This window comes from Mercenaria mercenaria, chromosome 15 (assembly GCF_021730395.1).
Source record: "Mercenaria mercenaria strain notata chromosome 15, MADL_Memer_1, whole genome shotgun sequence".
In the NCBI taxonomy this organism is placed as follows: Eukaryota; Metazoa; Mollusca; class Bivalvia; order Venerida; family Veneridae; genus Mercenaria; species Mercenaria mercenaria.
The window spans coordinates 62,985,937-63,049,707 of NC_069375.1; the positions used below are offsets into that span (position 1 = coordinate 62,985,937).

At 35.8% G+C, this 63,771-nt stretch overlaps 1 protein-coding gene across 4 annotated transcripts; it reads left to right on the top strand.

Annotated features, from left to right (window-relative positions):
* Positions 1 to 15,501: 15,501 nt before the first annotated feature.
* On the top strand, positions 15,502 to 60,747 carry LOC123526107 (variant-silencing SET domain-containing protein-like). 4 transcript variants are annotated; one of them, XM_053525437.1, is made up of 12 exons: positions 15,502 to 15,651; positions 26,214 to 26,315; positions 26,762 to 29,170; positions 31,201 to 31,314; positions 33,846 to 33,924; positions 35,336 to 35,462; positions 37,188 to 37,313; positions 38,216 to 38,303; positions 41,951 to 42,182; positions 43,887 to 43,910; positions 51,570 to 51,611; positions 55,441 to 60,747. In XM_053525437.1, exons 2-12 carry the CDS (start codon positions 26,295 to 26,297, stop codon positions 58,782 to 58,784), a joined length of 6,606 nt encoding a protein of 2,201 aa, XP_053381412.1. In that variant the 5' UTR covers positions 15,502 to 15,651; positions 26,214 to 26,294; the 3' UTR covers positions 58,785 to 60,747. The 4 variants fall into 4 exon arrangements, with proteins under 4 accessions (XP_053381412.1, XP_053381413.1, XP_053381414.1 ...); XM_053525438.1 differs by lacking the exon at positions 43,887 to 43,910; XM_053525439.1 differs by lacking the exon at positions 51,570 to 51,611 and having other exon boundaries at positions 55,441 to 60,746.
* The last annotated feature ends 3,024 nt before the right edge of the window (positions 60,748 to 63,771 follow it).

Sequence of the window (63,771 nt, forward strand, 5' to 3'; positions counted from 1 at the left end):
TTTGGGAACTGGGTCTTTGAAATTTCCCAAAACGGACCTATACTTTTAAAGTGTCGGAAAACGATACGAAAGAACAAAATAAATTAAAAGAATTATTTTTTGCGTATGGGTTTTGGGAAAAAAACGGCTTTTCTGAAAAAAACGCGAATTGGGGAACTGGGCCCCCGGGCTTTCTAGCTGTTTAATGCATTTTAAAAAAATAAATTTAAAATTAAAAAACAAACAAGGCTAACTGATTTTTTTTTCATTTTTGACCAAAAACTATGACCTCGTTTAAAAAGTTGAATAACCAACGCCTACCCGTAGGCAGTTGGGGGTTTTTGCACCGAATTGGCACTGGCTCCGATTGTTTCCAAACTGACCTAACGTTGAAAGTGTCGGGTAATGATACAAAAGAACAAAATATATGTAAAATTGAATTATTTTAATGCGTATGTTTGAAAAATCGGCTTTTTTGAACATATCGCGAAAGGCAAACTGGTTCTCCTGGTCATTTTTTGACTGTTGAATGCTTTAAAGGAATAAATATTAACATTAAAGAACGAAACAAGGGCTACTGATTTTTTTTATCATTTTCCCCAAAACTAGACTGTCTGTAAAAAGAGAATAACAACTGCCTACCAGTAGGGATTGGTTATTTGCACGCGAAAAGGGCAACTGGGTCTCCTGAGTTTACAAATGACCTATACTTTAAATGTCGGTAAGAAAAAAAAAAACAAAATATAGTAAATTGAAATTTTTTTATTTAATGTGTCTGAAAAAAAGGGCTTTTCTGAAACATATCGCGAAAGGCAATGGCCCCGGTGCTTTTGAGACTGTTAAAGCATTTAAAAGAAAAATACTAACACAAAAACACCAAGGTTAGAATGAATATTTTATCATGTTTACCAAAACAATGACTGCGTAAAAGGGAATAACAAACTGTCTAATAGGGAGTTGGTTTTCGCACGCGAATGGGAAATGCTTCCCCAATTTTTCCAAATGCCTATACGTTAAAGGTGGTTTCAAAAAACAAAAAATATAAATTTAATTATTTTATAATTTCTAAAAATGGTTTTTAAAAATATCCCAATTCAAATTTCTTCCAATTTTAACTTAACTTTAAAAATCAATAACTTAAAAAAACAAACAAAAAATTTTTTTTTACTTTTACCAAAAAATACTCTTAAAATTTTTCCAATCCTACCATACCCTTTAAAATTCCCACCTTAATTTTTATTTTTCAAAGAGGGGGCCGGGGGTCGTATTGATACGAAAGAACAAAATATATGTAAAATTTTAAATATTTTTTTCATATGTGTTGAAAAATGGGCTTTTTTAAATATATCGCGAATTGGCAAAAGGCTCTCCGATGCATTTTGAATGGAAAAGCTTTAAAAGAATAAAACAAAAAAAACAACAACAAACAAGGGGGTTAAGAAAATTTTTACAGTTTTACCAAACTATACTGTTTAAAATGTTGAATAACCACTCCACCGTGGCCGTTGGTTTTTCGCACAAAATGGGAACCGGGTCTCCGATCGTTTCCAGACGGACCTAAACGTTTAAAGTGGGATTGATACAAAAAAACAAAAAAAAGTAAAAATTGAATTATTTTATCATAGTGTCTGAAAAAAAAAGGGTTTTTCGAAAAATTTCGCGAATTGGCAACTGGCTCTCCTGGGATTTTGAGACGTTTTAAATGCATTTAAAAGAATAATCTAACACAAAACAACTAAAAAACAAGGGTTAGAAAAGAAAATTTATCAGTTTTTACCAAAACAATGACTGTCTAAAATGTCGAATAACCAAAATGTCACCGTAGGGAGTTGGGTTTTTCCACGCGAATTTGGGAACGGCTCCCTAAATTTTTTCCGACTGACCTATACGTTAAAGTGTCGGGTATTTATACGAAAGAACAAAAAATGTAAATTTGAATTATTTTTTTCATATGTGTCTGAAAAAATCGGCTTTTCTGAAAAAAATCGCGAATTGGCAACGGCCTCCCGGTACATTTGAGACTGTTTTAATCATTTTAAAAGGGAAAACTATTAACATTAAAAAAAGAAAAAAGGACTAGATTGATTGTTTTTTCATTTTCGACCCAAAAATATGACGTTGTAAAAAATTTTAATAACCAACTGCCACCATAGGCAGTTGGTTAATTTGCAGCGAAAAGGCAACTGGCTCTCCTGATTTTTTTCAAAGAGGATCTTAAAAGTTGAAAGTGTCGGATATGATACAAAAAAAAATAAAAGAAAAAATTTAAATAATTTTTTCAATTTGTCTGAAAAATCGGCTTTTCTGAAAATACGCGAATTGGGAACTGGGTTCCTGATGCATTTGAGACGTTGAATGCATTTAAAAGAATAAATACTAACATAAAACAACAAAAAAACAAGGGGAGAATGAAAATTTTTTACATGTTTTTACCCAAAAAAGCGCGTAAAATTTGAAAACCAACTGCCTACCACAGCAGTTGGTTTTTTCCACGAGAATTGGCAACCGGCCCCTATCGTTTCCCCAAGACGGGCCTATACGTGAAAGTGTCGGGATTGATAAAAAGAACAAAATAAAAGTAAAATTGAATTTTTTTTTTTCATATGTGTCGAAAAAAAAAGGCTTTTTTGAAACATTTTTGAATTGGGAACTGGCTCTCCCGGTGCAATTTTTAGACTGTTGAAAGCATTTTTAAAAAAAAAATACTAACACAAAACAACACAAAACAATTTAGAAGAATATTTTATCATGTTTTTTACCAAAACAATGACGTCGAAAATGTCGAATAACCAAATGTCTACCAGTAGGGAGTTGGTTTTCGCACGCGAATTGGCAACTGGCTTCCTAATGTTTCCAAGACTGCCTATACGTTTAAATGCCCGGTATTTTAAAGAAAGAACAAATATATTAAATTTGAATATTTTATTCCATATGTGTCTGAAAAATCGCTTTTCGAAAAATTCGCGAATTGGCAACTGCTCTCCCGGACAGTTTGAGAGTTGAATGCATTTAAAGGATACTATTTTAAAATTAAAAAACAAACAAGGGCTAATTGATTTTTTTTATCATTTTTGACCAAAAATGACTGTCTGTAAAAGTTGAAAAACCAACTGCCTACCAGTAGGCAGTTGGTTTTTTCGCACGCGAATTGGGGAACTGGCTCTCCGATTGTTTCAAAAAACGGATTATACTTAAAGGTCCCGGGAAATTTATACGAAAAAACAATTAATGTAAATTTGAAATTTTTATTCATATGTGTCTGAAAAATCGGCTTTTCTGAAAAATTCGCGAATTGGCAACTGGCCTCCTGATGCATTTGAGACTGGTTGAATGCATTTTAAAAGGGAAAAATACTAACAAAAAAAACAACAAAACAAGGGTTAAATGAATATTTTATTTGTTTTACCAAAAAATTGACTGTCTGTAAAATGTTGAATAACAAATGCCTACCAGTAGGCAGTTGGTTATTGCACGCGAATTTGGCAACCGGGTCTCCCGACGTTTCCCCAAACGGACCTATCGTTTAAATGTCTATTTTAACAAAAAAACAACATATATGTAAAACTGAATTATTTTATTCAAGTGCGAAAAAAAGGGTTTTCTGAAACATTTCCGAATTGGGAACTGGCTCTCCGGGCATTTGAGACGTTTAAACATTTAAAAGAATAAATACAACATAAAACAACAACAAAACAAGGGTTAGAATGAATTTTTTTTTCATGTTCTACCAAAACAATGCTGTCAGAAAATGTCGAATACCAATGCCCACCATAGGCAGTTGGGCATTCCACGCGAATGGCAACTGGCTCTCCCGAGTGTTTTCCAAGACTGACCTATACGCTGAAAGGCGGATATTGATAGAAAGAACAAAATATATGTAAAAATTTGAATTGTTTTATCAATTGTCTGAAAAATCGGGTTTTCTGAAACATATCGGAATTTTCAACTGCCTCCTGGGGCAAATTTTTAAATGTTAAATGCTTTGAAAGGGAAAAAATATTAAATTTAAAGAACGAAACAAGGGGCTAATTGACTTTTTATCATTTCGCCAAACATGACTGTCTGTAAAATGCCCAAAAACCAATGACCAGAAAGGGAAATTGGTTATTCACCCCGAATTGGCAAATGTCTCTCTTTAGTGTTTCCAGACGGGCCTATACTTGAAATGCGGGAAAACAATACGAAAAAAACAAAATATATGTAAAATTGGGAATTATTTGATGCATATGTTTCTGAAAAAAAAGACTTTTCTGAAAATATCCGAATTTTCAAGGCTCTCCTGATTGTTTCCAAGACGGATCTATACGTTGAAAATGTCGGATATTGATACGAAAGGGCAAAATAAATTTTAAAATTGAATTTTTTATTCAATTTGGGAGCGGGGTCCTGGGGCATTTTGGACTGTTGAATGCATTTTAAAAAAATAAATCTAAATAAAAAAAAAAACAAAACAAAGGGTTAGAATAATTTTTTTTCATGTTCAAAACCAAAACACTGATGTATGTAAAATGTCAATTAAAAAACTGCCTACCATAGGGAGTTGGTTTTTTGCCGCGAATTTTTAAATGGCTCTCCAAATGTTTCCCAAAATGGGCTTTATGTTGAAAATGTCAGATATTGAAAGAACCGATATAAAATGTCAAGGAATAATTTTTTTCCCTTTTGTGACTGAAAAAAAAGCTTTTCTGAAAAATATCGCGAATTGGGGAACTGGGTCTCAAGGTACTTTTTGAGTTTCGAATGCATTTTAAAAATGAGATTAAATTAAAGAACAAAAAAATGGGTTTAAAAAGATTTTTTTTATCATTATGTTTTTAAAAAGGGAATCAGACTTGCTTAACATTTTGAATAAACCCAAATGGCAATATAAGTATTGGTTATCGAAGTTCAACTACCAACACCAATCCCCCAACTTTCTGTCATTTATTATTATCAGTAATATACATAGTAAATAAAAACTTTAATTATCAGTAATTTGTTTTAAAAGGTCGAAGATAAGTTTAAATTCGTAAAAAGTGGATCTATTTAAAGAGTTTTAAATATGATATGTTTAAAAAAAAATTTTTAAGACAAATTGTCGGTTTTTTGTTACAGTTGTTTTTTGCAAGAAAAGTAAAAAGACTTTTAAAAAAGTGAAATTTAGCTGAAGATAAAGGCAAATGCTTTCGCATTTTTAATTTCAAAGCTGGTGAAAAAAAAAAAATGTGAGCATTTAGGCAACAAGGGACCATTATTTGCAAGAGAAGAAAAAACCAGATTTTCGCGATGAATGCCCAAAAAAACCTCGCTGTCAAAGAAAAATGATTATGAAAAATTTACTGGTTACAGTATCGCTTTCATACTTCACTTTACGGGGATTCAACCCTACAAAACCTCAAAGCAGTTTTTAAATAAAGAAGAAGGGTTTTGGGACTGTAAGTTATCCTGATTTACGTGTTTTTGGGAAATTTGGGGGGGATGTTAGTAAAGGGTGTAATGGGCATTGGGGGCATGCATTTTCTTTTCAGTGTTTATAGCACTAATCTATATGCAGTAATGAACAATGGGACCTGTTTTATAAACATAGGAAAAAGGAAAGCAACGGCCCCAAAAAAAAGAAAGCGTTTAAAAATTGTTTTGTTAATTGTTTGTTTAAAATTTTTAACAAAGACCCTTCGCAGCTGAAAAAGCAAAAATTTTACGAGAATTCTCATTGAGGTTTTAATCATATTCAAAAATTCAGGACAAATGTACATTTCCTTTTTTGCAGAAACAAAACCAAAATTGTAACACGATCCGAGCAATTGCTTTATAAACATAGATCATAGCAAAATCGCCTATACAGAATCTAGAAAAAATGGTTTGGGTGTTAATTTCCCCCCTAGATTGTAACATATGAGATTTTTAATTCAGTTCCATTACAAAACAAATTTTTCAGGGGCCCAAAGGTGAAAACAGCATTTCAAAAAAATAAATAAATAAAAAAATCAACCGAGTTATGGTAGGTCCGTTAAAACACGTTTGATCCTACGACGAATTTAACTACTTAATTTTGATTCACGGTGACGCTAAAGAATGACATAAATATGACGTCAAATGATGTAAGTCATATAAAAGTTAAGCCGTCCTCGAACCGGGGCAACCGCAATTTTTTTGGTTTTGTTCATAATTAGTTTGCGAGCTGTAGTTACTTTTGAATTTCTTTTCAAAATTTTGATAAAAAAGAAAAAAAATTTTATACTTCCATTGGGAAAGCAACCTTTCAAACCAAGGGAGTAAATTTTAACAGCTATGACCCCAATGCGATTTCGCTGAAATGTGTACTGTAAAATGCGAAATTTTTTGCTTGTTAGAATCGAAAAATAAATATTTCCAACAAAATTTTCAATTAATAAAACAGGGCAGTCGTTTGGATGCGAATAATTAAATCACTCGTGCTACGCACTCGTGATTTAATTATTACGCATCCAAACTCCTGCCCATATTTTATTAACTGATAAAATATAGGAACAGATTTATTATTTCTTAAGCAAAAAAAAAAAAAAGAAAAAAGAAAAAGAAAAAAAAATGTTTTGTAAACATTCATTTAACTGTGTCGTAGTTATATAAAATTTTAACAGACCCATTTCGTGGAAAAAGATTATACACTACAGTTAACTTATTTCCTAAAATATTAAGATAAACAGACACAAGTGCTGTAGTCTAACTAACAAGTGGTTAGTTGTGGCGGTTATTTCAGTGGAAGGCATATTGTCAGAAATAACAAGTAGACCTCTTTAGATCTTTTACTCATTTCATACAAAACAGTCAGAATAATGTAAATAGTCTGGTATCTGATATATTTTTAACAAAACAGATACCCTAAAATGTCGATACTCTACTGCATGGACAGGACTTAATGTTTCCGATAGTTAACTATAACAGATCTGTTTTAAGGTACCGGAGATGCAACACTGTGGGCTACCAAGTGTACATACCTCACTTACATTGGTGCCTGGTATGCTGAAATGACCAATCATCTAGAGCATGAACCATTAGCGTTTTCTTTGGAGTTTTCTTTATGATAATTGAAACAAGTAAGAAATGAAATATTTTTTTAACTGCACATGGTCATTGCTGGCTGACTTTTTATCGCTGGGTGTCCGTCGCCCGTCCACAATTTGCTTCAAACTAACTTCTTTCTTTCTTCTTTCTCTTCCGCTTGATTCAGTTCCACCATTTTTGCCAGAGGTACCCTGGAATTAATCTCTCTTACATTTATCCAGGTAATTCTGATTGACTGAAGACCTTTTTCACCAGAACTAAAACAGTAAAAAACTTAAACTCCAAAATGCCTAAAACCGTAAGACTCAAAGCTTAGATATTTGGTATGTATTATTGTCTAGTGGTCATCTACAAAATTAATTCAAATCATGCACAGGCACAGGAGTCAAAATTGTCCCCGCCTTGGGATCCACTTGTTTTACACCTACGAGAAAAAAGTCTAAGTTTTAAAATGTTATTGTTAAAAGCTCAACGCATCGAGTTTAGAAATTTGGCAGGTAGCGTTGTTTGTTCTAATCATGTCCCTCTTGAGGTCAAAGTTAGCACCGCCGTGGTGTTCATTTATTTTAGGAAACACTTTAGAAACCTTCTTGTCAAAAGTCGTGATGCCCTAAGCTTAGATATTTGGTATACGTTGCATTGTGTAGTGGTCCTCCACAACGTTTATCCATACGAGTAGCATTGTCTAGTAATTCTCGTCAAAATTTGCTCAATTGATGTCCTTTGGGACAAACGTTTGACACACAACTTTTGCACGTTTGTCTAAAGATGCTAGCAAATAGTATTTAAACACACACACAAATCCTACGGTATAATCTTACTGCAGTTTGGTTTACTAAGCAGGTCGCTCGCAAACAAAATCAGTGCATGGTATTTAAAATGTTACTGATAACTACCTCAAATACAGTTTATTAGCTTTATAAAGTGTTGCTTGTTACTCAGTTCTCCTGTTATTCAATTAACCAATGATCCTAAGTTTCATACTGATTCACCTTTGAATGCGCAAAGTTTAAATGTTCACGTTTCATATATCATATGTAAAAAAACACAAGTTGGACTATAAATGACATTTGAGACAAGTTAGCAATATAGGGCCATCATGGTCGCCATGTTTCAAGAAAATGGGGCCTCAACGAGTAACAATCGTGGATTCAAGCAAGGCAATGTAAAATAGAAAAGAAATACAACGACTGAGATTTGAGGATTTAATTCAAATGTCTACATAAATATATGGAAGTAAATAAATGTTCTGTTCTTTCGTTCAGCGATTGTGTTTCTTTTTATATCAAAGTCTACAAGAAGTCAGGTAATGATAAGAATAATGAATTTTGAATAGTAAATGTGGTGCCGCGTACTGTCTGTCCGACTGACTATCTAGACAGATCCGATATGACAAAGTTTGGAGAACTGAATATTACATAATTCATTTGTTTTAATGATAATGGTTATTTGATTTGTAAGACTATTTGATTATTTACTTAAAGACCCACCACAAACTAGTAACCTACTTTTCCCCTCACATGAACTTCATGAATATTATTCTGATAGTATTTGTATAACACAGCTATACTGTAAGAAGACAGTTTACGATTTAAAGGTGTTAATCAGAATTTGGTCAACCAATGAATTTGTTCAAAACTTTAACAACTGATCATTTACACTAATGTGTCTGTTTTCCCCTAAAAAAATGTCTAACACAATATCTGGAAAACTGAAAATTGTCATAAATTTGCTGAAATTAGATTTACCACCTTTAAATACAACATATGTGTTCATACGGTGATGTACATGTAACCTGCAGTGATGTGCGACAGTGCAATTTTATGTAAAACAGCATATGGTCCCCAGTTAAGTATGTACTACAATTAAATTAATTTGATTGTAGAATTCTGTGACATTGTGGTGTTTTCCGAAAAAAAGTCAATTTTTGGAACTACTCTAGATATTCCCTTGGAAATTGTAGTTTGTCAGAGAAAGAAAACTTTTTTTGAATATTGACGAACCATTCCTGTAGATATGATTTTCACTGCACATTTGTTTTCCTTTTTCAGATTCATACTGTTTGCGGTATATATCTTGGCTGTGCGTGTTTAGGCATTGTAACAATTGCCATTCTCCTAGATAAGATAGATCATGAGACAGACGGTTGTCAAATGAGCACCAAACTGCTTCTAGGGTCAATAGCTCGGCACTTTTACAATTCCAAGTATCAAAAGCTATTTTAAATACCACTAACCATGTACAGCTTTCATTGCAGGTGACTATACCAGGGTATGTTAAAAAACTAAAACATCCAATTGTTTTAAGGACATACTTATATAATCTGGCTGGTTTTACACAATTAGCCAAAACGAGAAATCTTTAGTTTAAAAGTTTACTCCCTAATGACCGGAAATGTCTACCGCTTCTCACTCTTTTGTAGAGAATATATATATGTATTTTGTTTTATTGTCGTAATATTTTCTAGATCAAGCTTATATGGAAAGAGTTTCAAGTCTTTCTCGTTAGACCCTCAATGGAACGCATGGAGTGTATGCTCATATGGTTGTTATGGTTTGCCTTTCATATATCTGTACACGAGTATTTTGTAACGGGTATGTAATGGGTATAATAATTTGTTCTCTAAAATGTAAGCAGATTATCACAAAAACTGCAAGTGGAGACATTCGTGGCCGAGTGGTTAAAATCGTTGACTTCTAACCACTGTCTCCTTTTATGTGAGGAAGCCATAAAGCTGGCTTTATCATGGAAGGTCGGTGGTTCTTCCAAAGTGCCCACTTTATAAAATAATGCCCGGGTGGGCACCTGGAGTCTTTTTCTACCATGAAAAAACTTTGAAAGTGGCCATATGAATATAGTTGTGTTGGTGTGGCGCAAATTCAACAAAAACTTAACAAAAGCAACTTAACTGGTTCTTAACAGGGTCTTGAATTTACCAATCACTGCAAACTTGTTGACAATATGATCCAGAAATAATACAACGTCCGTGCAGTTTACGTTTGACTATATGCATAGTAGGATGTTCTTAGTTACATCTTTGTGTACAATTTAACAACATTCGCTACCCAGATCTCCTCCCAGTTTAATTACTTCTACGTAAGACCGGTATACTTTTAAGGACACTGATGAAAGTATATTATGTTTGTTAAAATATTTTAATGAAATAATTAATTGTCCTAGACTTCATTAGAAGTTTTAGATTTGGCCGGATATGCCGCGAAACTGAATACATACCTCAGTTTTTTATTCAGCTTACTTTCTCGTGCATATGCGTCTTTATATATGTTATTTTCTTAGGTTTGTTTATGTTACGTTCAAATTTGCACGAGAAGGTATTACGTAACTTTCAAATATACATGACACGGTATTATGTTACTTTCTAATATACATGATAAAGTATTCTTGTGCTTACTTTTTCGTGGAATTACTAGCAGCATGCCATCTTAGACATATTCATGATGATACATATATTTTTGTGCTATTCTTTCAAAAAGGCAATTTTGTCTTGTCGTGGAAAGGTAGCATGACTAGGAGACGATGCCATCTTCTGATTGTGTTTATCTTATCAAATTTTAGTCATTCATCAATTGTTCTATGGGAGTATGGACCGTTGGGTATGCCATGATTGCATTTGGTGTGTCTGACGCAGCTTGCTCGTTGATCATAGGGGAGCTGGTAAAATATACTGGATTTCTTCTCTCGTTTATCTTAAGTATGCTAATTTTATTGTGTTCAGTTATTATTGAGCCAGTCTCTTAGAAATGCATGCAAAATGTTGCATTTCCGTAATATTGCATTTTTGAAAGACCATATTTTCCATTTGTCTACTTTTATTTTAAACTATTTGAATTTGTAATGTAAACTAGTTAGATTTAATAATTTATGATTACTCTAAATATTCACCTGTAAATGTTTAAAATATTTCAATAAAATCTAAAAAATAAGGATCATTTGGAAGCGTAGGAAGGAACAAAGCAAACAGGAGCAGAATCTGTCCGACTCGGTCCGACTGTCTCTGTTCATATGACCGGTAATTAAATGTGCAACCCCATCACGCTCCCTAGCACCAATTCAGATAGAGGTCGTTTATTCAGAAACATTAAATCAAGCTTCACTGAACTAGTCTTACAATTACCTCATTATATTCAAAGACGTACGTTTGTTTGTATTTTTTCAGTGCTTATACTACATGGAGAGACGCTGATAATTTTGTTGGTGTGGAAGCCGAATCCTGATTATCCCATTCTGTTCTATTTGTTTGCAATATTCTGATGTATAAGAGATGCCGTCATACAGAAGCTTGTAAATGGTAAAACAGAACATGTACATTAATCACTAAAAAAGAATTCTCCTTTCTGACACGTGGCATGATACCCCACCCAGTCACATTATACTGACACCGGGCTGACCAGTCCTAGCACTATCCCCTTAATGCTGAGCGCCAAGCGAGAAAGCTGCTAGTACCATTTTTTACGTCTTTGGTATGACGCGGCCGGGGATCGAACCCACGACCTCCCGCACTCGAAGCGGACGCTCTACCACTAGGCTACCGAGGCGGTTTCATTTTTTTGACTCACTGATTGTTTATACCTTGAACTAAACTCTAATGATATGTACGAGAGAACTCTTTTTGTGGTATATAATTTTTTAATATATTTAATGGTTTATTTTCTGTTGTCTACACGAAACTGCAAATTGTTCTCATTTTACTTTTCAGCCTTGTATGGCTGTTCATTTACACACAAATCCGAAGCCCGTCCGATTAGTTCAGTAGGTAGAGCGTTGGTCTACGGATCTCGGGGTCGTGAGTTCGATCCTCGGGCGGGGCGTATGTTCTCCGTGACTATTTGATAAACGACATTGTGTCTGAAATCATTAGTCCTCCACCTCTGATTCATGTGGGGAAGTTGGCAGTTACTTGCGGAGAACAGGTTTGTACTGGTACAGAATCCAGGAATCGGCTAGGTTAATTGCCCGCCGTTACGTGACTGAAATACTGCTGAAAAACGGCGTTAAACCTAAAACAAACAAACAAACAAACCCGAAACCGCTTTTTCCAGCTATAGACTATGTGAGTCAGCGGGATTTATCATAGCTTTTGGCTACAGCAGTTATATATGTACAGACATTAAGATCTACGTGTGTCTGATTGTTGGTACTGTTGGAACGTTGTTGTATTGTCTGTTAGAGGCGCTGCAAAGGAAACAAACAGAATACAAAGTAAATATCTTCAGTGATCAGTATTTATTTTGAAGACTTATATTTAGTTGATGACAAATTTAAAACAAAATGTTTAAGGAAATTACTATAAGTTATTTTCAGCCGTAAAAATTGCAGTATTCAGTTCCGCTCAAAGCATTTACAAAGTTCGTCATAGAATATTTTGACAATGACTATATATAAATTGTAATTATACATTCAGTACGCAAAAACGCTATTTTCAACTATCCATTTTTGGAGATGGCTAATCAGATTATGACCAAGTAATGGATTTGATTGAAAGTTTAACAAATGATCATTTATACTTATGTATGTTTACAGTGTTTACAGGTGAACTGTTGTGACCGGTCTTTGTCCGTCGTGCGTCATCCGTCAAAATTTGCGTTGTGAACACTCTAGAGGCCACATTTGTGACCCAATCTTTATGAAACTTGGGTCATTTGGAGTCAAAAACTAGGTCATTAGGCTAGATCAAAGGAAAAGCCTGTGAACACTCTAGAGGCCACAGTTGTGTCCCATTATTTATGAAGCTTGGTCAGAATGATTGTCTTGATGATTCCGAGGTCAGGTTTTATTCTGAGTCATGTGGGGTCAAAAACTAGGTCACCCGGTCAAATGAAGGAAAAGCTTTTGAACACTCTAGAGGTCACAATTTTGACTCAATCTTTTTGATACTTGGTCAGAATGTTTGTCTTGATGATCCTTAGGTCAAGTTCCAAACTGGGTCATGTTGGGTCAAAATCTAGGTCACTAGGCCAGATCAAAGGAAAAGCTTGTGAACACTCTAGAGGCCACAGTTGTGACCAAATATTTATGAAACTTGGTCAGAATGATTGTCTTGGTGATCTTTAGGTCAAGTTCGAATCTGGGTTATGTGGAAAACTAGGTCACCTGGTTAAAATAAAGGAAAAGCTTGTGAACACTTTAGAGGCCACAGTTTCGACTCAATCTATATGAAACTTAGTCAGATTGTTTGTCTTGATAATGTCTAGGTCAAGTTGGAAACTGGGTCATGTGGGGTCAAAAACTAGGTCACTAGGCTGGATCAAAATAAAAGCTTGTGAACACTCTAGAGGCCACAGTTGTGACCCAATATTTATTGAATTTGGTCAGAATGATTGCCTTGTTGATTTCTAGGTTAGTTTTGAATCTGGGTCTTGTGAGGTCAAAAATTAGGTCACCCAGCCAAATCAAAGGAAAAGCTTGTGAACACCAAAAATGCCATAAAACCTTAGAAACTGTTCATATCAAGCTAAAACCTTGTATGTTTTTCATGCATTTATAGGTTGCTTGTACACTTCAAATATAACTGGTACAGTGTCAGACAAAAATGTTTTTCTTATAGACATACAGACACCAAATAAAAAATGGCATGAAAAAAAGGTAGTCGCATAATTTTGGATACAAATAGTCCTCAGTTTTTTTTTACTCTGTAGAGCTATTTTCCTTATTTTCTTTGTAATTTTTTTTTGCTAAATTCACATGACAGATCTATGCTTGACATGTAGGTAGCATTTTCATAATGAAATAACAACATGACAAACTTTTTCATGGAAACTTAGATCATACACCACCAGTATAATTTGGGGTCTGGAAATATTTTTCTTGCATCAAACATGACCCCCACTTTTCTTTTGATTTATATTTAACACTGATGATATTCTTCAAGAAAATGTAAGTTATAGACAGTTAAAATGGGTCTTGATGTGTGCTGCGGCCATTGGAAATATGTCAATTTTATACAGAATAAAGGCTATATACATATAAATGAAATTATTCTTTGTTTCATATAAAATTCAGCTACTTCAGAACATTTTTTTTACAGTTTCTAGATTTTCACTCCGTCGTAGACCTATTTTCCACAAGAGTTCCATACATTTGCTTCAACAAAACGAAAAGAAAAAGGGGTGTTGAATAGTATGCAGTGAAATGCAAGTCAACTGAAATCAGGTACCCTCATATTGCCGCATTTCAGAAAGCGGTCCGCAGAATAAACACCCTACTTTCGTTTTCAAGTTAACAACTCGAATACATGCGAATATTAGCATGAGAAGTGTTTTATTGTATGTAAAATTCATTCCACGAGAGAAATAATGCCCATTTGGCATCCGATTTACGCGCAAATGCGCGAAAAATGAAAAAATAGGATCTATTTATTAGGGACTTCTTTCGACTATACGACGGAAGCACATTTTTGACCGAATTACTGCATTATAACCTAAAGAAGAACAGCTATTTAGTGTGTTGTAACCTTTACATAACACCTAGTAACGGAGGCATTTAGTACCTTATAAGGTCAGAGACCACCAATTCAAAAAAGTACAGGCATACAGACACTAAATAGAAAAATGGCACGAAAAAAAATGGTAGTCGCATAATGGCGGACACAAATAGTCCTCAGTTTTTTGCTCTGTAGAGCTAATTTCCTTATTTTCTTTGTAATTTTTTATTTTTGCTAAATTCACATGACAGATCTATGCTTGACATGTAGGTAGCATTTTCATAATGAAATAACAACATGACAAACTTTTTCATGGAAACTTAGATCATACACCACCAGTATAATTTGGGGTCTCATTTTTTAGCTGATTTTGCCATTTGTGTGTTTGACTGAAATTATTTTTCTTGCATCAAACATGACCCCCACTTTTCTTTTGATTTTTAGTTAGCACTGACAATATTCTTCAAGAAAATGTAAGTTACAGAAACTTAAAATGGGTCCTGATGTGTGCTGCGGTCATTGGAAATAGGTCAATTTTATATAGAATAAAGAACAACAACTATTTAGTGTGTTATAACCTACAGGGAACTTACTGGGAATGAGGTAAGTGTATACCTGGGAATAAGGTAACGTCTGTGCGTTCTGATTGGTCAGTCATGTAAACAAACCCAGGAAGTGATTATTTTTTCAAAATTTGCTACATTTTATGTGAATTGAAAAAAAGTTGTATCAAATGAATTTCTCCCGCCACGTCAATGATGTAAACAGGGGGTCATCTCATTCACACGAAAATTACTTAAATAAAGTATCACTATTCATATATTTTTCGTCCGATATTTTGGTAGAACTAAGATAGTTCTTGAAAAACTTGTAATTAGATATACTGCAGTACATGTTTCGATGTATGGAAGACCGTACACGCCATAATGTTACAATGTATGTCTATGGGAAAACAATTGGTGTTCTGTAACCATAACATGTAATGTGTCTAAAATTTCATGGTATGCAACCTCAAAGAATGAAATCTCATAAATATTTATTATAACAAAGGCACCAAATGTATTAGTTTCCGGTCTAAAAAAATGAAAATGTTCGAATTTTGCCATAAAACTGTACAAAAGAAAGCCCAAATTATGGAGTAGTCCAAGAACCATTTAATTCATTGTATTCTTTGAGCTGTAACTCCAAGATTTCTACATATAGTCAGCGTAAGTTTCAAGAGAGTGGAAAACTAACTTGCACCATCTCCGATCAAAAAATATATTTTCCAATATTTAACAGGCTGGTCACATTGCCCGATCTGGCCAAAGAGCTATGAAAATAAATAGATCGGCAACTTGAAAGGCATATAGAGCAAATCTCGGCAAAACAACGTGACAACTGAATGAGATCTCGTTTACCGGAAGTGACGCGTTCTCCACGCGCCATTTTATATGCGAAAGCAACTATTCATCGGTAAATTAATTATCACCATATGACCACGCTTCTTTTGATGGTAAGAAACGTGTACTTTGTGTCTTAAGACTATTTCACATTAAACTAATATTATTTTAGAAGCTAACATGTATTTTAAATGTAGTTTAAAAGGTACAAATTGTAACTCCATGCTCGCCAATGTTTGTTTTACTAAGATAACGCCGATTCACGCTCTGACACAAGATTACAGCCAGTTGCCATTCTGTGTATTTTATACTTCTTTGATCTGGCTTAAAAGCCAAATGGAGCTATTACTGCACGATGGGGCTTAATTTTATGAAAACAGACATCCCAACTTTTTCTGAATGCCAAGTGGGAGTTTTTGCTTTCCGAAGTGGGAGATTGAGGTGTTCAAGTGGGAGATTTTATACCGCGGTAATTATGTTCATGATAACGAAGCTTTTAACAAATCTAATGATAATATAAACTTATTTGCCCTTATAAAATCACTAGTCTTAAAAAAATTCACTTGTCTATATCTTATTATTCATGCATTTTTAATTTTTTGGAACAATAATACAGGGGTTCCACTAGACCTGAAAACCCAAGAGTCCCAGGACCCTTGGGCCCAAATTTTGAAGGGTCCTTTTCCGAAATACAGGAGTCCTGTCCCAACACGTCCATACAATTGACTATATTTTTTATTTAGTTAGATCTTTATACTAAGAAAACAATAAACCCAAGATCATGTTACAGCATAATAAAAATGTCAGTTTCAGGTCATATATTGTAAACTAATATTTATCAAAATTCATGTTATTTTGATTAGGTTCTGCTCCTCTATGTTTCATTTAATTTTTAATAACAGAACAGTGCTATAACACTCCATAAAAATGTATCCAAAATGTACTATCCGGATACTGGTACACTTTCGGAATGTCATCAGGAAGTAGTTTTTGCTCAGTGTACTTGGCCAACTAAGCTAAATCAGAGATAGATCCTCAAATAATGATGCTACTTATCATTAAAAACTGCATTGAAAGTCAGTTTTTTAAAGGAATTTTGGAAATATGCATATGACATCGGATGTAATTAGACTCGTGAACGGACATTCTAAACTTATTTTTGCTTTCAAAGTTCATCAAAATTTGTGAAGTTTCTTGTTGAAATTATTACAGTATGACTACCAAGCAATGGTCTAATTTAAAGTTTGCATGAAAAAATCTTGCAGGGTACTTTTCACATGCTCGGTAATCAGCTGCTTACGATAATTTAATAATTGGCGCCTTTTTTGACAGTACACAGGATCAATACGCTTTATCAATTAATTTCAACACTTCGTTGATTCTTGTTACCTATGTGCACTCGCGGTGACGTAACTTGCTGATAAAAAAATCAGCGAGGCATGTCTACAGGAGAAAGGGCGGGATTTAGCAGACGATCAAAGGCAGGAGGGCATGACCGCGAGTGTTTATTTTGGAATACACGTGTCTATCGTGGAAATAGTTTTACTGAAGGAATGAATGATAAGAGAAAGGATTATCAAAGGAAAATGCCTCCGGGTCCCGAAGGACGCACAGGCAAGTATCATGCCGGGTCCTTTGAGCGTCTTTTGAAAATCTTCCGGGTCTGGACCCGGGGTCCCGGGTCAAATGGAACCCCTGAATAATACATGAAGCCTTCTGTGCAAAATTAAATAGTTACGGCACTTTAAGCACTATGTCTAAATTCAAAACACCACTGAGAATTAAACCTGCACTTCTATTTCTTTTGTTGGAAAGAAGACTCCCCAGGTGAATTTTACATGACAAACAGTACAGCTGTTAGAACTGTAAAAACAAAATGTATATAGCTAAAAGAATAAAAGTTCAAGCAATAGAAAATTTACTGTTTGATTCTCATCCCTGTCAACCAGTATTTAAAACCCCTGGCTCAAATACTTTTATTGATCAAATTTCTGTTATCCAAAATTGAATGTCCGGGTATTGTTACACTTTCGTAGATTTGCCTAAATCTCCAGTTAAAAGGATGTGTTTGACAAATTGTTATGATGCAAAGACAGTTTAACAGCATTTGATAGTAAGTGATATTAAAATTTACCATGACATTTCCTCTTATCAAAATAATTTAGAGAAATGTTTTTTAAAACCTAGCAGGTTGACTCGGCGACCATCTACTTTCGATTTCAAAAAGTTACAGAAAAAGGTAAAGCCAGTATAATTTCTAATCTAAATTTGATTGAATTTAATTAGATATCTAATGTCTGGATTTTAATTTCAATTGTGACACATTAATCAACACCTGGCTTTGTTAAATCGTGTAATAAACAATAATCAGCACGGGTAGAATAAGGTGCGAAAATATCTGAAAGCTGTTGTTTACAGACTCGTCAGTAGTGATACAGTATCAGATAGGCGCAAAGAAATGGATTATTTCATAATTTTTGTGTTTTTGTTGTTGTTGTTTATGTTGTTTTGTTGTTGGTTTTTTTAATCGGGAGATTGAGACTTCTGATCGGGATGATCGGGTTTAACAACCAGAATCGGGAGAAACCCGATCGGATCGGGAGAGTTGGGATGTCTGTGAAAAGAAGTGTGAAGTTATGCCCATATAATACACAATGACTTGACGGCGATTCTTCAAAGTTCTAAACTTGGTATCCCCAATTCCTGTATCTTCGTGCCTTCCTAAATCTTCATGCCTCTGTCATTTACACGCGCTGCTAGTTCATGCGAAAGTTCTGACGTCACTAAATTGTGTTAACATAATAAGCACATGGTATTTCGTAAACAAAGAAGGCAAAATGCATAAAAAATCATGTAGTTTGCCTTTAATCCACATTAATAAAATGGAAGTGGCTATTCCTACGGTCCCGTAAGAATAGCCTCACAAGCTATTCCTACGGCTCTCCCGTAAGAATAGTGAAATAGCCTGCATTAAATATCTATCATAGAAAATGTGTAGCTGCTTACAAAGAAACCAAGTACAATGCAGTTATTTTTAAAATATCCAAATTTTCATTTCCAAAACTTCCGACAGTTTCATTCCAAGGTCATTGCCAATTCTCCTAACCTAATTTCATCGAAGGGGAAAATTTCCATGCTTGAATGACATAAGCGACCCAAAATAAACATATAACAACTAGCCAAAACACCGATATCTTTGCAAATCCTGTACCAATTCACTCAATTTTTTCAGGAGGCCGCCATCTTGTCTTCCAGGTTATGTTATAAAAATTGCGACTATTGTAATGTGCATATACATGTATCGTCAGCATCCTTTTGTTTTACTTATTAGTAGTATGTGCCAAAATTATTTACTGTAATTAACGTTTACTTTGAAGCTAATGAGTCTGACATGTTTGACCATTTAAGCGAGTTTGCCGGTTAAATTGAACGATAATTAAACATATGTAGACACCTTTTCTTTATGAAATTAACTATAGCATTTAGAACCCGTTTTGTTGTATATCTAAATTCCAGTACCTTTTTCTTATTGATTCAATTTGATTGTGTAAGTCCTGTGAACCTCGTGCATTTTCAACGTATACTTCTTGTTACGTTACTACTTATAGATGTCATTTCAAGGTTGTGTTTCAAAGAGAGACAGTGCATTTTTCAATATGGCGTCTAAAGTCAGTCCCCAACCCTACCATTTCTACATGTATTATTTGATTTAATCATAGGCTGTTACAATTTCTGAACCAACATGTAATTACCTTTATGTGTTTAGTGTTGAAGACCCAGGAGACTTATTAATTTAGAATGTCCGTCTGTTTGTCATATTCATCTATCATGTCTATTGAAATACCCAATTAAAAAAATATGCAGTCCAATATTTATGTAGACTGTAGAAATTATTGAAACAAAAGGATGCTGACGATATATGCATTTTACAATAGTCGCAAATTAGAAAACATTTCAGGAAGTCAAGATGGCGGCCTCCTGAAAAAATTGAGTGAATCGGTACAGGATTTGCAAAGATATCGTTGTTTAGGCTAGTTGTTCTATATTTATATGCATAAAAAGGTAATTTTCAAGCATAGCTGCGCATCAGACAAGATATTTTTTTCATAAATGTACTTATTTAGTCAAAATGTATAAAGTTTAGGACTTTGAAGAATCGCCGTCAAGCCATTGTATGTGATATGGGCATAATATCACACTTCTTTTCATAAAATTAAGCCCGATCGGGCAGTAATAGCTCGATTTGGCTTTTAAGCCCGATTGGGCAATGTGACCAGCCTGTTTAAACCAATAATTGCTATATATACGAAATAAGGTACTGTCATTTGATGAGAAAACCTAGCCCAATTCATTCTAGAGGTGTGGATCCATACCCCTAGACATGCCTGTTTAGAGGTATAGATCTTTTTCCAAATGTTGCGTGTTATTCAGATCTATGGCCAGTTACCATTGATTTGTGCCTTAACATCAAATTCGTGCCCCCAAAAATGGAAGGAATGGCGCCTCGCGCGACCACTGCGTGTGTCCGAGTACCTATCAACTTTCGAAACAAGTTTTTTATTCGTCACTTCAACAGTCAAAATGCGCAATAAACAGGTAAAAATAGTACTATTACAACAATACCCTAGGCTAATACTTCAAGCCTTTAATATGTTTAATTATGTCTAAAGTGGTCCATAAATCCTTAATTTAGCATAGTTTACAATCTTCTGCATTCTAACAACATGGAGACGCTTGACACACACAAGTCAAGTGATACTGATCATGGATGATGAAAAATTACCTGTATCGTATACTTACATCGAAAAGTTGAGCTACGCATTATCTTACAATATCTTCACAGAGCTCCAGATAAGCTGCGTATTTGCGTATCTACGCAATCAAAATTGCAGAAGACCCAATTGAATTCATACTGTGTGCATACTCATACTGCGCAATTAAAATTCCTAATACCCAGTTCATTAAAAATCGCTTGCGTATCGCATTTTCCTTATTACTAGTACGAGACTTTAATAACGCTAGACAACTGACTGGTTATACATTACCACACATCAGGTTGCTATTTATCGGGAAAATCACAGGACCATTCAGTCGGCTGATCGGTGTGATTTGGACGCTTTGTAAACAATTTTTACGCCGATAAAATGTACGAAATATAAAAGAGGATGCAGAAAAAACATTGTAATGTTGCAACACAAACAAACATATTAGTGGGATATTTTGCTGTTAAACAATGACAGTTATCTGTGTGTGACTATGTAGTGTCACCAATAGTGGACGACATCTTATGGGAGAACGCATATTGCGGTGAACTCATCGTTCAGGATATTGTGGATGAATTGATTTCCAACTGCATTAAAAGTGAAAAAATAAAACAACAATATCGAACAAAAGTCTCTCAGAAAACATTAAATGATTGGAGAAAAAAATATGAGCCACACCATGAGAAAACCAACATAGTGGGTTTGCGACCAGCATGGATCCAGACCAGCCTGCGCATCCAAGCAGTCTGGTCAGGTTCCATGCTGTTCGCTTTTAAAGCCTATTGGAGTTGGAGAAACTGCTAGGGATCAGCATGGATCCTGACCAGACTGCGCATATGCGCAGGCTGGTCTGGATCCATGCTGGTCGCAAACCCACTGTGTTGGTTTTCTCATGGCACAGCTCAATTATCTTTGGTACTATGAATTAAAATACACATGTTTACATTGCTTACATGCAGCTGCTTACATGCATGTAAAAACAATAAAAGTTTAAAAAGAGGGTAGATCTACTGTTTAAGTTAATCACATTTCATTACAATTTTAAATACATTTTTGTATTAAACATTGAAGGGTGCCATTAGAGTACTTTTATGTAGTTAGTCTATCCGGATAATGATATGCACCATGATACTGTAAGCGTACACAATTTGATTTAAGCCAAAAGGTAAAATACCCAATTGTTTGTGCAAGATTGGTGAAATACCCAATTGGTTTTAGCAAATACCCAATTACTTCTGAAAAGGCTGGGTAATGATATTATTTTTACCCAATTCAGACAAAAAGTGATGGGTAAATACCCAATTGCACCAAAAGCTTATCTGGAGCTCTGCCTTCAGTTTTTTGTTGTTCAAACAAAGATTGAAGTGCAGTTGTTGCAGAAAATAGAAAACTGTTAAAGTTTACGTCTATTTCATAAAGGAGTAACATGTAATTAATCATTAAGGGGAAGAATATATGGTAACACGGCATACATGTATCTTAAATTTTGTTGCAAATGAAAAATCAAATAAAAATCTAATATCCGAGCATTAACAAAAATGCCATCAGAAGTCACATTTTCCCAAAATATTGGCAGACTATACCATTTATAATAATGATTTATGTAGTATTTTATGTTTTCCGCACATGTGGTGGCCATTTAATACGAGTATTTCATATGTTTACATTTCCTTCAACTCATGTCTGTTATTTGCTTATATAAAAAACTGTTCCATGTCGATTACTTATTGTTAAATTACAACCTAAATGGGTTCATATGCCTTTTCATATACCGGTATGGTAATGTTTGTTTTAATTTATTTTTTCTGCTGAATTTCAAATATCATTCATTATTGTTTTTTGAGAGAGTTTGATATTCTGGTGAATCTTTTATCAACAGTTTATTTTACAATAAATTATCAGCATTGAACAATTGTCTTATTTGGAGTTCCTCAGATTTTTAGGTATCGGAAGAAAAAGTAAATGATCGGGAGAATGGTGGTATCTGTAAACCATTTTGATTAAAGTTGCAGTTTTATATTGATTAAGTCTTATTTGATTTAATTTTCTACCAAATTATTGATGTAAACCACTCAGTATCTGGCAAAAGGAGATTCGTACCCCTTGACAACACCTAGACAACCCCCAACAGGATTGACTAGAGGTACATATCCATGCTTCTAGAATCTGATTCTAGAGGTACAGATCTGTTCCCCTAGACACTTACAAAAATTTAGGAAGAGTAGGACAGTACCACTAGTCTAGATAAAACTGTCAGCGGTTGCCAAGGGGTACGGACCTTATTTTTCCAAATATTTAGGGATATTTACATCTCAAATTTTGCTGAAATTTTATTATGGAATATATCAAATACAACTCGATCAATATTGTAATGGTTGTAGGTATATAAGGCCACTTCCAATGTTCAGTCTTGCTGTTGGGTTAATCCTTTAGCGACGCGGTTAGTGTCTGCCTACAGATCACGAGGTCAAGGATTCGATCCTCGGTAGAGTCTGTGGTATTTTACTACAATGTTGATGAAGAAGTTGGTGCAGAGCTTGTAATAGTATTGGTTAAACTTTTATGGCACATTTTCAGTGGGGTTATTTTTGCCTTTTTTTGAGGCCGAAAGTCGGCCCCATTCCCCACTTCGCATATCCCCCCTGTTTTAATCCCCCGCCACGAGTGGTGGGGGCTTATAGGAATGGTGTCCTTCCGTCTGTTCGTAACACTTTTTAGTAGGAAGGTTTTAGCCATCCATTTCGTGTCCGCTCTATATCTCCTAAACCGCTTGAAGGAGTTTTATAAAACTTTAGTCAAATGGTCACCCCATCAAGACGATGTGCAGAACCCATGAGTCAGCCATGTCAGCTCAAGGTCAAGGTCACAACTTAGGGTCAAAGGTTTGAACCTTCCATTTTGTGTCCGCTCTGTATCTCCTAAACCCCTTGAAGAATTTTCATCAAATTTGGGTCAAATGATTACCTCATCAAGACGATGTGCAGAACTTAGGAGTCAGCCATGCCGGCTCAGGGTCAAGGTCACAACTTAGGGTCAAATGTTTGAGCCTTCCATTTTGTGTCCACTCTGTATCTCCTCAACCCCTTGAAGGATTTTCATCAAACTTGGGTCAAATGATCACCTCATCAAAAACTCATTAGTCAGCCATGTCAACTCAAGGTCAAGGTCACAACTCAAGGTCAAAGGTTTGAGCTCTGTATCTTCTAAACCCCTTTGAAGGATTTTCTTGAAACTTAGGTCAAATAATCACCTCATCAAGACAATGTGCAGAATTCATGAGTCAGCCATGTCAGTTCAAGGTCACAGCTCAAGGTCAAAGGTTTACCCTTTCACTATCCAAAACAGTGGCGGGGGATTAAGCTGTCTTTCAGACTGCCTTGTTTTAATTAAAATTCCCTTTTAACATTTCCAAACCAGAACTATTAGTACCAATGTAAACCATACAAATGTACGATTCAAAACATAAGACAACGAGAACATATTAATGACAAAACTTCTTTCGATGCAATGCGCCTTTTCCCCCAGTTTTAGTCTCTCTCCCGTGATGGGCTTTGCCGCTATTACCCAACTACTGAAATAACCACTGGCTTATGAATTTCACTATATATTCTTAAACTTACATATTGTCTTTTATTGTTACTTGGTATAATATATATATTATATTATATTTCTTCCCTAACTTAGCTGCAGTCAGCCTCTCTCTCCATGCCCCATTCTAAAAAATATAATGTAACCCCGCCATTCTATTAACTGAAATAATGTTGAAAATTGGAGCTAAACCCAAAACAAACAAGCTAGTAGGTAACATTTTTGAGTAATCAAGTTAAGTTTTTATTTATCCCCCAGCCAAAGGCAAAGGGGATATTAGAAATGCTCTCCGTGCGTGCGTGCTTGCGTCCGTCCGTCCGCAACAATCTTTGTCCGGAGCATAACTCCAAAAGTACTGGAGGGATTTTCTTCAAACTTCATACACTGATAGAACACATTGGGAGGAAGTGCAGTGTGCAAGAACAATAACTCTACCTTGCCTATTTTTTGAGTTATTCCCCTTTATCATATTTTCTTAAAAAATTTTGTCCGGATCATAACTCCAAAAGTAAAGGAGGGATTTTCTTCAAACTTCATACACTGATAGAACTTGTTGGGAGGAAGTGCAGTGTGCAAGAACAATAACTCTACCTTGCCTATTTTTTGAGTTATTCCCCTTTATCATATTTTCTTAAAACATTTTGTCCGGAGCATAACCCCAAAAGTACTGGAGGGATTTTCTTCAAACTTCATACACTGATAGAACACATTGGGAGGAAGTGCATTGTGCAAGAACAATAACTCTGCCTTGCCTATTTTTTGAGTTATTTCCCTTTATGATATTTTCTTTAAAAAAAATTGTCCGGAGCATATCTTCTTCGTGCATGGAGGGATTTTGATATATCTTGGCACAAATGTTTACCACCACGAGGCGGAGTGTCGTGCACAAGAACCAGGTCCCTAGGTCGAAGGTCAAGGTCACACTTAGAGGTCAAAGGATACAAGAATAAAAACTTTGTCCGGAGCATTTCTTCTTCATGCATAGAGGGATTTTGATATAACTTGGCACAAATGTTCACCACCACGAGACGGAGTGTCATGCGCAAGATCCAGGTCACTAGACCTAAGGTCAAGGTCACACTTAGAGGCTAAAGGTCAGATACAAGAATGACTTTGTCCGAAGCATTTCTTCTTCATGCATGGAAGGATTTTGATGTAACTTGGCACAATTATACACCATCATGAGACGAAGTGTCATGCGCAGTTCCCTTCTTTAGAATTACTTCCCTTTATTGGTACTTTAAATAGCTTTTATTGTAACTTTTTCATTACTAGTTGTAGGGAAAAATCGAGACCACTTTTCTGTAGTACAACAAGCGTGCTAAATCCAGTTTTGAGGTGTATTTTGGCCAATCTCTACCTGATAAAGATTTTTGTGTGGACTTGCAATTTTTTTTTTTTTTTTTTTTTTTTTTTAAGATTAACTTCCCTTAGTTGTTACTATAAATAACTTATATTGTAACATTTTTATAATTGACCCTAGGGAAAAAACAAGACCACTTTTCTGTGGTACAACATAGATGTTACTCACCAATTTTAGGTGTATGTTATTATATATAAGGTATCTTTATCTGGTAAGGAGTTTTTTTGTGGACTTTAAAAAACAAAAGACTTACAATGATTACTAAACAACCACAAAATTAACATTCCATTTGCAAATATAGCTGCTAGAGTAAAGAAATTTGCTTTGACGAGCATATATTGTGACATTCTGGCACTCTTGTTCCCTGTTTGCTTTCCATTCTTCTTTTTACAGTAGCCATATAGAAAAACATCATAGCTATACTGTTCGTGAAAATTAATAAAATTTAGCAGTAAACCACCTCACTACTGACTTATTCTTTCTTCCACATCTTAAAACCCCTGATGCGGACCACAACTAAACGGTTCTTCAAAGCTTTCCCCAAAATTAATACTTTCAGACACTAACTTGCCAGGCACTTTAGCCTTCAGTTATAATATGCCCGGCAGGGGGATTAGCCATGTGTAACATGGCTCTTGTATTTCACTACTAACTAAACCTTTATTATTTTTCAGGGTAAATGAAAAAGTAAACAACAAATAACATGGATTTGAAAATTCGCTCATGAGACAAATGCCTGAAACAGATGCTGGAACATGGATCTACAATTTGAAAGGGTACTATTTTCATATTTATATTCCCTAAGCTTACACTTTACACAAGGCATTTTTCCTAGCAAAAAATGAACAAATATTAGGCAATTTTTGCCATTTCAATTTTCAAATTGTGTTGTATTTTGAACTGTTTTCTCCATTCTATGTTGGGAAAGGAATTCACAATTCTGTGGAATTTCCACTAATTTCAGGATGTAATTCATGCTAAATTTCAGTTACAGTTAATGGTTGATACGATTGAAAATATTTTCAAAGAGTGAATACAATTTGCAATACTTTCATTAAAATTTAATGGGTCATTTTAAAAATTGTTGCATATTAAGGCATGCTAATGGTTTATAGTGTTTTGGACTGAAGTATTCTTTGACTGTAAAATGTCTTCTTTATTTCTGATGTTATCAAGAACAAAATTTAATGTTGTGTGTTTTTTTTCAACATTTTTATTCCAGTTTATGCAGTTTTGTGAAGGATATCTTGATGATTCGACCAAAAAACTTTTAACACTTGTGAAAAAGCGATACCATGAGTGTGATGAAGAGTATAAACAGTCCCAAGAATTCTTGCGCTATATTCTCTGTGCAGAGGCAAAAATTGATAGTGATGAGTCCAATTTTTTTGTTCATCTTAGAGACTTTTTAAACATACTGAAAGACAACAAAGCCAGAGTTGACAATGGTTATGAAAATCAAGGTAGAGATCCTGGAAGATCTAAACGAGGTCATGAAAGTAGTGAGAGTGAATGTTCTGCAAAGAGAAGGAAAACTCATGAAAATGAGAAAACTTTAAGTGAACATGAGACTAAAACCGGCAAAAACATTGTCTGTGACCAGAGAATGGGAAGAGCAAAAAACAGCTCAGAAAATGCAATTCCTGTAAAGAGTTTAAGACTTGATGGGTCTGAGCATTCATTAGAAGATAATAATTCTGATCAAGAAATGAAAATAGCACCTGATACAGCTGTGCATGATGCCGATAAAGATCAGATGCAGGGAAATCATGATGCAACTGCAGAAGAATTGTTTGAATCTGGCGGTATGGCTGAAGGTGATAGTGATGTTGCTGAACATGAAGATGAAAAGAAGGAAAAATCTGAAAAAAGAAAGAAACAAAGAAATTCTAAGTACTTGTCAGACTTAGGTAAAATAGTTGTTCAAGAAAATGATGAAAAAGTAAGAGAGACGAGTGGAATATGTAAAGCCAGGTCATACAAAAACGCGATAAAAGAAATAAATGCAATGTTTTCTTCCTCTGAAGATGAAAACAACGAGGAAGATATTCGAACAGCCACAGACATTGAAAATATCATTCAAGAACAAGACGGTGAAAAGTTTCTTTGTTATTCACCAGAGGAGAATGAAAGATGTACCAATGAGGAAGTTGATGAAAAAAGTGAAAGTGGTGAGTTAAAGGCTGGTACAAATAATTATTTTAGAAGTCTGAAAAAAGCAGACAAAGGACCTGGTGAAAGTGACACAAGTGAACATGTAGCAGTATCAAATGAATGTCTAGATATTTTAGATATTTCTAGCGAAACTGAAGAAAATGTGAAACATGATTTAGTTGAACAGAAAAGCAAGCCAAACAAAGAGGAAAGCTCTAAAAATTGCTCTGAAATTGGAAGTTGCACTGATCAAGATTCCAGAAATGAGAAATGGGATAATGGTGAGGTTCTTTTTATTGAAAATGAGGAAAAACCATTATGTTTTACAATTAAACATGTGAAAGGAACAAAACCTAAAGAAAGTATCGCGGAAAATTTAGATTTGAAACATGATTTAGTTAATAAAGAGGAGATAAAGCGTAAAAGTGCTAAACTTAACAGCAGTGGAGAAGTTCATATTATTGATTATGAAGAATCGGAGAGTAATCATGATGACGATGTATTAATGGGTGACACCACAAAGGAATTTGGAGACCAGTTAGAATCAGAACTTGATGATAAAGGTACAGATGCAGAGGAGAGTGAAGAGGTAGATGAGGACAAGGTTTTACATAAAGCTTCAGAAGTCAATGGTAAAAATAAGGAACTTTCTTCAGATGATGAAGACTCTTTTGATGCTGTTAAAGCCAAAAAGTTCAGGGAAAAGTGTAAAAAGAAGTATGTTGTCAGTGTAGGAAAAAAGAAAAACAGAGAATTTTCTAGTCCTAGTAACGATCATTTGAAACCAACTTTTATAAACAAAACTGAAAAAGATAGAAGTCCACGTAAAAAGAGGACTCCAAATAGCAGTCCGAAATGTAAAAAAAAAAGTAGTCCCAACAAGTCTCCAATTATAATTTTTACTGATAGCGAATCAGACAGTGATGTAGATGATATGGAAGGTTTCAAGAAGAAATTTGATGAAAAGGCCAGGAAACGGTTTCAGATGCAGGATAATTCATCCATAGTCATAGAGAAAATCTCAACAAAAGTAGAACCAATGGAAGCTGATCATGTTATAGCCAATGGAACAGATGGTAAAAATCACAAACATGGTTTAATGAAAGATAACAGTCATAATGCCACAGACTCAGACAGGTCATATGATTCAGACAATAAAAAATCAAGTAAAGTTAAGGAAATCAAAGAGAAAAAAAGAGTTAGTCTAATAACAGAAGAACATTATAGTAACAAATACGACAGAGATGATGGTGTATCAAAACAACATAAAGAGAAGACATCTGACAGACACAAAGAAATAGATGTCAAAGACAAACTGAAGCACAAAAGTGAAGAAAGGTCTGGGAAAGAATCAGTAAACAAACATGAGCAAGACCATGATAATGAACAACCAGGACCAAGTTCAGCCTCTGATGGTGATAGTGCAAAGAAAAAAGGATCAACAAGACAAATTAGAAAATTAGAGGCTTTGTTAGAGGTATGATTTAATATTATCATGTTTTTTTGCTTTGTCACTGCTGTGGGTTCAGACTCACACTTTGGATGTACTGTAGATTTCTCTCTTGTGAGGAAAAATGAGATCCAGGTAATGTTTAAAGTCATCATTCTTCAGAATATAGTTTTGCATGTTTGATCAACTGGAAATAATGGTGTAACGTTTTTATGCCCCCGGCATCTACTGATGTTGGAGGCATATTTTGATCGTCCGTTCGTTCGTCTGTACAAAGTTAACCAAATGGGACCGTTTCGTTAAGCATTAATACCCCTTACTAGAATGACTTGATACTAATACAGATGTAACCTGTGACCATTCCTCATCTTCAAATATTACCTGACCTCAGTTTGACCTTGACCTTGACCTCATTTTGGACTTGGGTTGCTTTATTTGTGCCATCTCTTGGTTAACCATATGGGACCGTTTCGTCTAGCATCAGTACTGCTTACAAGAATGAATTGATACTAATACAGATGTAACCTGTGACCATTCCTCATCTTCAGAAATCATCTGACCTCAGTTTGACCTTGACCTCGTTTTGGACTTAGGTTGCTTTGTATCGACAAGGATGCCACCGGGGGCATCATGCCTTTATTGAACGCAGCTCCTTGTTTATTCATATAACGTAGCATGAAGCCTGTACTCTGCTTACAGAAAAGAAAATCATTTCATACATTAATGGAAACACATCAGTAAATTTATAAATCAAAACGGCAATGTAATTATCATGACTATTTTAAAAAAAAAATTGACATTGAGAAGTTTATATTATATGATAAATTTTTCATTTATTTTTTACCCAGTACATACTAAATAACTTCTGTATTAAGATTTTTTTTCCATCCTTGTCATTTCCATAAGCTATTTTTTGGTCAGTTACAGCAAAAAGTAAACATCATTTTTAAATAAGAAAACAAATTCCTGTAAAGTGTTAAACTTTCCCCCATTCTTTGATATTTGAACTTCAGGACTACTGTTATTTAATAAAATCTGGTACACCATCACAAAAACTTTGTAGACATTTGAATTGTGGCCTCAACGCGAAACTAGTCTATGTGTGTATAGAAATAGAAGCAGATAGACTAGTTTCGCATTGAGGTCACAAAATAAGCAAATAAAGGAATCATTTGCAATATACCCATGGCAATTAAATCAAGCCTGTTTTATGACTGAAAAAGTGTTGAAAAAGACTTTAAACTGGAACTCATCATAATTGAACTGCGCCATGAGAAAACCAACGCAGTGCGTTAGCAACCAGCATGGATCTAGACCAGCCTACGCATCCGTGCAATCTGGTCAGGATCCATGCTGTTCGCTTTCAAAGCCTATTGCAATTAGAAAAACTGATAGTGAACAGCATGGATCCTGACCAGACTGTGCGGATGCGCAGACTGGTCTGGATCCATGCTGGTCGCAAACGCACTACGTTGGTTTTCTCTTGGCGCAGCTCATAAATATTTTTTCAAATGATTCTATTTTTGTTTGGTATGAAATCACACAGACTTTGAGTTAAGAGAAACATATGTAAATAAGGCGTAATATTATCAGTTACTAGATGACAATAGTGCACCTGTTATTGGCATGCCAATTACCAAATTGGCAGGAAGGCATAGCCAGATGGATGGTGTAGGTCAATGTGTGCCAGTATGTACTCAAAGCACATCATTCTTTACTGTTTACCTATTACTGACATACCATGTGGCTTTCCAGTTGACATGATAATAAACAGGTATTGCACATACTTCAAGGTATTGAAACAGGTTATAATAATGCTTTGTTCTGTATAGTTCAGATACCATTTATAGTTAAGATATATGGGACTTCTGTGGCCAGTTGATTTAAGTATCTGATTTTAGGTATTTATACAAATTGTTTAGAATGACCTCGCATTAAGGAAATGATATTTTGACATTCACATAAAATTATCTTCCATTTTCACAATGATTTTATGATCTAAATGATTGAATTGATGTGATTCTAGATCCAACAAATTTACTAAATAACTTTTGCAGAGTATTCGAAACAAGATAGAGACAGTGAGGGAAAGAGAGCTAGACCTGGATGAAATGGACAGTGAGGTCTCCGACTACATACTGGAAGATAGACTACAGCGGAAATTTATGAAAGTAATTGTTAATTTTTATTCTATGTTTGTAGACCCCCCAGACAGTAGGTTCGCACTTCATATGTTTGTTTGTTTATCTGACTTTTCCATCTCCAGTGGTAGAAGGTTGATCCTGCTCTCACTTCAAACTTGTCCATCATTCAGTTTCGGCAGTACCACTTATTTTGTAAAGGGGTGTTCACTTAAAATTTACTGAATAGCGAACAGTGCAGATCATGATCAGCCAGCACAGATGTGCATGCTGATCTTTTCCTGCATTAGTCGCAAAGGCACAACCTATTGCTGCCAGTAGGCTAAAGTTTGAAAGTATAGGCTAGATGATTCATTCCTGAGACCTGGTTCATGGTGAGCAATGTGAGAATATATAGGTCCTTCGATTGCATTATTTTAAGCTTGCATTACTGGGAAATATTACAATGCAAGCATAATAAACTGTTTGCTACATCTAATAAAAGATGTGGGTGCTGTTGCAACAAAATGTTATTTCAATAGCCTAAGGGGACTTCAAGGCAAATTTGTCTGGACAGGCAGAATTACCCATCTATTTTCAGGCAATTTTTTCTTCCAATTTTGAAGATAGTACAGCTTGCAGATAAATAGAAAATGTGTTGTCATTTAAGAATTCAGGGGAAAATATTAGACATCAAAATGCATTGGTAGAAAGAGGAAACAACCTACTTCTGTTACATAAACTAGTGCATGGGTTGCTATATTAATACCCAAGGGCTTTCGGTTGATCTGCTGATAAAAGCAATTTTTTCCTAGGTCATGATGAATTACAAGGAAAAATAAATCATATAAAACTTGAATGATCAAGATAGACCTAAGAGGAACAGAAATAGATTCCCATGTATTTATTGATTTGCGTACAGTATACAATAATTATTGTATTTAACACTACAAATACGTCCTAGTATGTAAACAAATAGTATATCAATAATACAAAAGAGATGCATTTGTATTGTCCGCATCCCATATGCAGAAATATAATGTATCTGAGAATAATCCACTAGGTAAATTGTAGTGAAACATTAACAACCTAGTACAAGTCATTGATGTCACAGTGAGAAATGTTGGATCATACAACTTCTGAGGTATGTCACCCGCCCGCTTAGCTCAATAAGGAGAGCGCCGATCTTCGGATTGCAGGGTCATGAGTTTGATCCTTGGACGGGCTGTATGTTCTCCGTGACGATTTGATAAGAGACATTGTGTTTGAAATCATTCGTCCTCCACCTCTGATTCATCATTCGAATTTCACGTTGAGAACTTTGCAGTTACTTGCGGAGAACAGGTTTGTACTGGTACAGAATCCAGGAACACTGGTAGGATTATACATACTCGGTAACTGAAATACTGTTGAAAAATGGCGATAAACCCAACACAAATCAGAAGCATATCGTCTGCTGCTAAAAATATGCAGCAGAGGTTGCATGATGTTTAAGATAAAATATATTTGCTATTTTTAGCTCATCTGATTTTTTTGAAAAAAAAAAAGATGAATTATTGTCACCAGTTGATCGGTGTTGGCATCGGCATTGCCTGGTTAAGTTTTATGTTTAGGTCAGCTTTTTTCCTAAACTATCAAAGCTATTGGTTTAAAACTTGCAACACTTGTTCACCATCTTTACCTGACTCTGTACAGCAAGTAACATAACTCCATCCTGCTTTTTGCAAGAATTATGGCCCCTTTTGGACTTAGAAGATATCAAATTCCTTGGTTAAGTTTTATGTTTAGGTCAACTTTCCTCCTAAACTATTCAAGCTATTGCTTTGGAACTTTCAACACTTGTTCACCATTAAAAGCTGACTCTGTACAGCAAGAAACATAACTTCATCCTGCTTTTTGCGAGAATTATAGCAACTTTTGGACATAGAAAATCATGGGTTGGTCAGTATTTCTATTATACAGAGAGACAAAAAAATCAGATGAGCATCTGCACCCGCAAGGCTGTGCTCTTGTTATTTATTGAATCTAGTGAATTTTTGCCATGAATTTGAGGGTAAACATACTTTTTTTGCTTGACTCCATATATCAGTCTTTTTATGATGGAAAATGTTCTCGATTGTCAAGGTAATGGAAATTACTGATAATGATGACATATACATGTATGTACAAAAAGAAGTTGTAGCTCTAAGCATTTGTTATACAAAATTAATCTAATTAATCTAATTTCAGTACTTTTATCTATCTACAGCTTGTTAAGTTGACATCAGACTAGTGGAAATGCAAATGAGCCACGCCATGAGAAAACCAACATATTAGCTTTGCGACCAGTGTGGATCCAGATCAGCCCACACATCTGCGCAGTCTGGTCAGGATCCATGCTGCTTACTTTCAAAGCCTATTGCAATTTGAGAAACCTTTAGCGAACAGCATGGGTCCTGACCAGACTGCGCGGATGCGCAGGCTTTTCTGGATCTATGCTGGTCGCAAAGCCACTATGTTGGTTTTCTCATAGCGCTGCTCAAATGATTGATAGGTTGAGAAAAGTTTGGATAGAATTCTAGTGATTTCATTTTACATTACAGGTATGGGACAAGCTGTGTGAGTTGCATAAAGCTGTCAAAAGCACTGGAAGACCAACTGACAAATACTTTAGATACCAGGGTAAGTTTTTTTGTGTTTTTTTTTTTTTACATCTGAGGCAACACATTGACAGATTTTAGGGTACAGGATACTATATACAGTTTTCAGTAGCATTGTGACAAGTTAAGTTGCTTACTATTGACCACTGCAGAGTGCAGATTTATTTCCTTTGTAGAAGCCACACATCCGAGTTTAAGATAGTCATTGGATCTACATAACATGAGTATTTACTTTGCCATCATGGAGATATGGTCAAGTTCATTGATTTATTAGAATCATTTACCCCTGCCTAGTGTGGAGTGCAGATTTCTTTCATTAAATTTTATAGAAATCATGCATCTGGCTTTTGGATGGTTGCTAGGTTACCCGTGTGCTCACTGTGCCATATTGGCAACATTGTTAAATTCACTAATTTATCAGAATCACTTACCCATGACCACTGTGGAGTGCAGTTTTCTTTCATTTGTAAAAGCCTGGCGTCAAGCTTTAGGATGTTCGGTGGTTCTGCTCATATGCTCAATACGATCCAAAGAGAGACACATTGAGTCCTCATCTATTACTTTAGCATGCCAGTCACCATAATTAATGTTCTTAATAGTTTGTGTCACTGTAAAGTTGTTTAGATCACACCAAACAGCGTTGTTTTTTTTATGCCCCCGAAGGGAGGCATATAGTTTTTGAACCGTCTGTCTGTCTGTCTGTCTGTCAGTCTGTCAGTCTGTCCGCAATTTTCGTGTCCGGTTCATATCTTTGTCATCGATGGATGGATTTTCAAATAACTTGGCATGAATGTGTACCACAGTAAGACGACGTGCAGTGCGCAAGACCCAGGCCCGTAGCTCAAAGGTCAAGGTCACACTTAGATGTTAAAGGATAGTGCATTGATGGGCGTGTCCGGTCCATATCTTTGTCATCGATGGATGGATTTTCAAATAACTTGGCATGAATGTGTACCACAGTAAGATGACATGCAGTGCGCAAGACCAAGGTCCGTAGCTCAAAGGTCAAGGTCACACTAAGACGTTAAAGGATAGTGCATTGATGGGCGTGTCCGGTCCATATCTTTGTCATCGATGGATGGATTTTCAAATAACTTGGCATGAATGTGTACCACAGTAAGACGATGTGCAGTGCGCAAGACCCAGGTCCGTAGCGCAAAGGTCAAGGTCACACTTAGACGTTAAAGGATAGTGCATTGATGGGCGTGTCCGGTCCATATCTTTGTCATCGTTGGATGGATTTTCAAATAACTTGGCATGAATGTGTACCACAATAAGATGACGTGTCACACGCAAGACCCAGGTCCGTCGCGCGCAAGACCCAGCTCCTTAGGTCAAAGGTCCTAAACTCTAACATCGGTCATAACTATTCATTCAAAGTGCCATCGGGGGCATGTGTCATCCTACGGAGACAGCTCTTGTTTAAATTTAAGGTACAAGATACCCAGATATAAACAGAAAGTTAGAGAAATTTATCAACAAGAAGAAGGTGTTCCCGGACTATCATGATGTAAGAAGTATAATTATGAAGGTCAACAAGGAAAAAAGACTTCATCTCAAGTAAGAGTCCCATTATGCAAGAAATAAACTTACCTAGACCAGCAGGCACAAAAGGCTGTCTTAAGTAAGATTTATATGTATGCAAGCAGTATAATCATGAAGTCTGACAGGGACAGAAGACTTCATCTCAATAGTCATGATGTAAGATGTATATATATTTATGAAAGTCAGCAAGCATAAAAGACATAGTCGTTCTTCAGGTTAGATTTTCAGATGACATACATGTATGTTGCTTTATTCTTCGCTATATTTATGGAAAATCGCCTTGACATCATTTCCTGTACATAATAAATGTAGCATCCTGATTCTGAATATTTCATGCATATTTAAATTCAACCATCCAAGTAAGATAAGATGTATCAATTTAAGATGAATTGTTAAGTTTTTCTTGTGCAAAAGTTACGAAAACTGTCAGCAGACCAGTCTCAAAATTCCAGCAGCTGATTGGTTGATTTCAAATTGACCAGTGACAAGATTGCATTTAACCTTTAGCCTGCTGAATTTCTAAAATGGACTGGTCCATCTTTCAATTAGGGCAGTACCATTTATTATTTGAAGTGGTTTTGACTGAAGATTTACTGACTGAATAGCGAACAGTGCAGATTATTCATGCAGGCTGATCTTGGTCTGAACTGGTCACAAAGGCAAATTCATGTGCCACCAGCTCAGACTGGTCTGCAGCATATACCGCCATTAAAAGGTTTTTCTATCCATTTTGAAGGCTTGATGATGTGTCATGGTTAGAATTTGTTTATTAAATTTGGAAGAAAATGTGTAAGCAAACTCTAGAGCTCAATTGATAGAGCAAAATGTTGGCCCGCCTGCTTGGCTCAATAGGGAGAGCGTAGATCTAAGGATTGCGGGGTCATGAGTTTGATACCCTGGCAAGGCATAATGTTCTCAGTGATGATTGTGCAAAAGACAGAGTATAAAATCATTCATCCTCCACCTCTAATTGTGGGGAAGCTGACAGGTACTTGTGGAGAACAGGTTTGTACCTTTCACAGAATGCAGAAACACTGTTTAGGTTATCTGCCCATATAACATAACTTAAATGCTATTGAAAAACAGTGTAAAACCTAAAACAAGCAAAGGAAATGCAAAGGATTTTTTAAGGTTCCAGATTCAAGTCTTAGACTTTCCCTGTGACATGTTGGTCCCAGTATAGGACTGTGATAAAATATTCACCTGTCTTACATTATTACTCGGTCACAGTAAAAATTTGAGAATGAATTTCATGAAAGGGGTACTTCTTAGTCACAGTAAAAACTTAAGAACAAATTTCATGAAAGGGGTACTTCTCAGTCACAGTAAAAACTTGAGAACGAATTTCATGAAAGGGGTACTTCTCAGTCACAGTAAAAATTTGAGAACGAATTTCATGAAATTGGAATTTTTCAGTCACAGTAAAAATTTGAGAACGAATTTCATGAAAGGGGTACTTCTTAGTCACTGTAGAAATTTGAGAATGAATTTCATGAAAGAGTAAGGTGGGTGTCAAAGCTAGAAAGTTAAATTAAAAACAGGAAGAAAATAAGTAAGCTCTGTGGATAGAGCATCATACAGGAAGTCTTATCTTGTGGCTAAATGTAGTTTTGATGGCCTGTTTTTTCCAACTTTATTAAAGAAATTGAGGACAATCTCAGTAAAGAATAAGTTAAATGTAGGTGTTATTGAGCAATTTTTCTCATATTTCTCAGTTTATTTTTGCCTATTTGTTTATAGGTCTCGAGAAATGGATGACCTAGCACGAGAGGCATTCACAGATGTAGGGAACCAGTTACAGAGGAGACGTCAAAAAGACTTCATCTCTACCTTCCATTCATCTGGTGTTGCTGTCAACCCTTTCAGGTACTTTGTGGATACAACTGTATTAAACCTGCATAAAAAATTTTATTTTTACGAACACATTTACTCTTCGCTCACGTCCATAGCAGTCTTCAAGAAAAAAATTAAATTGCTAGAAATTTTGCACAGGGCGTGTAAAGAAGAGCATATTGTGACTTATTTTAGCTCACTTGTTAAGAAAGCTGCCAGCTCATTTGTATTACTCTTGAGTCAACCACTGCTCTCTCCTGTCAGTAGAGTAGTTAGCATTATATTTTCAAGAGATAAAAACTGTTTTGAAATGTAAAATTTACAGTTTCACAAATGCTTTAAAATGCTCTATGTCCAGTATATGATTATATTTTCAATAAACATAATGATCCCCAAATACCAGGTCATTTGTAAACAATGATTTGTAAGCTTATGTTTGCAAAGTGCATTAATACCACATCAGCTTTAAACTACGATTTGTAAGCTTACATTTGCAGAGTGTCTCAATACCATGTCAGCTGTGAACTGCGATTTGCAAGCTTACATCTGTAAAGTCCCATAATACCAGTGATTTGCAAGCTTACACATTTGCAATGTTCCGCAGTATCAGTTCAGCTGTAAACTGTGATTTGCAAGCTTTTACATTTGCAATGTGCCTCAATACCAGGTCAGCTGTAAACTGTGATTTGCAAGCTTACATTTGCAATGTTCCTCAATACCAGGTCAGCTGTAAACTGTTATTTGCAAGCTTTTACGTTTGCAATGTTCCTCAATACCAGCTCAGCTGTAAACTGTGATTTGCAAGCTTTTACGTTTGCAATGTTCCTCAGTACCAGCTCAGCTGTAAAATAGGATCTTACATTAATTTTGCTACGTTATTTGTCATCATTGGCTTGTGTGTGTAGCTTGATTATTTTTGTAATTTTTTTTTGCAGTTTATATGATGACCCAGCTCTCTATGATCCAGAATTGAAGAAGAAGCTTGATGCAAATAAAAAGTCTGCAAAGTCTAACATGGAGAAGGTCAGTGTAATAATATAGGGCCATACACGGCACACCTCACTGTGTACATTACATAATCAAAAATTTTAACACAGGGAGCAAGTCTATATTATGTCAGAAATCGTGAATCAGTATTACTTCCAAGTACAGCTGAATTTGTTCTACAGAAAAGTTTTTATTGAGTACTGCAAGATCTGAAATGTTTGCAAAGGATTTATTTTGCTATATTCACTGTCTGTACCCAATATTTTCAGAAATAATTACTCATGAAACACAAGCTGAAGGTGGAGGGATCTAGATGACAAGCTAAAGGTGGAGGGATATAGATTTGGCAATGTCTGTCTGGCTGTTTTGTCTGTATGTTCGTCCGTCCAGTACTGAAAATGCTTATAATTCAAAATTATTTCAGCTAGAATCACCACACCTCTCATAATGACCTTTGGTCACATAGTGTAATCTCCCTTGACCCAGTAAAAGCAGAGACGACCCATATTGATTTTGGGGTCACTCCGTCAAAGGTCAAGGTCACAGGGGCCTGAACATTGAAAACCATTTCCGATCAATAACTAGAGAACCACTTGACCCAAAATGTTGAAACTTCATAGGATGATTGGCCATGAAGAGTAGATGACCCCTATTGATTTTGGGGTCACTCCATCAAAGGTCAAGATCACAGGGGCCTGAACATTGAAAACCATTTCCGATCAATAACTAGAGAACCACTTGACCCAGAATGTTGAAACTTCATAGGATGATTGGTCATGAAGAGTAGATGACCCCTATTGATTTTGGGGTCACTCCGTCAAAGGTCAAGGTCACAGGGGCCTGAACATTGAAAACCATTTCCGATCAATAACTAGAGAACCACTTGACCCAGAATATTGAAACTTCATAGGATGATTGATAATGAAAAGTAGATGACCCCTATTGATTTTGGGGTCACTCCATCAAAGGTCAAGGTCACAGGGGCCTGAACATGGAAAATCATTTCCGATCAATAACTAGAGAACCACTTAACCCAGAATGTTGAAACTTCATAGGATGATTGTACATGCAAAGTAGATGACCCCTATTGATTTTGGGGTCACTCCATTAAAGGTCAAGGTCACAGGGGCCTGAACATTGAAAACCATTTTCGGTCAGTAACTTGAGAACCACATGACCCAGAATGTTGAAACTTCATAGGATGATTGCTCATGCAGAGAAGATGACCCATAACAATTTTGAGGTCACTCTGTGAAAGGTCAAGGTCACAGGGGCCTGAACATTGAAAACCATTACCGGTCAGTAACTTGAGAACCACTTGACCCAGAATGTTGAAACTTCATAGGATGATTGGTCATGAAGAGTAGATGACCCCTATTGATTTTGGGGTCACTCCGTCAAAGGTCAAGGTCACAGGGGCCTGAACATTGAAAACCATTTCCGATCAATAACTAGAGAACCACTTGACCCAGAATGTTGAAACTTCATAGGATGATTGATAATGAAAAGTAGATGACCCCTATTGATTTTGGGGTCACTCCATCAAAGGTCAAGGTCACAGGGGCCTGAACATGGAAAATCATTTCCGATCAATAACTAGAGAACCACTTAACCCAGAATGTTGAAACTTCATAGGATGATTGTACATGCAAAGTAGATGACCCCTATTGATTTTGGGGTCACTCCATTAAAGGTCAAGGTCACAGGGGCCTGAACATTGAAAACCATTTCCGGTCAGTAACTTGAGAACCACTTGACCCAGAATGTTGAAACTTAAAAGGATGATTGCTCATGCAGAGAAGATGACCCCTAACAATTTTGGGGTCACTCTGTGAAAGGTCAAGGTCACAGGGGCCTGAACATTGAAAACCATTTCCGGTCAGTAACTTGAGAACCACTTGACCCAGAATGATGAAACTTCATAGGATGATTGGTCATGCAGAGTAAATGACCCCTAACGATTTTAGGGTGACTCTGTTAAAGGTCAAGGCCACAGGGGCCTGAACATGGAAAACCATTTCCAATCAATAACTTGAGAACCTCTTGACCCAGAATGTTGAAACTTCATAGGATGATTGTTCATGCAGAGTAAATGACCCCTAATGTTTTTGGGGTCACTCCGTTAAAGGTCAAGGTCACAGAGGCCTGAACATTGATAATTAGTTCATATCGATAACTTGAGAACCACTTGACCCAGAATGTTGAAACTTCATAGGATGATTGAACATGCAGAGTAGATGACCCCTATTGATTTTGGGGTCAGTCTAGTAAAGGTCAAGGTCACAGTGGCCTGTTCATGTAAAATCATTTTTTTGGAAATAACTTGAGAACCACTTGACCTACAATGTTGAAACTTAATAGGATGATTGGACATGCAGAGTAGATGACCCCTACTTATTTTGTGATCACTTGATCAAAGGTCAAGGTCACAGGAGCTTGAACAGTGACTTGAGAACCACTAGGCCAAGAGTGTTGAAATTTAGCGGGATGTCTGGACATGCCAAGTAGATGATCCCTATTGCAGCCAACCATCAGTGTCTCTTTGACTTTCGCTCCTGACCCCTATTAACTTCTTGCCTATAGGACTTTGCATTGGGGGAGACATGCGCTTTTTTACAAAAGCATTTTCTAGTTGATCGCTGTAGTTAGGTGGTCCTTAGTACTGTTATATTGTCGGGATCTCGTAAATCACTGCAGAGTTATAGTTCTTTAATTGTAGAATCTTTCAAAATATAGTCCCCTCATTCTTAAAACATCCTAGTGGCCTCCATGGCTGTGTAGTTAAGGGTGCGGACTTCAAATCACTTGCCCTTCACCGATGTTGGTTCAAGCTTCAGTTAGGGGCGTTGAATCCTTCATGTGAGGAGGCCATCCTGCTGGCTTATGGAAGGTCCATAATTCTACTCAGGTGCCTGCACATGATGAAGTAATGCATGGAGGGGCACCTGGGGTCTTCCTCCACCAATAAAGCTGGAAAGTCTCCATAAATTATTACCTATGATTGTGTTGTTGCGACATTAAACTCAACAAAACAATACAAAAAAAAACCCTAGTTTTGACATTCAGTATACCATAACTTTTTTTATAGCATATTTATTACTGGTGACATTCTGTTTTGATGTCTGTAGCTACAGGAAGCATGATTGTGTGTGCAAAGTTTCATTGTAATCTGTTCTAATGTAACAACAGGGCAAAATTATGAAATTTGTCTGTTTTAATGTCCAAGTCAAAATTTAAGACTTGAAATGGTGATGAATATGGGCCAAGGAGACATGCCCCTTCAATTACAGGAAAGTGCCTCTCACTGCAGCTTTAATGGCTCAAACACGAGAGCATGCTTTAGCAATTTATGAAGTTCCAAACTGTTTTTCTTACATTCTATATTTTGTTTAAGTGTTGCATATTTTCAACATGTTCAAAGCTTCAAGTTTCTGAAATAAGAACTAACAGCAGTTGTTTAACAGCTTTATAAAATTGTGTCACAATGAACATTTATTGTTGGCAATTATGTACAGTAAAAAAATCGTATTATATAACAGCGTGACCAATCAAGGGCTGTGTCTTCTGTTATAAAATAGACTATTAAGAGTAAGTAGACTTCGTGGGATTTGGAATGCGGTTGCTGTACATGTATATAGTTTATAAAAGGCATCAGGACTTCTATTATTTCTTGTTATATTTAGGTTGTAGAGAAATACGCGGCACTCCAGTATCAGGTTGATGATAAAACCGATGACGAGGGTGATGAGGAGGAGGAGGAGGAGGAAGAAGAAGACAACAACATAGAAGAACTGGACCAACTCACAGGGGTAGATAACTCAGACTCTGATAACAATACTGATGATGAACATATTGTCAGTGCTGGAGGCAAGAGTAGTAGTAAAACGTGGGATACTGGTCCATGTTTGGAAATAGGTGAATATTGCTCAAATATACACACACAACTACTGAAACATAACTGCACTGTGATCATTGAAGTTCTTTTTGTTTAAAATGGTATTGTCTTGAACTTTATGGAAGATGCTGTGCATTGTCAGTTACGATACTGTTTTATGCATAGACAGTTTATTTCCTAAAATACAAAAATTTGACAGGGCTTGGCAAGTTGGTTAAAGTCACTTACTTGTGTTTGAAGCCTGCATGTTGTCAGATGTCATGTGAGAAAGCAACCAAGTTTGCTTTGGGGTAGTTCTACCCATGTTCCCTGACTTGTCAGAAATAATGTCAGTGTTTACTAGAAATACAAACCAAAAGCATCTGTCAAAAAGTAAGATTTTGATGTGACTGCACAAGAGTCTAAAAATTTGTACTGTACTGGTACTGATGATAAACCCGAACAGAAAATGAGGTTTTTTTACTTGTAACCTTTTTATTTCTGCAAATTGTAATCAATGGTCTGTATCAAAATAAAGCTTAACATTTGCTGAAAACTTTACATAATTCAAATTTTATATTTAGTAAGCAAACTCACACAAAGTAAGACCCAGAAAGGGGTTTGTAAAATGGGGACTGTATGAACGTTGACTGATGATAAATTCGACCACTTTGTCATTTACAAAATTTTCTTCGTATTATTATATTGAAACTTTCCCCAAAATGCTGCTACAGTCATTCCTGATCAAGTAATGAAAAGTGACCCAATGTCAGGCCTTCATGTTTCAACAGTGAGCATGAGCAAAAAACACCCTCTTCCCCAGTAATTTTGGATAAATATTTTTTTATACAAATAAATATAAGTCATTTATTTATACAGAATATTTACCAATTTTGTTTTTGTTTACACCAGTTGGTGTTGTGAGTGGAAACTATTAGATGGTGTGTTCAATTTTATAAATAAATAACTGATTGCAATCGAATATTTCCAAGGTGGTTGACTTTATCGTCTGTCTGGGTTTATCATCAGTACCAGTAAATAATACTAAACAATGCCATTAATTTTGAAAAAAAGAAAATGACACAGCGTTAGTATTAAACAGAAAAAGTTTTGATTTAGGATTATTTGAATTACCATATCTTAATAATTGTGATCCAAAACAAAGTAAAAAGAAGAACTTAAACTGTATTTTTAATTGAGCCACGCCATGGGAAAACCAACATAGTGGCTTTGTGACCAGCATGGATTCAGACCAGCCTGCGCATCCGCACAGTCTGGTCAGGATCCATGCTGTTCACTAATTGTTTCTCTAATTGCAATAGGCTTTGAAAGCGAACAGCATGGATCCTGACAAGACTGCGCGGATGCGCAGGCTGGTCTGATTCCGTGCTGGTCGCAAACCCACTATGTTGGTTTTCTCATAACGTGGCTCAATTTATTTTGAGTTATTAGTCTAATCAAAGTACAGCTGCTCTGAATTTTACTTGTTTCTGAATTTTAGTGCAAAGAAATTATTCAGTGCCATAAAAACATTTTTAAGGATAATTATGAGATAAATTTGAAGACATTTATAGGATAAAATGTACAAATATTTGTAACACAGTTGCAGAAATTTTTAAAATTGGTTTTGCCAAAGTGGTTCTTATCACTTTTTGAAACGTGTATTACTGTAGTTGCTAGCATGATTAGAGCAATTATACACATATACGAATTGATGTAAAGGGTCTTTATTTTTTTTATTAAAGTGACTCGCCACAATATCGGCAAAAGTAAGCAAAATGCATGCACCTTTTTTCAATACTTTTGTAGTTGTAGAGAAACTTCTTCTGTTTTCTTTATTTCGTTCAAAGTGTGGGAGAACTACTTTCTTAAGCCTCATCACTTCCAGTCTCCTAGCAGTTGTCTCCCTTTGCAGTAAAGAGACCTCTGCAACCATAAACAGTTTTATCAGTATTTTGAAAAATGACTTTTTCATCATTAGCTCGACTATTCATAGAATAGTAGAGCTATTGGACTCACCCATGTGTCGGCGTCCGCGTCGGCGTCTGCGTCGGCGTCCGCGTCGGCGTCCGCGTCCCGATTTGGTTAAGTTTTTGTATGTAAGCTGGTATCTCAGCAACCACTTGTGGGAATGGATTGAAACTTCACACACTTATTCACTGTGATAAACTGACTTACATTGCACAGGTTCCATAACTCTGTTTTGCTTTTTTACAAAATTATGCCCCTTTTTTGACTTAGAAATTTTTGGTTAAGGTTTTGTATGTAAGCTGGTATCTCAGTAACCACTTGTGGGAATGGATTGAAACTTCACACACTTATTTACTGTGATAAACTGACTTACATTGCACAAGTTCCATAACTCTATTTTGCTTTTTTACAAAATTATGCCCCTTTTTTGACTTAGAATTTTTTGGTTAAGGTTTTGTATGTAAGCTGGTATCTCAGTACTCACTAATGGGAATGGATTGAAACTTCACACACTTGTTCACTGTCATGATCTGACATGCACAAAGCAGGTCCCATAACTTTATTTTGCTTTTTTACAAAATTATGCCCCTTTTTCAACATAGAAATTTTTGGTTAAGTTTTTGTATGTAAGCTGGTATCTCAGTACCCACTAATGGGAAAGGATTGAAACTTCACACACTAGTTCACTGTCATGATATGACATGCAGTGCAAAGGGTCAATAACTCAACTTTGCATTTTACAAAATTATGCCCCTTTTTCAACTTAGGAGTTTTTGGGTTAAATTCTTATATGTAAGCTGGTATCTCAGTACCCACTAATGGGAATGGATTGAAACTTCATACACTTGTCCACTGTCATGAGCTGATAAGCACTATGCAGGTTCCATAACCCTATTTTACTCTTTTACTAAATTATGCCCCTTTTTCGACTTTCTTATTCATTCAAGCAACAAGGCTGTTAAATAGTCGAGCGTTGCTGTCCTCCGACAGCTCTTGTTTTATTAATGAAATTATTTTGAGTATTTTTCACAGATTTACATCTAATGTGGGTGACAACATGAACAAGTAAAATTGAAAATAAGAAAATAATTATATGAATCAAGTGATTTTCATGGTCACATGGTACATGTATTTGTGACATCAGTGATTTTAGGTAGTGCTAGGGCAGGTAATTGGTGTTTGGAGTTTGCATCAGTCGAGAATGGGGCATAATTATGGCCTTCATTGTCATGAACTACCTTGTTTATTTGTTTTGGATTTAATACATTTTTCAACAATATTTCAGTTACTTAGCAACAGGCATTAACCTAATGAGCCTGGATTCTGTACCAGAACAAAACTGTTCTCGACTTTTAACATCTAACTTCCCTACAGTAGTAGATGAGAACACATAGGTTTTTGATACAATGCCATTATCAAATCATCACAGAGAATATAGACTTTGCCCAAGGATTGAACTGATGACTGTGCGATCCATAGATCTGCTCTCTCTCCATTAAAATAAGAGGGCGGGCCTTTGTTACCTGTTGTCCAGTTTAACTTGTGACAGGAACTATTGGGTCAAATTCAGATGCTATCCCTGTGTTTGTTTGTACAAGTTACAGGACAGTCATGCTATGTAACTGACACCTTATGCAGGACTTTTGTCATGTGCAGCTCTCTTTGCTTTCCCCATTAGCACATGCAGTACCTGTAAGCTGATCGAAACTCTTTGCTGCAATTGTCTCCTCTAGCACTGCATTAATTTCTGCCCTCTCAAAAACCAGAAGGTTGTTTTCTTATTTTCAATTTTATTTTTTACATTTTATAACCCTCATCTGCCATAAGTCTCTGAAAAATACTCAAAATAGTTTCAACAAGCAAAATCAGGTATCGAATGATGAAAAAGAAAACTATTTATCAAAATCTTTTGTGAGAACAGCTGTCTCTCTACTGTAAGGGGAGACCGCTGTGAAAGTGTTTGAGGTTATTTCTGATCATCCTTGCTTTCTTTTGCCTTGGGGATTTCTTTTTCCAGGACCCATCCATCTGCATTTCCATTCCCTCATAGTGACATAATTTATTATTTTGAGAAAATATTTGTAAGAATTACGTCTTATATTAAATTATGTCAGATATTTGCCTCATTGAATGATAACTTTATTAAACTTTCAAAAGTTTTCTTGAGCCCTGTGGTTAACTCAGTAGGTAGTGTTCAGTAAGTTAATTTAGAGGCATTCTGTTGGAATACTGGCTGAGACGTATCTTCTCCATATTGGTTGACTGAAAGACATTACATTTAAGGTCGTTTATTCCCAAGCAGCTGTATTGATTATTGTGGAAAGGTTTTCATTACTTAAGTTATCTAAGCATCGGTTAGGTTAAGTGACTACTTTACATGGCTGAAATACTGTAAACAGTTGAAAGATGGTATTTAAAACAACAGAACAAATATACTTGATTATTCATGTGAGTATGTGTGTCCAGAGTCCTATTCCAGAGTCCTATCCTTACCAGGAACTAGTTTGGTTGAGTGGTTGAAGTTATTTACTCATTAAAGATTGCTGGTTTGAGCTTTGACATTCAGGAGCCACTAGCCTGGAGATTTTGTTTCTCTTGTCTCTCAACCCTGTGTTTGAAACCTCACTTTGAGGGTTGAATTTTTGAAGTGTGGAAGCCATCAAGCTGGCTTACAAAGTTTCAGTGGTTCTACCCATGTGTGCCCACCCGTGATGAAATCATACCCAGGGTGGCAAATTGGATAGTTCTTGACCATTGTATGACTCTAAATCTTGCTGTTGTGACATTAACCTCCCCCCCACAAAAAAAAATTAAAAGTCTTGCAAATCGGTTCTCCCTCAATCATGATCAGTCAACTGGAACTTTTTCTTCTATTTAAATTTACTAGATATATACAGAGTGCACACATATTACAGTTTTAACAATTGTATATATGGGTATTTTATATATTATAAACATTGCACATAGTACTTTACTGCGTATTAATATCATATAACTAGTACTAATTTTGTTTTGTTTTTGTAATGTTACAATTTTAAAAGCTTTTATTTTAATAAACATTACAATGTGTTTAAATCAAAGAAAAGAAAATCTGAAAGATTGGCATATTTGTAAAAAAACAAATATGATGACAGTATGTTCTGGGCTTTTACATGTATACGTCAATATATAAATGTATCAGGACAACCAATAAAATGACCGTGCTTATTCCAGTATTTTTTTTTGTCATTTGAACTTTTTCAGTGCCATTTCTTTGAAATAATTCATGGGGTACAGATTTTGATGAATATAGATTATTTCCATTTGTTTATTTCAATCCCCGAGCGGGGCGTATGTTTTCCGTGACAGTTTGATAAAAGACATTGTGTCTGAAATCATTCATCCTCCACCTCTGATTATTCATGTGGGGACATTGGCAGTTACTTGCAGAGAACAGGTTTGTACCTGTACAGAATCCAGGAACACTGGTTAGGTTAACTGCCCGCCGTTACATGACTGAAATACTGTTGAAAAATGGCGTTAAACCCAAAAGAAAACAGACAAAACAGATTTTGATGGTTATGTGGTAGCATCCAGGAGAATGAATTGCAATGAACAAATGAATTTCCCAAAGTGGAAATCCACACATTTGTATCTCATGAAATAGACATTTTTACACAATCCGTGAAAGTTCATGCCCGCAAGATTTATTGATTTCAGTGTTGATATATAAGGGAAGGTCACATTCAAAGAAAGTAGTCATGTATACGACAGTCCAGACAGAAGTGTATACAGTGCACACAAATTGTAGACACTTGTGCACAAAATGTGAGATGAAATGAATACTTAGTATATTAATATATTTTAAAAACTCAGGTGTGATAATTTTTGAATCATGTATGCACGTGATCAATGGCTCTGACATGAAACCTTTAACAAAAACATGGATATTAAGCCGTTATCAAAAAATATGGGTGGATATTAAGCCATTATCAAAAAAATATGGGGTGGGGGTAGGGCTTGCAATTACTGAGTTTTTGGCCAAACTTTATTAGATCTACTTGATAACTTGAAATGTTTCTCAAATTTTTCAATCAAACAATGGCTAAAGTTCACATAGAATGATCATAATTATGAATCATCTTCCCAAATTATTGAGAGAAAAAAAGAGTAATTCCAACATAATCATGATTCCTCAAGGTTGTTGTAAGTCAGACAATGTTTCTAGAAATTAGCTGTATATCTGAGTGTATGAACTTCAGTGTCAAGTGCGTGGTTGTTGTGTGTATATTTACTGGCCAGAATATGCAGTTAGTTAGATGTATGTTGTCTAGATAGCTGTATTAAATGGAAGGATTGTTGCTTAACTTCATTTTCACCTTTCATCTTCATATCATTATTTTTTTTTTCCAATTTTGAATTTTTTATTTCCAGTTTTATCCTCTTGTTTTGCTTCCACATATTTATAGTTAAAAGTTGCAGCAGACTCTTGGGCAAAACTATTAAGCTTGTTTCTTTCTTTAAATATGGAAGTCAATATTTGACCGTTTTAATATTTACTGACTCGGTGTTACCATAATGACAAAAGTTTAAACATACTTTCAGAGTAATATATTATCTGTAGATGTGCAATGTAGATTGACTCTTACCATGCTGGATACAATTGATACTGCCTTTGCGGCCAGTGTAGATCATGATTAGCCTGTACATCTGTGCAGTCTGATCATGATCTGCACTGTTTGCCATTCAGTCAGTACTTTTTTGGTAAGCACCCATCTTAACAGTTAATGGTACTGTCCAAATTGAAAGATGGACAAGTTCATCATAGAAATTTAGCAGAGTAATAGTAAGTTACTAAACCAGAAGATATTTAATCAAACTGACGTTAGAGGCCAGTCTCAAATTACTGCCTTTTTCACCTAGGTAGCCTTGTGGTGGTGTGCCTGCTTCAAGTGCAGGAAGGGTTGTCAGTCATCTCCATGGCCGTATCATACCAGAGATGTGAGAAATGGTACTAGTAGATTCCTTGCTTGTCTTTCGGCAGCAAGAGGATAGTTCTAGGACTGGTGATCACAGTGTCAGCAGGGTTGCCACTTACCTTGAAAAGTCGGGGAAATTTTTTTATAATTATATGTGAAGAATCATAGATGTACATGTAGTATTGTGAGGGGTGTGTTTATAGCCAAGTCAAGTCAAATGAATTATTGTCACTGACATAATTTTTATGCCCCTGAAGGGAGGCATATAGTTTTTGAACCTTCTGTCCGTCTGTCGGTCCGTCGGTCTGTCAGTCTGTCAGTCTGTCGGTCTGTCAGTCTGTCCGCAATTTTCGTGTCCGATCCATATCTTTGTCATCGATGGATGGATTTTCAAATAACTTGGCATGAATGTGTACCACAGTAAGACGATGTGTCGCGCGCAAGACCCAGGTCCGTAGCTCAAAGGTCAAGGTCACACTTAGACATTAAAGGATAGTGCATTGATGGGCGTGTCCGGTCCATATCTTTGTCATCGATGGATGGATTTTCAAATAACTTTACATGAATGTGTACCACAGTAAGACGATGTGTCGTGCGCAAGACCCAGGTCCGTAGCTCAAAGGTCAAGGTCACACTTAGACATTAAAGGATAGTGCATTGATGGGCGTGTCCGGTCCATATCTTTGTCATCGATGGATGGATTTTCAAATAACTTGGCATGAATGTGTACCACAGTAAGATGACGTGTCGCGCGCAAGACCCAGGTCCGTAGCTCAAAGGTCAAGGTCACACTTAGACGTTAAAGGTCATTTTTCATGATAGTGCATTGATGGGCGTGTCCGGTCCATATCTTTGTCATTCATGCATGGATTTTAAAATAACTACGCATGAATGTGTGACACAGTAAGAGGATGTGTCGCGCGCAATACCCAGCTCCGTAGGTCAAAGGTCCTAAACTCTAACATCGGCCATAACTATTCATTCAAAGTGCCATCGGGGGCATGTGTCATTCTATGGAGACAGCTCTTGTTTTATACCATCATAATAAGGTTTACACTCATTTTGGTATCTGTTAACAAAATAGATACAAAAATGTGGATTGGCCAGCTGTAGGGGAGGAGGAGACCGTAAAATATGGTGGTATTGGTCAGCGAAAAGTATGGTTTAATCAGGGAAAAGTCAGGAAACTCCGTTTTCTCAACTAAGTGGCAACCCTGGTCAGTATAGTGTGAGTAGGTGGTGTACCATGTCACTTGTCTGAGGTGTGATATTCCAGTGAGGCAGCACTATGAAGTTTCGGCTTTTTTGCACACTGCTACATATAGACACCATTGTTTATATGACTGAAAAAACGATGAAAAAGACACTGAACTTGAACACACACATAGTACACAATAACACAGAAAGCAGCCTTCATTGCCATTGGTCATTTTCAAATTTGTGTGTTTAGAAACAGCCAATCAACTGCCGGAGCTTAGAGACTGGTCTCCAATTTTTATTCTTCTGTAAAATAACTTGTGTAAATGGGCTGCGCCATGAGAAAACCAACATAGTGGCTTTGCGACCAGCATGGATCCAGACCAGCCTGTACATCTGCACAGTCTGGTCAGGATCCATGCTGTTCGCTAACAGTTTAATTAATTCCAGTAGGATTTGAAAGCAAGCAGCATGGATCCTGACCAGACTGCATGGATGTGCAGGCTGGTCTGGTTCCATGCTGGTTGCAAAACCACGATGTTGGTTTTCTCATGACATGGCTCAAATGGATGATAATGTCGGTTGTATTGAAAATACTGCTCTTAAAAATATAACTAAGATATAGGCATAGGAAATAGAGATCAATATAATTGCACCTTTACTAATCCTACCAGGTGTTCTGTATTACAAAAGTGGATCTATTGTGACATTTTGATACAAGCAAAACTGTATTATCTGCACTATTATTTACCTACTGGTACTTCGTTTTATTATTGGCTTGTTAAAAGTTAATTTTTTACCATATGTAAGTTGACAGAATCATAGGAACCATGTCTTGAGGGGTAAATCAAACACAAATGAATAAATCCTTAATGATTTTGTTGTGCAAAAAAGTATGATATTGTGTCTTAAACAGTTTTCATTTTCCACTCAATTGTGTAATTGCAAGGGAAGTAAACTAATAGATCTCTACTTATAAGTACTAGCCCAAGGCAAGAGTTGTCATTCTTTGTGGATCACAACTTTAAATTAAAAATTAAAACTTCTGTTATTGATATTAACAAAACTATCATAAACTTCACATTTGTAAAATCATTTTTGGTTATTTCAAGGACTTGGAAATTAATTTCTAGACTTTATTTAATGTAATTCTATCATTGAAAATTTTAGGGCCTATCTCTATAAGATAAAGCGAGTTTGTCATAGATAAATCAAAACTTTTATTTTATGACATATTTCGTAGCATTACAAAATCAAAGTAAATGGCAATATTTACTGCCATTTTATTATTTTACTTTACAGATGTCAGAAGGAATAGATGTTTGAAACTTGTCTCCAAGCGAGGTTATATTATTTTCAAAATTGAGTGTGTTACAATAATTATAGTTATTAGCCGAGTGATAAATTGTTACAGTTTGCAAATATTCAACAATCCTTTCTGCAGGCCTATAGCATTATAATATTTTCACTGCCACTTTCACTTGTTTTCTAAAATAAAAATGTTTTCAGCTATTTTCTTAGTGTCCTTCAGATGTAATATTTGTGTTACAAATGTGGCATTCATGTTACAGATGTGACATTTGTGTTCAAATACAGATGTGGCTTTCATGCTACAGATGTGACATTTGTTTCATGTTACAGATGTGATGTTTGTGATTCAAATGTGGCTTTCATTTTATAATTTTGGCAATCAAATTAACAGATTTGGCATTCATATTTTGTGTTATTGTGGCATTTAAATTACAGATGTGCCATTTGAGTTAGTAGTGTAAAGATTGATGTGGCATTTGAAATGTACCTTCATGTTACAAATATGCCATTTGTGTTATAAAATGCTGCATTTTTGTTACATACATGTATATTGCGCTAGTTTTTCACAAACTCTGACTTGAACTACTCTACATGTCATTGCTTCTGTATGAATTTGAAAGTCATTTGTGTTAAAAAATTACTGATTAAAATACTTATGAAATGTTACTTTTTTAGCTCAACTATTCAAAGAATAGTAGAGCTATTGGACTCACCCATGCGTTGGCGTCCGCGTCGGCGTCCCGATCTGGTTAAGGTTTTGTATGTAAGCTGGTATCTCAGTAACCACTTGTGGGAATGGATTGAAACTTCACACACTTATTCACTGTGATAAACTGACCTACATTGCAAAGGTTCCATAACTCTATTTTGCTTTTTTTTTTACAAAATTATGCCCCTTTTTGGACTTAGAAATTCTTGGTTAAGGTCTTGTATGTAAGCTGGTATCTCAGTACCCACTAATGGGAATGAATTGAAACTTCACACACTTGTTCACTGTCATGATCTGACTTGCACTGTGTAGGTCCCATAACTCTACTTTGCATTTTTTTTCAAAATTATGCCCCTTTTTCCACTTAGCAGTTTTTGGTTAAGTTTTTATATCTAAGCTGGTATTTCAGTATCCGCCTACGGGAAAGGATTGAAACTTCACGCACTTGTTCACTTTATGAGCTGATAAGCACTGTGAAGGTTCCATAACCCTTTTTCCCATTTTTACAAAATTATGCCCCTTTTTCGACTTTCGTATTAATTCAATTGACAAGGCTGTTGTATAGTCGAGCATTGCTGTCCTCCGACAGCTCTTGTTTTCCTCAGTAATTATATTGCATTCAGTTTTATTTAAGAAGTTGAACAGGGTTAATTAGATAAATTATTCTGCAACTTTGTTTTCTATTGTACAGTAAAGGTTCACAATTTAAGTTATGTTAATATTTTTTTTGAACTGTTAGTTGATTTTTATATTTGATTTTTAGCTCACCTGTCACAAAGTGACAAGGTGAACTTTTGTGATCGCGCGGTGTCCGTCGTCCGTGCGTGCGTCCGTAAACTTTTGCTTGTGACCACTTTAGAGGTCACATTTTTCATGGGATCTTTATGAAAGTTGGTCAGAATGTTCATCTTGATGATATCTAGGTTAAGTTCGAAACTGGGTCACGTGCCATCAAAAACTAGGTCAGTAGGTCTAAAAATAGAAAAACCTTGTGACCTCTCTAGAGGCCATATATTTCAAAAGATGTTCATGAAAATTGGTCAGAATGTTCACCTTGATGATATCTAGGTCAAGTTCGAAACTGGGTCACGTGCCTTCAAAAACTAGGTCAGTAGGTCTAAAAATAGAAAAACCTTGTGACCTCTCTAGAGGCCATATATTTCATAAGATCTTCATGAAAATTGGTCAGAACTTTCACCTTGATGATATCTAGGTCAGGTTCGAAACTGGGTCACGTGCCATCAAAAACTAGGTCAGTAGGTCAAATAATAGAAAAACTTTGTGACCTCTCTAAAGGCCATATTTTTTATGGGATTTTTATGAAAATTGGTCTGAATGTTCATCTTGATGATATCTAGGTCAAGTTTGAAACTGGGTCGCGTGCAGTCAAAAACTAGGTCAGTAGGTCTAAAAATAGAAAAACCTTGTGACCTCTCTAGAGGCCATATATTTCATGAGATCTTCATGAAAATTGGTCAGAATGTTCATCTTGATGATATCTAGGTCAAGTTCGAAAGTGGGTCACATGCTGTCAAAAGCTAGGTCACTAGGTCAAATAATAGAAAAACCTTGTGACCTCTCTAAAGGCCATATTTTTCATGGGATCTGTATGAAAGTTGGTCTGAATGTCCATCTTGATGATATCTAGGTCAAGTTCGAAAGTGGGTCATGTGCCATCAAAAACTAGGTCAGTAGGTCAAATAATAGAAAAACCTTGTGACCTCTCTAAAGGCCATATTTTTTATGGGATTTGTATGAAAATTGGTCTGAATGTTCATCTTGATGATATCTAGGTCAAGTTCGAAACCGTGTCATGTGCGGTCAAAAACTAGGTCAGTAGGTCTAAAGATAGAAAAACCTTGTGACTTCTCTAGAGGCCATACTTGTGAATGAATCTCCATAAAAATTGGTCAGAATGTTCACCTTGATGATATCTAGGTCAAGTTTGAAACTGGGTCACGTGCCTTAAAAAACTAGGTCAGTAGGTCAAGTAATAAAAAAACCTTGTGACCTCTCTAGAGGCCACACTTTTCATGGGATCTGTATGAAAGTTGGTCTGAATGTTCATCTTGATGATATCTAGGTCAAGTTCGAAACAGTGTCATGTGCGGTCAAAAACTAGGTCAGTAGGTCTAAAATTATTAAAATCTTTTGACCTCTCTAGAGGCCATATTTTTCAATGGATCTTCATGAAAATTGATCTGAATGTTCACCTTGATGATATCTAGGTCAGTTTCGAAACTGGGTCACATGCGGTCAAAAACTAGGCCAGTAGGTATAAAAATAGAAAAACCTTGTGACCTCTCTAGAGGCCATATTTTTCATGAGATCTTCATGAAAATTAGTGAGAATGTTCACCTTGATGATATCTAGGTAAAGTTCAAACAGGGTCACGTACCTTCGAAAACTAGGTCAATAGGTCAAATAATAGAAAAACCTTGTGACCTCTCTAGAGACCATATTTTTCAATGGATCTTCATGAAAATTGGTCAGAATTTTTATCTTGATAATATCTAGGTGGGAAGACTTGAGCGATTCAGGACCATCATGGTCCTCTTGTTTGTTAATGTTTGACTTATACAGTATATATATATTTATACTCAAAACTTTGTTTGCTCAATTGTTATGGTTCATCTTCATAAACACTTAACCCTTACCCAGCTAAATTTCTAAAATGGATTGGTCTTTCATTCAATTTGGGCAGCATCACTTATTATTTAAAGGGGTGTTCTGTTTATTGACTGAACAGCGAACGATGCAGACCATGATCAGCAGGCACAGATTTGCAGGCTGATTTTGGTCAACACTGGTTGCAAAGGCAAAATTATTTGTCGCCAGCAGGCTAAGGGTTAAAGATAGACATGGTTCCTTATTACAGTGTAGTGTAATTTCAGAATGTGAAAGAAACAGAAAAGTCATATATTTAAAGAAATCTTGGTTCAAATTTTGTTATGTATGAAGTCATGAAATAGTGTGACAAATTGTGCCATCAAAAATTTATCAATTTTACTTAATTATGCGTGTCGTTTAAAGCAAAAGAAGTCTGATATTAATAAAAAAAAACAGATTAATTATTCAGCAGCTTTTTATCTAAATCTGCCTTGTTGTTGTGGTTTTTTTTGTTGCTAAATATGTGCATGTTTACACTTTCAGAAAACTTAGAAAGTGGCAAAAAGACCTCATTTTCAACAGAAAACCCAGATGATGTGGATAAATTGTGTTTCATGAAATCAAGAGTTAAAGAAGAAATATCCGGTAGAGATCCTCAAGAGAAACATTTTAGTGAACAACTTGGGCTATGCCGTTCTTCGAGTAAAGATGATAAAAAACAGATTGGTATGACTGTTACAATTTTAAGTGACAATGATGATGATAATGAAGTGAAATGTTTTGAAGATGGAGAAAAAGATGGCTTGAATGATACAAGTAACAAGCTATTAAGCATTGATTCTGATGACAGTCAAAACATGAATATAAGAATTACAGAAAGTAGCAAAGACCATGGTAGTAATAGTGAGAAAATAGATGATGAGATTGTTGAAACTAAAGTAAATGTTCAAAAGATGAGTGAGGTTTCGAATATTACAGTTATAACTGATGATGACAACAAAGACCTGGGTAGTAGTAGCGAGAACATAGATAATGAGGTTGTTGAAACTGAAGCAAATGCACAAAAGATGAATGAGGTTTCGAATATAACAATCATAACTGATGATGAAGAAGAGGAAGAAAACTTAAGTGACCAGTCTCTTGGGCTTAAAATAGTATCCACACAGCATGTAAGTTTAAGTGATATTAGTAAATTACATGGTGAGGAAGATTCAGATGTTGTTGAAGAGGTGAAAGAATTGGGCAGTAATGAGTCAGAAGATTTCAAAGAAAGTTTAAATAGTTCAGGAGAAAGTGGATCAGAATCTGTAAAATTTCAGCTAGAAGTGGAACAAGTTGAGAACAAGACTGAAATGCCAGTTACAAAGGAGAAAGTAATAGAAGTTAAGGAATTCAGTGATGTTAACAAAAAGATCAGTGACGAGATAAATGAAGTGTTGATTAGTGAACCAGAAGTTATGATAATTGAAGATACAGAAACTGAAGTATTGCCTAGTTTAAACAAAAGTTTTAATGTTAAGATGCAAAACAGAAACCCTACTCAGAAAAGCAAATGTGCTCCCAATTACGCACAAAGATCTCAGTCAGGTTCATATAATGCAAACGGAGTACCAGATGGGAAAGTTAAAGTTACTTCTCCCTCGAAATCACATTCCAATACCATGTATCCAGTTCCAGACAAAAGCTGGGATGTTCAGACAGAAAAAGTCAAAAATGCTGCAACTAAAACTACAAGTGCAAACAGATTTATAGGTGGAAGTTCAAAAGTTACTTCTCCTGTGAAGACGAATTCCAGCACCATGACTCCTGTTATAAATAAAGGCTGGAACATTCAGCCAAAAAAGTTAGCTGAAAATGTAAACATTAGTAACAGGGAGCAAAAATGTACTCAGAAATTTCCATCAAATTTAAGTAACACAAATAGTTTTACGAGTGCAAGTTACTCCAGTACTATGTATCCTATGTCAAACAATACCTGGAATGTTCAGCAACAGAAATTAGGAAAAAGGAACAATTCAAATAACATGTGTTCAAAACAGTTTAGTACATTAACCAATGAAAATTCAAAAGGTACAAGGCTCTTGAAATCTAGTCCCTATTCTGTATATCCTGCTGCAAATAAAGGCTGGAATGTCCAGTCTCAGGAACAAGGATATTATGTGAAGAAAAGTTATAAGACTTCTCAATGTACACAAAGATTTCCGTCAAGTTCAAGTAATCTGAATTTTGCAGGTAGCAGTTCAAAACTTACTTTTCCAACAAAGACAAATTCTAGTACAATGTACGCAGTTTCAAATAAAGGCAAGAATGTTCAGGGGCAAAATTTAGGAAATAACATAAAGAGAAGTGGTAGCAGTTTTGTTGGTACTCAAAATGTAGCATCTAGTACAAAACAGGCAAATAAAATCACAAGTGATCATTCAAAAATAACATCACCCTCTAAAGTGAAATCCAAAACCATGAGTGATGTTGTTGTCATTGATTGTGACGAAACTGAACAAATTACTACAAAACCAAGTAAACGCGCTAAAACTAAGACAAATTCTGTTTTGAAATTGGAGTCTACAAATGAAATTATTTGTCTTGATGATGCTGAAAACATGGAAGCTCCAAGTAGACTGGCTGAAACAAAACCATTTGTAAAACATACCCATAATATGCCTAAGTCTAATCCAGAATCCAACAATGTGTGTAATGTGAAAACTACCAACTTAAAAGCTAGTCGAAATTCTTCAAGCTCTAGTTCAAGTCCTAAAACAAAGGAAATTTCAAAAGAAAGTGATATTGAAGTCTCAGAAACTGAGGAAAGTCCTACTCCAAAGACTAAAATTGAAATGAGTAAATGCAAAGATGCAGATAAGATGCCACATGAAGTTAGCAGCAGCATAGTGAAAGGCAGAAATGAAGAAAATAATAGGTCAAGTAATCTGAAGGAAACAGATGAAGTTGTTGAAATAAAGGAAAAGTCTAATGAAAATACTTCAGAAGAAGCCGGAAATAGTGGTGTTGAAACAAAACAAAATGTTCCTGAAGTAAGTGAAGGGAGAATAAGTCCTCCTGATATTTTTGCTGGTTCTTTTGGCACAGTGGAAAGTAATGAATATGGAAGTATTGAGTCGTGCCATGACAGTGAAGTCTTTGAAAACCCTGAAGTACCAGATGAAGAACAAAATGAAGCATTGCCAGTAGATGAAAATGTTGAGTCTCAGATGGAGGAATCGCCATCAGTTGAAATATTTACTGCCACAAGACTTGAAGCAGGAGTACTTAATGAGACAGTAGAATCGAGCATTGATGATACAGTGGAAGAACTTTCTACATCTGGGCAGGAACCAGGAAAATTGAATGATAAAACTGTTGTAGCAAATGAGGAAAGTGAATTTGAAAACAAAATGAAATCCAGTATTAGCGAAAAATTTACATTAGCAGGAACGAGAAAAGATAAAGAAACAAATTCAGAGTCAGAAGAAAATGTGAAAACACAAGCTAATGTAATTCTGAATGCAACATTAACTGTTGATACTAATCCTGCAAGTGATGATGAACAAGAAGTTAGCGGCGGATTTGAAGACGAGGAAAAAATAAGCAGCACATCATGTGACATTGAGAGCTTTCCAAAAGTTAACCTCATAAGGAATAAATTATTACAGTTGAAGAAAGCCATCGTTAATTCAAAACCTCAAGCTGAAGTTAAATCTCAGGCCCAATCTCAGGACACAACTGGACTATCAAAGTCTCCTGGTAGCGCACAATGGATTGAGGAGGATGAAAATGCAAGCCTTATAGAAACTTACCAGGAACCTGACTCTACCCCATACAGTCTAGCAGAAAATTTGATCTCATCTAGTAGTAATGAAAATATTATTGTACTTTCTGATTCCGAGTGAAAACTTCTACCCTTTGAAGAATTAATGTGTTGTCCATTTAGACAGACATTTTTAAAAACATTGTACTTTAATTTAAAAATGTTAAGGATACATGTCAGTTTTATTGTTTTATATTTCGAAAAAATGTCTGCCCAAAATGAAGTTTTATATTGAGGAAATTAATAGGTACTTAAGGGCAAGAATGTGCAGGCCACTCCTTGTCTTTTCATACAGTTTTCTCTTTTAATTTGTTTTACAGATCAAAAACTCGATCAGACAGTCTTATTTCAACAGACTTTGTATTGCCTTATCTTTTTTAAATGTGCACAAACTCCATCAAACAGTGTAATAATTTTGCGTGGTTACATTTTCTGCTCCCAAACTTGCTAGTTTGATCAGTGCAATTGAAGCTGCATTAGACTAGCCACGCCATGAGAAAACTAACATAGTGCATTTGCGACCAGCATGGATCCAGACCAGCCTGCACATCCGGGCAGTAAACCAACATAATGCGTTTGCAGCCAGCATGCATCCAGACCAGCCTGGGCCCGGTTGTTGGAAACTTTAATCGGCTGTTAAACTAACTGCCAGTTAAATTTTGATTCAAAATACTAGACTTGATGGGAAACACTAGTGTGATATTTTGATTTCATTGTAAAGGTTTTTCAGTGTTCATAATTCTTACCTCATACCTTTGTTTTTCTAAGTCTTCTGAAATGTCGAAAAATAACTAAAAGTTGACCAACCGTTAGCTTAATCACCTGTTAATGTTTCGAACAACTGGACTCTGTGCAGTCTGGTCAGGATCCATGCTGTTCGCTTTCAAAGCCTAAATTGCAATTAGAGAAACAGCGAACAGCATGAACTGCGCAGATGCTTAGGCTGGTCTGGATCCATGCTGGTTGCATATGCACTTTGTTGGTTTTCTCATGGCGCTGCTCAGGTTATATTTTATTGAAGGTTACAAGTGTCAGGGGAGATCTTAAATGTGAACCAAGAGCTTTTGAATGACAATCAAGTTTTTACTAGGCCTGGGACGATTTCAAAATTTTGAAACCGGATTATCATTTGCATGAAGTTGTATTGAACCGGTTCGATGACCGTATCAAGGTACTTCCAATAGCTGCCTTCATAAGGAACTTACGGACTTTATCGTTTGCAAGCAGTGTGATAATTAATAAGTCATATTTTGATGTATTTTATTGTAACCCCCGACAACAAAGTTGTAAGGGGGGGTATACTGGTTTCAGGTTGTCTGTCTGTCTGTCTGTCTGTCTGTCTGTCCGTCCGTCCGTCCGTCCGTCTGTCTGTCCGTCTGTCCGTAGACGCAATCTTGTGCACACCATCTCTCCTTATCCCCTTGACAGAATTTAATGAAACTTCACAAAAGTGATCAGTACCAACAGTAGTTGTGCATAGGGCATGTTAGGTTCTTTTAGAAAAAAAATTTGCAGAGTTATGGGACTTTGTTCTTTTGTTACTATACTATATACATAGACACAATCTTGTGCACACCATCTCTCCTCATCCCCTTGACAGAATTTAATGAAACTTCACACAAGTGATCAGTACCAACATTAGTTGTGCATGGGGCATGTTAGGTTCTTTTAGAAAAAAAATTTGCAGAGTTATGGGACTTTTTTTTTTGTTACTATACTATATACATAGACACAATCTTGTGCGCACCATCTCTCCTCATCCCCTTGACACAATTTAATGAAACTTCACACAAGTGATCAGTACCAACATTAGTTGTGCATAGGGCATGTTAGGTTCTTTTAGGAAAAACATTTGCAGAGTTATGGGACTTTGTTTTTTTGTTACTATGCTATATACATAGACACAATCTTGTGCACACCATCTCTCCTCATCCCCTTGACACAATTTATGAAACTTCACACAAGTGATCAGTAACAACAGTAGTTGTGCATGGGGCATGTTAGGTTCTTTCAGAAAAAAAATTTGCGGAGTTATGGGACTTGTTTTTTTTTTGTGTACTATACTATATACATAGACACAATCTTGTGCGCACCATATCTCCTCATCCCCTTGACACAATTTAATGAAACTTCACACAAGTGATCAGTACCAACATTAGTTTGTGCATGGGGCATGTTAGGTTCTTTTAGGAAAAAAATTTGCAGAGTTATGGGACTTTGTTTTTTTGTTACTATGCTATATACATAGACACAATCTTGTGCACACCATCTCTCCTCATCCCCTTGACACAATTTAATGAAACTTCACACAAGTGATCAGTAACAACAGTAGTTGTGCATGGGGCATGTTAGGTTCTTTCAGAAAAAAAATTTTCAGAGTTATGGGACTTTGTTTTTTTGTTACTATACCATATACATAGACACAATCTTGTGCGCACCATCTCTCCTCATCCCCTTGACACAATTTAATGAAACTTCACACAAGTGATCAGTACAACAGTAGTTGTGCATGGGCATGTTAGGTTCTTTTAGGAAAAAAATTTGCAGAGTTATGGGACTTTGTTTTTTTGTACTATGCTATAACATAGACACAATCTTGTGCACACCATCTCTCCTCATCCCCTTGACACAATTTAATGAAACTTCACACAAGTGATCAGTAACAACAGTAGTTGTGCATGGGGCATGTTAGGTTCTTTCAGAAAAAAAATTTGCGGAGTTATGGGACTTTGTTTTTTTTTTTTGTTACTATACTATATACATAGACACAATCTTGTGCGCACCATATCTCCTCATCCCCTTGACACAATTTAATGAAACTTCACACAAGTGATCAGTACCAACATTAGTTGTGCATGGGGCATGTTAGGTTCTTTTAGGAAAAAAATTTGCAGAGTTATGGGACTTTGTTTTTTTGTTACTATGCTATATACATAGACACAATCTTGTGCACACCATCTCTCCTCATCCCCTTGACACAATTTAATGAAACTTCACACAAGTGATCAGTAACAACAGTAGTTGTGCATGGGGCATGTTAGGTTCTTTCAGAAAAAAAATTTGCAGAGTTATGGGACTTTTTTTTTTGTTACTATACTATATACATAGACACAATCTTGTGCGCACCATCTCTCCTCATCCCCTTGACACAATTTAATGAAACTTCACACAAGTGATCAGTACCAACATTAGTTGTGCATGGGGCATGTTAGGTTCTTTTAGGAAAAAAATTTGCAGAGTTATGGGACTTTGTTTTTTTGTTACTATGCTATATACATAGACACAATCTTGTGCACACCATCTCTCCTCATCCCCTTGACACAATTTAATGAAACTTCACACAAGTGATCAGTAACAACAGTAGTTGTGCATGGGGCATGTTAGGTTCTTTCAGAAAAAAAATTTGCGGAGTTATGGGACTTCGTTTTTTTTTTTGTTACTATACTATATACATAGACACAAACTTGTGCGCACCATATCTCCTCATCCCCTTGACACAATTTAATGAAACTTCACACAAGTGATCAGTACCAACCCTAGTTGTGCATGGTGCATGTTACATTATTTTAGATAAATATTCTGCATAGTTATGGGACTTTGTTTTTTGTTACTATACTGTATACATACATTCTATATACATACAGTCCACATAATTATGCAATCTTGTGTGCGTCAAATTGCAATGTACTGTGTCTGTGCATGCGGGGGGTACATTCATCACCTTTAGTGATAGCTCTAGTTTTAAATATATCATGACAGGCAAATCTAAGACTATAGATAATGTACAAGTTGATGTGTTTTAGCTGAAATATACTGCGCGTCTAACAATTGTGCTGGTCAAAGAAATGTATAACGTATGATTCGTGATGTTAAATGTTTGAGAGCGATTAGCAGTTTTGCAAAATTGAAACCAGTTTTCACCTAGTAGTCGAATCAGATCCGATTAACGTAATAATTGTCCCAGTCCTAGCTTTTACGAAATTGGGGCTACAGGACTTTTGGATTGTGACTGAATGTCACATATTTCTTTTAGTTGCCAGTATTTCTCTCTCTCTTTTTTTTTTTCACACAACTTTTTCTGCTGCATTCTTACTTGTATAATTATTTAAACAAATTTACTTTGCTCAGGTGTCACCTTAGGTTTGAGACCTCTTCACCTCACCGATTTGAATGATCTCTGATGCTATTAATGCCCTTCTGCTTAGACAATTACGCTGAATAATACTTTTCTCCTGTACAGATTGGGAGTGCGTAAATATTTACCAGTGTCCATTGCTTTGTAGGTATCCATGTATGTTATGAAAATATTGTGTTGTAAATTCATTTACTGTGAAATCATTTAATTTCGTGGGCATGAAATTTCGTGGTTTGGGTCAAAACAGTAATTTCGTGGGGATATGAATTCGTGGATTTCAACTTTTGAACATAAAATGAATGGGAATTTTACTTGTTCGTTGGGATTAAATTTCATGGATTGACTCAACCATGAAATCCACGAAAATTAGTCCCCCACGAAAATTAATGATATCACAGTATTCTGGTGAAGTTTATTTATGCTTGTCTGGGAGGTTACCAAAAGGGAAAGGAATTTTTAAAATTCTAATGCAGTGAAGTCCTTTTGTTTTGACCATGGCTCTTTTGTTAAACATTTTACAAGATTCAATTTCTTTTAAGATTTTGTTTTTTTGCTTGTATTTTATATAAGTTTGTCTAATTACTGAAGCTTGTATTGCAATTGTAGAAAATCTGTCTCCTTGTACATACTTGGTATTAACTATTTATATTGTTATTAAACACACTGCGAGAGAAATTACCTATTTAAGTAATTGTCAAATTATATTAATTGAACAAGCATGGTCTACAGGACAAAGTATATTCTAATGACAGGGAGTTTATTGATAAAGTTACAATTCACTGGTTTAACAACGTCCACAGGGGCAGGTTAACATTCTAACTGAAATTAAGACTCAATAGACTGCTTCAAAGCTGGCACCCATGTCTTGAATAAGACTTAAGGGGCACATTTGGTCTTCTTTCAGTTTAAGATTTTTGACTTTGTCATTTTACTG

What these genes read in the sequence shown, in the direction of transcription:
- LOC123526107 (XM_053525437.1), top strand. Translation starts at nt 26,295, where the DNA reads ATGGATCTACAATTTGAAAGG. An exon ending in TACAGCGGAAATTTATGAAA is followed by an intron (nt 31,315 to 33,845) that starts GTAATTGTTAAT and finishes TTTACATTACAG; the next exon opens with GTATGGGACAAGCTGTGTGA. An exon ending in CAAATACTTTAGATACCAGG is followed by an intron (nt 33,925 to 35,335) that starts GTAAGTTTTTTT and finishes TTTAAATTTAAG; the next exon opens with GTACAAGATACCCAGATATA.